Source organism: Lactuca serriola, chromosome 2 (genome assembly GCF_051521515.1).
Source record: "Lactuca serriola cultivar US96UC23 chromosome 2, Lser_US96UC23_V15, whole genome shotgun sequence".
NCBI lineage: Eukaryota > Viridiplantae > Streptophyta > Magnoliopsida > Asterales > Asteraceae > Lactuca > Lactuca serriola.
The window spans coordinates 201,096,982-201,168,466 of NC_136409.1; the positions used below are offsets into that span (position 1 = coordinate 201,096,982).

Here is a 71,485-nt window from a genome sequence, read left to right on the forward strand (position 1 = left end):
TCTAAGGTCTGATTGAAGAGGAGAATATGAATCCAAAGACTTTGCTGAAATTTGTTCTTTAAATGGTATTATACATCAAACAACTGCTCCATATAATGTTGTATGATATACAAATGCTCCTCGTCACAATGTCTGAAGATATAGAAAGATTTGTCAATATAATGGACATCATCGAAGAAGATCAACAATAAAAGAACGAGTGCAAATATCATATATTGTGTGCAACCTAATTAAGAGCTACATGAAACTGTTTGAAAATCATGTAGATATTGTTAGTATACACTGTATGCAAGTTCAGTTATCTTGGAAATGAACTCTAAATATAGAAAATATAATGTCATTTTAAACTTAAATATGTAAAATAGTATGCTTTTCCAAATGACACGATTTTTCATTTGCATTAGGTAAACCAACCTTACAAAAGCTATTACATAGTTAAATCCTTTTACACGAATTTGGAAATTGTAAGAGATACATATTTTGTTTGCGGTCGATAAAACCTCCTCTAATTTTAACAACATATATAAGACTCTTCTACCTAAAACTTTTCAATTTCCGCATTCACACCTCGAATCCACATCTCAACCTCTTTGAGTTTTACCAAGTTTCGACCATTTGCCATAACTCTACTCGGACCAATCTGGTTCTAATAATTCGGCGAGTCTCCGACCAAAAATCTAAAACAATTTAATTTTTTTAGATCAAGAACACACACACATCCATTCTTCAACTTAATCGATTCAAGAACATACACACACTCATGATGCCCCAATCCAGAAAATTGAGCCTCTTTCTTTCTGCTCACAAAAAGAAAATCAAACCTGTGTTTTTTTCCCTTGCTCTCAATATATTGGATGAGAAGAACAAACAAACTCCAAATTGAACATCTTCTTCCTAGAAATTGATGTGGGTGTTGTTGAACATCTTCTTCCCAGATTTCGATTTTGAAAACATGTGTGAGTTCTTGAAAAGAAATCGATGTGTGTTCTTGAACAAAAATCGCTGTGTGCGTTCATATTTTTTTTAGAAATTAAATGATCTTCAAGGTATGTGTGTGTGTTTATCGTGTTTATCTTCTTCACAAAAATCAAAAATCGATGTGTGTGTGTGTTCATCGTGTTCATCTTCTTCACATAAATCAAACGATCTCCAGAAGTGTTTGTGTGTATGTGTTCATGCTCGAACATCATATTTGGGTTTATTGAAGCGATTTTCAGATTTGTGTGTGTTCATGTTTGATTTTGAAACAACAGTCATACACTCATTTGATGATTATGTATGTCTGTGTTCATCACAGATCTTGAGTTCATGAGAAAAGATAAGAAAGAGAGAGGGAAGAATAAAAGCCTTGAATCTGAAAGATATCTTATGTGTATGTTGTGTGTTCATCTTTGTCAGAAAATCATAAACGTCAGAGACTCGCCAGATAAGATGACCAAAGCATTGTCGGAGTCGTTAAATATGCTAAAAACCGACTAAACCTCCGATAGCAGGTCATAAGGATGTTATTTGAATAGTTCAACAACCTCAATAGGAAAATATGATGAAAAAAAAACGTAATGACTAAATGTGTATAATTCAAAAAATATATTATCCTTTTAAGTCATTATTCCTTATGAAAACGGAAACAAAATAAAATTAGTATAAAAATACATATGATAACAACATAAGAAAAAAAGTAAAGAGCCAAAACGATAAAAATAAAAATAAATGTCATTACAAGAACTTACATAGTTACAAATACAAGATCCAAACCAAAATTATCATGTCGACAAGGAAACATTTTTTTTTCAATGCGTGTACGATTGTTATTGTATCCATGTGCGACACAACACGACTCATCGAACAACACAGACAATGAGGATGGGGAGTGTCAAGTGTGTGTCGTTTTGTTAAAAGATTTTATAATGAAAACAGAAACTGTCAGTTTAAAAAATCACAGGACTAATTCTATAAACTATGTAACTGTCAAGGGACTGGTTTTGTAATTTCCGCTCAGAGAGATTGCCGATATCAGAAGCCAGCAAGAAAGAAGACGTACATATCACATTCAACGAAATTACGCAGGGACGCGTCCCACAGTCGGAGGATAAGAAGACGCAAGATCTCTCGTTGACTTTGTTCCTTCTCATAGTAGGTCATCTGCGTCTGTCGAATTGGGGATTGAAACCCGAAAAAACCCCTAAAATCAGCGAAAGTTTTGAAGTAATTGAGCGATGAGGAGAGTGTTCGGCGTTAAGAAAGACAAGGAACCGCCTCCTTCCCTTAATGACGCCTCTGATCGGGTACTCTCTCTGTCTATCTCATTCGATTATGTTTGATTTCATGTTTAATTTGATCGATCATTGTATATGGGGTTATTAGTACGCTTACTAATTGGGAATCCTAAATAGGTAGGGGTGAAACCAATATTTCAAAACAGCATAATACTTTGATAGGCTAAAAAATCCTAAATCCTCTTTAAAGCCCTTATTTACTTATATAAGTTTTATCCATGTAACATAGATACCTGTATAGTATGCATTATGCAATCGGCATACTATTTTGCATAATAGTTGTGATCCTCATCATGGAATTAAAATTTATATCATTATATGATCATATCTTGGCATCTTATGACATGGGAATGAGGCATAGTATGAATTGATTGCGTTTCAAGCTTATATATCTCCATGCTTTATATTGATCAACTGAATTATGTTCCAACAAAGAAACGTAAACAATATTATATGTCATACACCTTCAGTGATGATAATTAATACAAACTCTAAGTTGATCCATCACCATGGATTATCTACATTAAGTGTTTCTCACAAACTCTAAGTATTGTTTCTTAAAATGAATGCCTGATAAATTTGTATAACTTGTTTTAGATCAATAAAAGAGGTGAAACAGTGGATGAGAAGATCAAAAGACTTGATGGGGAACTTGCTCGATACAAGGAACAGATCAAAAAGACCAGACCAGGTCCCGCTCAAGAAGCTGTGAAGGCTCGAGCAATGAGAGTTCTTAAACAAAAAAGAATGTAGGCTTTGAATATACATACATCATATATATGTGTGGATATGTATTTGCTTATGTAAATTAATATACAATCAATCTTTAATGATTCTTGACAGGTATGAAGGACAACGTGACATGTTGTACAATCAAACATTCAATCTGGATCAAGTTGCATTCGCTTCAGAAGGGATTAAAGATGCTCAGCAAACAGTATGTGTCACAGTTATTAAGCATTTTGTTCAAAGACTTATTTATAAATTTTGTATCTTGCAGATGACAGCTTTGAAATCAGCAAACAAAGAGCTGAAAGGAATGATGAAGACTGTGAAGATTCAAGACATTGATGTTAGTATAATTATTTATGAATGTTGCTGTTTTGATAATTTCTAATTACTGACCAATCCATTTAATCTTGTTTATGTTTAGAATTTGCAAGATGAAATGATGGACATGATGGATATAAGCAATGAGATACAAGAATCTCTTGGTAGAAGTTACAGTGTGCCAGATGATATTGATGAAGATGATCTCATGGGTGGTAAGCACAAATTTATTATTATTATTATTATTATTTTAAATGTTAACTTCATTTTATGGAAATGTTTCAGAACTTGATGCTTTGGAGGCAGACATGGGTCAAGAAACTGAAGGTGAAGGGGTGCCTTCATATCTTCAACCTGATAATGAGCCTGATCTGAATGAAGAACTTAATCTGCCTTCAGCTCCAAGTGGACATGCAGTGCCAGCTGGCAGAGTTAACAATCAGGTAACTTTTAAATACAATCAGCTTCAAGTGATAATTGATAATGGTAATTTATGTGTTTTTTTTATTTTTGTTTAATTTTACAGGCTGTGGATGAATTTGGTTTTCCTGCTGTCCCTCATGCATCTCTTCGTAGTTAAGAGGTTTATTTTTTAAGGTGGATTAGGGTCAGTATTGTCTTTTTACGTCTCTTAAGTCTTAACAATAGTGTGCATAATTTGAACATGATACTTGCGTCACTGCTTGGGGATGTATATGATTTGTTGGCACTTTTTAAGTAATTGATGCTTTATTCATGTAGATGCCTTTGGTTGAAGTTTTGCATTTGGTTTTTGGTTTAAAATTTAAGTTTTATAATATTCCTTTAAATTTTTTTATATATTTCTTATGTTGGAAAATGGGAAAGAAATTTGTTATTCTTTTTCTATTGTTTTGTACAATATTTTAAACCGTGAAGTTGTTGGAATATTTAATAAAATGGTGAAGTAGTCTTTGTAAATAGACAAATATACAAACAAAATATAAATAATTAAATTGAAAAAACTCTCCTATTGTGGGGGCACATTAATCCTTTTAATGAAAAAATTATAGAAAAAAATTTCTTCTATTGTGGTTGCTTTTGCATCGGCTTTAAATCGTCTCCTTAACATTTTAGGTTATGCAACAACATTAAACCATTTGTAAAAAATTTAGTTAAAATTCAATCAAATGTAATAATATTAAAACCTTTGTAGACAAGTTAGTTAAAAACAAAATATATCGACAACTATTGTATTGTGTAGGTTTTTGAGTAATATATTTTATAAATGATTTATGATTGTTTTATTAAACTGAACTGTAAATGAATTTACCTAGGAGAGTCATCATATAATTTGACTTAATTTTTTGTTTTAAATTTATAATTGTATATACAAAATAGTAGTTAATGAATCATAAAATACATGGCAAATTTCATAAAACGCAACTTATTATATGCATGTTGTTGAAAAAAAAAAACCTTATATTAAATACATGACAGTTTAAACATTCCCTTTTTTATAATGAATTCTTTTATTAAGAAATTTATAATATATTATGATTTTCCTAACTTTTATAGTTTTATTCTTAAAAGTTAAATATATTGTTATTTTATAATGTCAGTTACAGGATAAGTTAGTTTGGGTTTACACATGACTGATTACTGAATACTGACGACCCCTACAAATTTGGGAATGGAACATGGGCGGATGGGTGTGTTGAATGTTGAGTGTTGTATTTGTATATTTAGCAATCTTTTTTCATGGTAATATATCCAAGCCATTGAAGTATTGCCATTGTTCTTCATTTTTATAACACTTATTGTGTGTGTGTGTGTGGGGGGGGGGGGGGGGGGGGGGGGGTAATCATATATTCGACATAAACATTAAAAATACTTTTATGTTCATAGTTATATTAATTATATTATTTCTTTTAATTATCACAAATAACTATTTTAAACCCAAAAAAATAACAAATATACCAATTATTACATGCTGCTATATTCATTGAAAAATGTAGCTTTAAATCTGCTACGCTAGTCTATACTTGTATATGTTTATCATGAGAATTGTTATTAATAAGTGAGTTTTATTCAACATATAACATTTTTTTGAGTTATTATACTTATATATGTTTATCATGAGAAGTATTATTTTATTTATTCATAATGGCCGTTAGGTAGTTTAAATTTAAGATTAAATGTAGTTAAGTTCATTTACTTTTTTAGAATATCAATATACTTTAATATATTTCTAAATTATTTTTGAATTTCATCTATGTCCGGACTTGAACCCTCAAACTTATGGAAGATATGTTTGTTCACTATTTTGATAAAACTGAATTATCTAATTAGACTATTTGGTTTGGATATTCGAAATTTTTTATTAGTTTTCAACAAAACAAAATTATTATTTTTAATTTCGGATTGGTTTTGTTTATAAAATAAAAATCAAATATAAAAAACAGAATAACAATTTATTTATATTATTTATTTTTAACATATATTTTTAATAATTTATAAATTTATTAACTTATTTTTTTAATAGATAAAATTTTCATCTATTATAATATTTTAATATGTACTTCTTATCAAAAGTTTTTTTGTCTATAAACTACTAAACCATAATATATTTTTCTTGATTGTTTATAAATTCTAATTCAAAATTAAATAAACAATTTTCTCTAGTTTCTTTTATAGAGTGGGTTAAGACACAAAGTTATATATTAATTAAAATGTTTTGCTTCTTGAAAACTAAACTATGAAAACGGACCCAACCAAATTATAATTTATTGGATCAAATCATATTTAAATTTGATTTGGATTATTTAGATTCATGATTAAAAACCAAAATCAATTTGGATCAGATCAAACTGATCCATTCAAACAGACACTATCAGGAGGGATGACATCTCACGATACTGTTACGACAATAATATCAAATGATTTCATTCTTTGTAATCAATATTACAAATGATATCTTTTCTTATATATTTAATAATATTTGTTGTATTTAGTTAATATATACAAAAGTTTTTTTTTTCCTTTTCTGTTTGTTTTGTTTTATAAAAAATAAATGTAAATCAATACATATGAATACGATTTTCTTGTGTATATATGTTTTTATTTACGAACTAAGATTTTTTTTTCTTAGTTGTGTAATGAAAATACAAATTCTTTTTTATATTTGTTGTAGCGGTTTAAAGTTATAATTATTCATTAAAAGAACCAATTAGAAAGGATAAATAGTACAATTGACTATCCATTGTTATAAACTACAGCTACAATAGAATAGGTTTATCAAACGTCTGTAATCTGCAAAAAAAAATATTGTTTTTTAATATCTATAAACTGTTAAAATAAATTAAAATTAAATAAATTGATTTTTTAAACTTAAAAAAGTTCTTCAATGCTGAAATTTAAAATAATTCTAGTTTTATAAACATGAAAGGTTTCAAATTTCAATTCATTTAAGAGATTTCATATTAAAATCATACGGATCCTCTGTTGCTTATTCATAGACCAACAAATGATTAACATATTTTATCTTCTATCAATATTTTATTGTAGTTAAAATGAGGAAATATATATATTTTAGAAAAAAGAGACATTCGAATAAAAAATATTAATCATTTTAATCGTTGTTGATGGTTTACCATGAGTAATTCGATTTTAGGAGCACAACATAATGTAATTGAATTCAAATATAACTATATCATTGATATAAAGTGACCTTTTATCTTTAGTCAATATTTCGTTGAAGGTAAAATGAGAAATATTTAAAAAAAAAGGCATTCATATAAAAAAATATTATAATTTTAAGAGTGAATTACACGAATGATCCCTATGGTTTAGGGTAATTTGCACGTGGCCCCGAACTTATTTTTTTAACTCGGAAGGTCCCTAGTTTGTTTGTGTTGCGCACATGGTCCATGTCTTACCTAAAAAGACTATTTTGTGCTTGATTTTCTAATTTATTTAAATAAACACACTCCCAACCCCACTTCCACCTCACCTCACCTTACTTTACCTACCAATTTGATTTAAATAAATTAAAAAATCAATGGCAAAAAAATACTTTTATGTTCATAGTTATATTAATTATATTATTTCTTTTAATTATCACAAATATTAAAAATATTTTTATGTTCATAGTTATATTAATTATATTATTTCTTTTAATTATCACAAATAACTACTTTAAACCCAAAAAAAATAACAAATATACCAATAATTACATGATGCTATATTCATTGAAAAATGTAGCTTTAAATCTGCTATGCTAGTCTATACTTGTATATGTTTATCATGAGAATTGTTATTAATAAGTGAGTTTTATTCAACATATAACATTTTTTTGAGTTATTATACTTATATATGTTTATCATGAGAAGTATTATTTTATTTATTCATAATGGCCGTTAGGTAGTTTAAATTTAAGATTAAATAGTCTTTTTAGATAAGACATGGACCAAGCACGCAGCAAAAACAAAATGTAAGAACCTTCCGAGTTAAAAAAAATAAGTTAGGGACCAAACATACAAATTACCCAAACCATAGGGACCATTCGTGTAATTTACTCTAATTTTAATCGTTGTTAATGATTTACCATGAATAATTTGATTTTAGGTGCTCAACATAATGTAATTGAATGCAAATATAATTATGTCATTTATATAAAATGACTACAATGATAATGGTGTTTTTTAGTTTCGAAGATGATTAAAAATGTTAGAAGACGGTAGCATTATTTGCGCTAAAAAGAAGACACACACCTTTTTAGGTATATGGTCTTCTAAACTCAAACACTCTACGAATGTTAATATATACATGTTAGCGTAAGGTTTGTTTGACGCTACAAAAAAGATCAAGAAGATTACAGACAAAAATCAAACACTACCTTATAATATTTTACTCCACAAACATTTAAGCTCTTATCATATACATAAAAATATCAAATATATAATTCTATATGCACCATGGGTCAAAAAAAAGCTCTCTAGTGGTCAACACAAAAATCCAAATCAAACCTGAAAAAAATTAAATTCATGATTTTTTAATATATCGTAATAGTTAAGAACACACAGGCCGGATATTTGAAAAGTAAATATTAATTAGATTACATTAATTCAATCGTATTGTATTTTATTTAAGCTCGTGGAAGTGGCGTCACGTCACAAGCCTTGTTTATTAACAATCTAATGACTAAAATGCGTTAAATAGACTTGTGTGGTCTTTATAAAACCTATTAATTTTCTAGTTTATCCAATGGGGAGGGGATTGAACTTTTTCTGTCCGGTATATAGAAATAGGGTTAATGACTTATTTAAATAAGACAAAACTTCAAAAATGGTCCCTCTGGTTTTCAAAAACATCAAGTTTAGTCTCTAAGTTCAAAAAACCTCACAGATGGTCCCTGTGGTTTCAAAACTTTTAACAAATGGTCCTTTTCGCTAACTCCGTTAGCTTTCGGCCGTTAAATGAAGGGCATTTCAGTCATTTCACAACCACAGGGACCATTTATGAAGTTTTGCCTTATTTTTTATTAAATAAATATAATTATTTAATATTAAAGGGCCCACCCCCCTCCCCTCTCTCTCTCTCTCTCTCTCTCTCTCTCTCTCCAACAACCCCACCCTTATTCCCTTCCTGATTTCCGATTGAGAGGTTTGATTCATGGTTTCTAGTTGAGGGATCAAATTTCAGCCACTAATAATCCCCAACATGTATAATACACTGGGGATAGTGTTCATCTGTTTTTGGTTCTTGGGCACAACTTGTTGAAGTTGTCTTGTCGTTTGGTTCCTGAATTGTACATCTTGATCTCTCAACCTGCTTGTTTCTTAGATCTGGAAGATAAGAACCCAGCAATGAAGACCGGTGAAGAATTTACACATATAAACGGCGATTTGAATCTTACCTTTGATTCTTGTGAAGAAATAACGTTTCAAGAAGATTGGTAGAAGATGGTTGCGTCATTGAAGAAGATGAGCAATGTCGCTATGTGTTCCGGCGTTTGTCACCACTAGTGAACATGAAAACCACCATGGAGATTACTTTTCCCATCGATTTTTAGATCTGGGTCTTAAGCCACCGCCACCTGGGTTTGTTAAGGTGGGTGGTGATGAAAAAGCAGGGACAGTAGGATGTGGGATTTTGTGTATGGGTTTTGTTCTAAATCTACCTTTCTCCATCTCTGTTTCAGGTCTGGAATTAAGAACTTAATTCGTTTCTAAAATACTTCTAATCGAGGTTCTGTGACACCTAACATCGACCCCAAGACACACACAATGAAGCTTTTTAATGTGTAATTAGATATCAACAACAGTAGCAAATCGTTTTCTAGAAGTGTGTGTGGAGCTTGAGTTGTAGGTGAAGAACGGGGAAGAAGATGATGGAGTGGTGGTGTTGTTTCGTCTTTATAACTGAAAATCTCCTATTCTCAATCGTTTTCTGGTTATGTATCATTCAACCTTCAAATCAATGATAAATAAAAGGAAGAAGGGGGTTTTAAATTCAGATCTTTCTTGATTTGAAGGAATGTTACAGACGTGTTTTGAAAGAGAAGAATAAACCGATCCAGTTGCACAATCTAGTCTTTTTACGAGAGAGAGAGAGAGAGAGAGAGAGACCCTTTAATATTAAATAATTATATTTATTTTTCTTTTTAAAAAAAAATTAAAGCAAAACTTCATAAATGGTCCCTGTGGTTGTGAAATGGCTGAAATGCCCTTCACTTAATAGCCAAAAGCTAACAGAGTTAGCGAAAAGAACCATTTGTTAAAAGTTTTGAAACCACAGGGACCATCTGTGAGGTTTTTTAAACTTAGGGACTAAAATTGATATTTTTGAAAACCACACGAACCATTTTTGAAGTTTTGTCTTTAAATAATAAATTCATATTGTTTTGTTAGCATTTATAGCAAAGTACATATCCTAATCATTTTTATTACCTCAATTATTTTTATTACCTCAATTTATTACAAAATTCATCAATTTATATATGTGACAAGGGGTCCGTTATATGGATAGAAAAATGTAGATACATATGATCCAACTTCATGTCTAGTGTTGTTTGTTCCATGTATAATTGTAGCTCTTCTAAGGGGGCCTTGTTCTCTTTTTGACTAAGAACATCTTCAATGATAGTTTTTTTTTAAAATTATATAATATTTGAAAAAGATTTTGGAAAACCTTCTACATTTAGAGAATAAGGCTCATTTGAGATGACACTTCAAACACTTATTTCTCTCTAACATTTTTTTATACTATATCACAATTGATCCCTACATTAAGTAACATTTTATTTTATAACCTAATTACATTTAGATAATAGATTTCTTTTAAACTTTATATTAGTTAATTAATTGATTTAATAAACAAAATAAAACTTATAATGTTTTATGAAAAAAGTTATATAATTCAAAAATAATTGTCAAGAACTTTTAAAATTAAAAAAATATTAAATAATATAAAACATTGTAGTTACTAGGCACTTAATGTCAAAAATTAAATTGAAAATTTTTGTCGGGTACTTTATAATTTATATCGACAGTATAAAAGATGATAAAATTTTCATAATCTAGTTACATGATATTTTATCGTTTTTTATATTTTAACTACATTGTGAAAATTTTATCATCTTTTATAGTATCAGAATAAAATACCCGGCAAAGTTACTTTTTAATTTTACTTTTGACATTGTCTAAAAAAGATAAATTAGTTAATGGCATATATTAGTAAAATAATAAATTATATAAATAAACTTAATGATAGATTTGTTAACTTTAGAGTGTCACTATTCATTCTTTATTTATAGAGTATAAAATTAATGATAGATTTGTTAACTTTAGAGTGTCACTATTCATTCTTTATTTATAGAGTATAAAATGGAGTTGGGTCATGCACTTAGTCTATTGATTAAGTGTATGACCCAAGTGCATGACCCAACGGGTGGTGGGACCGAGGGTCTCACATAAGTGTTGGCCGAGGTCATCTTTGATGTCGACTACACAAACTTTTGCACCGTGTTTGTGGAAAAGACGCACGATGCTCTCTCCGATACCGGTTGCACCACCTGTTACCAAAGCCACCTTTCCTAATAACCTTTCCTATAAATAGAGTGTAATGGTAGAAAGAGAATAGGGTTGGAGATGCTATAGCTTACTTGTAATCTTGTATATTACCTTGATAGACCCAGGACCAAAGGGATATTAGTGGCCAAGAACATCAGCTGTGGTTTTGGATCTTTTATTTTGGATGAAAGGGGCATTTTGGTCAAAAATCCAGAGTCACGATATTACCGACTGGAAGTGGGAAATTTGTTGGGTTTCATATATCATGCTCCAAAAGCCGTTAGTGAGGAGAGAGTTCACAGTACACAATAGTAGCTAGTAGCGGTCTATAAGTGGGTCCGAGAGTCTCGAGTCACCACACTCCCATCCAACCGACTATCACTTCTTCTCTGGTACGTTCATATTCTCTCTCTCTCTCTCTCTCTCTCTCTCTCTCTCTCTCTCTCTCTCTCTCTCTCTCCAGCTACGATGTTTTGATCGATTCTAATTCTACTTCAAATCTGGCAGTAAAAGCAGCAACATCTAGACTGTAGCTTCAATAGCTAACTTAACACCAAGTTTTGATGTTCCCAAAAACGAAAACAAATTTAGATCTTATCATGTTATGTTTAACGCCAATATTTCTTTCTCTTTCTTCCAATATTTGATCTACAGCTCATTTTGAATTTGAAGTATTTTTCTGATTTGCACATCAACTTGAATTGAAATCAAATCTGTTTCTCGTGATTCATATATAACACCCACAGCCTAGTGTTGTGAAACAATCTACAGCGAGATTCAAATGACAACAGCTAGTTCTAGCGATTCGCCTCTTGTTGCTCAAAGGTCCGTATCATACTAATCCTTAGTATTTAAACTTTCATGCATACTTTGGTCCTCCTTCAAGTTTGACTGAATATAATTTTTAATTTAACTCTAATACTGTGTTGTATATTAAATTGATATTTATTAATCATATGTACTTTATTTAATCACAAATATTAAGTTTATATCATTTTTCAGGTTATTAGGAAAGGTGGCTTTGGTAACAGGTGGTGCAACCGGTATCGGAGAGAGCATCGTGCGTCTTTTCCACAAACACGGTGCAAAAGTTTGTGTAGTCGACATCAAAGATGACCTCGGCCAACACTTATGTGAGACCCTCGGTCCCACCACCCGTTTCATCCACGCTGACGTGGCAATCGAGGACAACCTCTCCCGTGCAGTCGACTTCTCAGTCTCCAATTTCGGCACACTCGATATCATGGTCAACAACGCCGGTATAAGCGGGCCACCTTGCCCAGACATCCGTGAATTTCCCATATCGACCTTCGAACAAATATTCAATGTCAACACCAAAGGCACATTTATCGGGATGAAACACGCAGCTAGGATCATGATCCCATCAAAAAAAGGCTCGATTGTTAATATTTCTAGTGTGGCAAGTGTTACGGGAGGGTTGGGCCCGCATGCGTATACCGCGTCCAAACACGCGGTTGTGGGGTTGACAAAAGGTGCGGCGGCTGAGCTCGGGAAACATGGGATTCGTGTGAACTGTGTGTCACCGTATGGGGTTTTGACGGACCTCGCGTTGGCACATCTTTATGAGGATGAACGGACGGATGATGCCAAGGCGGGGTTCAGAGCTTTTATCGGGAAGAATGCCAACTTGCAGGGTGTTGAGTTGGAGCGGGATGACGTGGCGAATGCGGTGTTGTTTTTAGCGAGTGATGACGCGAGGTATATAAGCGGGGACAATCTGTTTGTTGATGGTGGTTTCGCAGCTACAAATCACTCACTTCGTGTGTTTCGGTGATTGTTTTAATTTTATATATGAGTTGTAATGTTTTGTTGTTGGATTTGTGTGCATTGAATAAAAGTTTTGGAACTTTTTAACTTGGAACGGATTTGAAGTCTAATGTTCAACATCAAAAGTGACACAAAGTAAAACATGTTTCAGTTAATTTGAAGCTTGCCCATGTCAATCATGTGCCAAGTATGCAAATTCTCAGAATCACCAGCAGAATTTGACCTAAAATGTGTTTTTATCTTGCTGCTATTGGCATAACGTTTCAATCCCTCAATTTCATTTCTCATAGACTGGTATTGGCCTGTGTATCAAAATTCATAAATCTTGTATGTCAGAAAATGTAAAAATTAATAGGATTGGGGATGAAGGATGAAGTATGAAGTATGAAAGATGAACAACTTACGTTCCATGAGAAATTTTTCTTGTTGCACTCTGGACAACTTGTGTTTTAGTTGCTTGTTCTCCACTGACAAATAGACATGTTGTTTTACAAGAGAATCAACTCTAATACCCAATTCTGACACGATATTCTGCATCATAACACATTATAAGATAAATATAAAAACGTTGAAAGAAAAAAGATTCTAAATGATGGTTTTACTTTTACCTGAAATTTTTCAACAGTTCTTTCTAGTTCTGCTATATACAGGAGTTTACGAACTCGTGACCTTTGAGCAGAGTGCCTAAATAATCAGTACCAAAAATTCAGCTTAACAGTATAAATAATTTGCTAAGACAATCAAATAGAAGAATTCACAAACTAATAAATCTAACCTTTTAAATGGTTTAGCCTCCATATTAAGTTCATCAGTTGACTCTTGTAGTTGTACAACTGAATCAAATTGCAGAGGAGCATGAGAGGCATACTCTGATAAAGCAGAAACTATAGCAGTTTCTTGAATGGATGATACTTTGTCCTTGCTCCTAGGTGAGTTAGGGCCATATATGCAACCAGACTCCAATGAAGAAGAAGAAGATGATGAAGTTCCAATTTTATCATCTTTTTCAAACTCAACAAGCCCATCCAAAACAGTTCCAGAATCACTAGATGCCCTACGATGAGACTTAAGTTTTAAACCTGGTTCACAATCACCTAACAGATCGTCTAGCCAGTCGGGATGTTCTTCAAAAACAAAACTTTCTGATACAGTTTTCTGGAGTCGTGGCTGATTGCTCGGATCATAAATTGGGAAATTTGTCTTTGAGATAGGGCACCGAGGTGGAAGTTGAGGTTGCCTTGACATGGTTAACTAGATTTTTTACCCTTGTAGATGAAAACAAACTGAAAAAGGAAACAAGAATAGTTTGAGTAATTTCTGGAACACTATAATAATATAATTAGATGCAACAAGAAGCTCAAACAGTTGCATGCTAGAAGTAGTATAGTGCAATTTTCATAGGGTTAAGGGAGTTGAAAAGATTAATCTGTTTTGGACCTTCAAAACCTAGTTTTTTGCCTACAAAACCAAGATTTCCTACAGAAACTAGAGTCGGCGTTTCTCACTCTTTCAAATTAGAGAAAATAAACAAGGGACACGGTCTGATAATTCAAATTCGTTGACCTAGTTTATCAAGTTGAATAACTTGTTTGGCATCAAAATTCAACCCAAACCTACATACACACACGTCCTCTTTTGGAATAGAAGCGTTCTGCCGCTTCTTTCATGTACCAATCGGTTCTAGTTCTTGGCTCATGTAGTAATCAGGGTAGAAACAAAAGAACGGTAACATAATTTGAGCGATTTAGAAAACCTAGTCGATTAATTTAACTGAATGTACAAAAAAAAACAACAATTCACCATTAACCGAAGCACGAAACCCCCCTCACACATCGAAACCACAGTATACCAAAACGAAATGCAGTTGAAAGCATCAAAATGAGTAGAAAATTTATCAAAAGAGACCTGAGTTTCATCGATTATTCATTCTCCAAAAGGTGAAAAGGAAACTGTCAGTCATATATGGAATAAAGCAAACCATGATACAAAGAAGATTAAGACAATCAAACTTTTTCGCATGCAATTGGAGAAACTTGTAGTAGAAAAGAGTGAAGATTAACAATGTAAGAAGAAACAAGGGAATTTTTGGGAAATTTGACGTACCTTTTTCCCCGATTTTCGAGAGAGTATGGAGAGGAGATACGATGCGTAGAGTGTGATTTCCAGCTGAGCGGTTCACGTCGTCACGCTTTGGGTCTTTACACGTTAGCTGGGTGACTGCTTTGTACAAGTGGGGTTCAACTTCAAACAAAAAAAAATATTTAAACCATTAAAATTTGGTAATTTGGATTTTGGAGTTTGGGACGGATGGATAGGTTTATGACTTTGAGTCCACTTGATAAACAAATTTAGGCTTTTTCTACAGTATTCATTAAAATGATTAATTTTTGGTGGTTAAATATATTCAGGTGATTAATTTTCATCTTATATCGTAAAAGAATCACTAAAATTGTTTCACAGCCCGTGAATTCGTAATGTTATTTTTTCTTAACAAATAAATCTTGTTTTTTCTAGACATAAACAAAAAAGTTGGTAAATTAAGCCGGAAATTTGTATGCTCGTGAATTTTTTTGGAAGGTAATAAATTTGGTGTGTGTGTGTTACAGCTTTTTAGCAAATTTTCGTCCAGGGTTTTTATAAACGGCAAAGGGCCGAAGATGATGACCTTCACGAATGATAAAAATGATTTATTTGGAGTCTATGGGAGAGAATCATTGAAGGAACATTTAGTGTTGACCATGTGACTGATAAATATGTAAAGAGTTGTATGGGCTCAAGCTCACTCGCGAATTAGTTGGCCTGTATAGCATAACTAATGGATTTTTATAGATGGTATCATAGATGCACATTGGTGGTCTTGGACTGGTCTTAAATCAGTCCGGTCTTTTTCCGGATCATTCTTACGGTCTTTGTATACGTCTTTTTTTTGTTCAATTTTGAGGTTTATTTCGCTTTAGAATTTTTTTGCTAATAAGTGTGTAATTAACACCAAAATGAGATCTAATAAAATTATACGCTAAAAATGATATACTAAAATTTGAAAAATGATTGACACAAATTATATTTACATAAAGAGAAAAGTGCACGGTTGGTCCCTATGGTTTGTTGTTACTTGCACGCTTCGTCTCTGAAAAGAATTTTTAACTTGGACCATCCTTATAACTTTATTTCGTTACCCGCCTAGTCCCTTAGTTAACGCTCCGTCTGATTTGGGGTTAGGAACTCCTCACGTGAGTGGCACGCTGGGGGAATTTTTGTCCTTTCAACCCTACAACGGACTTAAAACTACTTCTCCTTCCTTCTTTTCTCAATCGGTGCTTCCACTTCTCCTCTTCTACTCTATTTCTTTTGCTCGTGAAGATTGAAGATCCACAAAATTGATTATGGTGAAATGCAAGTGTGGAGCTGTAGGGATCATACGAACTTCAGGAACAAAGAGAAACCCTGGTAGACCTTTTTATGCATGCCCTTTACAGGTATTGAGTTATCAATTTTTTTTGGTAATTTCTAGGATGAACCCTAGTTTGTGCTAATCGAGGCTATTGAAAACTTCAGGGACCAAGAAGTGGATTTATTTCGTGGGTAGATGAAGAAAATCATACGTATGAGGCTGAAAGCCAAAATCTTGAGCTTGAAATCCATAATGAAGAACTTCAAATCCAAAATCGTGACCTTGAAATCCAGAATGAAGAACTTGAAATCCAAAATCGGAACCTGAAAATGTTGTTAATTGTCAGTTGGATTTTGTTTTTTGGGATAATTGTTTACAAATTGTAGTATTAGGTATATCAGTAGTGGTTTTTGGTTGAAGATGATCTAATGAAAGGGTGATATTAGCATGTTTGTATTTAGGGGTGCAAACGAGCCAAGCTACTCGTGAGCTACTCGAGATCGGATCGTTAAAAGCTCGACTCGAAATCGATTTTAACCGAGCCCGAGCCGAGCTCGAGCTTAATATTAAGCTCGTTTATTAAACGAGCTCGAGCTCGAGCCCATGTCACTAAGCTCGATTAGGCTCGCGAGCCTAAACGAGCCTTAATATAATATAATTTATTATTATTTTTTATATATTAAAATAAAAACATATTTCGGGATTAGGGATTTAGGGTATTAGTAAACGAGCTTCTTAACGAGCTCAAGCCGAGCTTAAGCTTATTTAGACACGTCAGACAAAAAACGAGCCGAGCCCGAGCCCGAGTCGAGCTTGTATAATTATTTACGAGCTCGAGCCGAGCTCAGTACAAGAAGCTCGAATCGAGCCGAGCTCGAGCTCGAGCCTCGTATAACTTAAACGAGCCCGAGCCGAGCCTGACCAGGCTCGGGCTCGGCTCGGCTCGTTTGCACCCCTATTTGTATTGTTGCATTTTAATGAAATGGTATATTTTGGTACAATTAATAGTTGCACTTTGTTGTCTTATAAAAGATTACAATGGATTATTACCATCTTGTATTGCTGGAATTGGGAGAGAAAGGGTATCTTTTGGTACATTAATAGATGCACTGCAAATGTTATCTTTTGGTATTTTTCATTTAACATATGACCAAAAACATGCCAAATGAAATGACCAAAAACATGCCAAATGAAATGACCAAAAACAAATGTCAAAGTACCAATAATTTATCCATTAGATAACATTAAAACAAAAGCATTACATAAGAGTTTAACCAAAAACAAATGTCTAAGTACCAACTGCAATTGTTTTGGTGATACTAAACACAATACAGTTTAACCAAAATACAAACATCACATGACATAATAGTTTAACCAAAACAAAAGCATCACATGATAAAAGAGTTTACAATGGATCCTTCTCTTTTCCTTTCTTCTTCTCTTTTCCTTTCTCCTTCTCTTTTCCTTTCTCCTTCCCATATGCACCACCAATAGTTGGTAACTGCCCTTTGCAAGTCCTGGGATTGTGTCCTTTGTTGTTACATTTGGTACATGTAACAGTTTTTTGTGCTCTAGAAACTGTATTCCCTTTGATCATATCCTCTTTTTCTGTAACTGACTTCCTTCTTTTCTTTTTTGGTCTTCCTATTGGGACACGGTGTTTTTGAGGCAACAAAGTAGTTGGACAAGGTGACTTCATCCACATTCTTCTACCATTTATCGGATCCACTTTGAAAAAGTACATGTTCCTCCAGGTTGATAGCCAATAACATTCATGAACAAAGGTTTCTGGAATACCAATTGCAACATTATTTCTCCTCATGTCCCAAATTGCAGATACAACATGTTTGCATGGCATTCCAGTTATTTCCCACTTCTTGCATGAACAAGTTCATTGATTCACATTCACTACACACTAATCTTGCGAAGGTCCACTCACTTGGTACTTTCCATTTCCACAAAACGATGCTATAGACTCCTCTGCCTGAACTTTGATCTTTTGCAATAGCTTGGTAGCTGTTGGAGTCAAAGGGCCTGTTGCTTTGTCAATTTATTTTTCAACATTCACAATCCTCTTCATGATGTACTCCCGGGTGAACTCTAAGCAATTGATAATTGGTGTATCACGTCCTTCTATTATTTTGCTATTAAAGCACTCACATATGTTGTTTATCACAATATCAGAATGTGCTCTCCCTATTAATTAATATAATACATGTAAAATTGGTTAGCAAACATTAGAGTATACAAAAATAGTTATCATACATTAGAATATATAACATGGTCAAACATGTAAAGTGAGAACGTGCCCAATGGTGAGGTGGTATTTGTTTAAGCCACTCATAACATTCTTGATTTAGTTTTCTAACTTCTTCCATTCCTTTTTCAAACTCTTGCACAGTACATGTTGTTGAACAATTCCAAAGCAGTTATTTAAACTTATCCCCCTCCAACGTGACAACATATTGTCGTGTATGTGGCGAAGACAATACCGGTGCTCTGCACAAGGAAACAAATATGCGATGACAGAACTTAAACCCTACAAGAAAGATACATTATGTAAGTGATATCTTTTCCTTTAGATATTAGTATTCAAAACACAAGAAAATAACCTTTTGTCTGTCTGATATAAATGTAAAATTTGAATTTGAAGCCAACCCTAGGTCATCACCCAAGTGAGTTAAAAACCATGTCCAAGAGTTCAATGTCTCAGCTTCAACCACAACATATGCTAAAGGATATATTCCATTATTCCCATCTAAAGCCTGTGCAATACAAACCAATAAATAAAAGTAAAAAAATAAATCAAAATATATGGTTCAACCACAACATAAGGAGAAAATGTACCACTGTAGATAAAATTTGACCATGGAAAGGTCCTTTCATGAAAGCCCCATTTACCCCAAGAAAATCCCTCTTTCCTACTGCAAATCCTTGCTTCAAAGCACCAAGGCACACGTACACGTGTCTGAAGGTTCTTGTCTCAACATCAGGATTTGGTTCACTTTCAACATCAAGCTTGATAGTGGTGTCTGGGTTTTGAGTCTGCACCTCTAACAAATAATCTTGTAAGATCTTGTACTGAGTGGCATAATCACCCCTGATATTTTTTAAGGCTGCTTCTCTTGCCCTAAAGGCTTTCATCTTAGAAATATCTACTTTGTAGATACGTTGAAGTTGTTCCCTTAAAGCATTGACTGGAATTTTTGGGTTTGCTTCCACCAGTTGTAGAATTTGCTTTGAAAGAAACTTGTAATCACAAGCCCTAACCTTTCTTGTTTGAAGACATTTATGTTCACTAAAATACGTTTTAACTGTCCAATACTTGTCACTTTTCCACTTACTAGCTAAAAGAACCCAAGGACATTTACCTTCTTCGTTGACTACTTCTTGACCGGTCCCACCACCTAGGCTTGTTATGGTTCCCTTGCATACAACCCTTACTCTGTTTTTATCATTCTTCTCAAAATCCAACTCCCTTCTTGTGTCTATTGCATGTTGGTTAACCCTATCTTTAAACTCCTTTGACGAACTAAATTTCTGATATAAATAGAAAGGCTCACTGACTTGGGCGTTTTCGTTCTCATGTGCCCTTCTAATAGCTTTAATCTTTTTGTTTCTTTCACCTTCTATCCAATCATCCGATGAAGAGTCAGACAAGAAAAGTTCATTATCCATAGCTTCAAGGTCTGCTTCATTCCCATCTTCTGTAACTACACAATTCTTTCTTTTAGAAGCACCTCCAATCCACTCAACATCTGGGTCAACATTCAAGTGGAATTCTCTCATGTCAACTTTAACATCATCAATGATATTGTCTTCGTCCACAAGAAAGTCACCATCTTGACTCTCACTAACATCACCACTGTTGATCTCATCACTACTGCTACTATCATCACTACTATGTTCAATTTCAGTTTCCATGTTAATTGCATTATCTGTTACCGTGTCCACCTTATCAATTGAAGGCTAATTTCTAGTAGGTGAAACAGGAGGGTTGTTTCTATTAGGCTCAAATGTCAACACATCATTAGGCTCAACTTGTGTATCATGCCATTCCAAAAACAATCTTTTTAGGGTACAATCAATCTCAATTATACGTACCTTAGATGGGTTTGGTGACATCGAGTATGTGTGTAATTTCGTTTGCCCGTGCTCTTTATACACCTCTATTAGCTTATGTTGGCCAACATATTTTGCTAAATGCCTTACATCATTTGAAGCTAAAGCAAGCAAGCCAAAATCCAAATCGCAAAGTGGCCTTCAAAAATGATAGTACATCTCCACATGTAGGTTTTCATCGATATACCCAAGTTTCACCATCATGTCATGAATATCGTGAACACAGAAAGTCTCAATGTCTACTAACTCAACGTAATGTCTCTTTCCGTTTACATACTTCCTTCCAAGGAAAATCAATAAACTTTCCACCATGGTTTAATAGCATGCAAAACATGGTCGGATGATCACCTATTAAGGAAATGCCCAAAAAAATTTGAATAACACTTGATTAGGGTTGTAGGATTTCACGAAGCAAATGCAAATAAAAACGAGATTAGGGACTAGGCGGACTTACCATATTGAATACGAACTTCTACTTCACTGATCATCCGACCTCGTGCTTCACTTAAATTCCAAACCGGCATTGTTGATTATTTGGAAAAGCATACAAAGTTTTAGCTAGCGACTAGGGTTTTTCGTTTGAGAGAAGAAAGAGAATTTGTCTGACAAGTGTGTGTTTGTGTGTGTTTTGGTTTGACGGTGATTGGAATCATAAAACCATCCGTCTTCTAAATGGCGCTAATATATTGTAGGGTTGAAAGGACAAAAATGCCCCCCAGCGTGCCACTCACGTGAGTAGTTCCTAACCCCAAATAAGACGGAAGGTTAACTAAGGGACTAGGCGGGTAACGAAATAAAGTTATAGGGATGGTCCGAGTTAAAAATTCTTTCCAGGGACGAAGCGTGCAATTAACAGCAAACCATAGGGACCAACCGTGTAATTTTCTCTTACATAAACTTTCACTTTTGGTGTTTTTTTAGACGGTCTGACATCAATCTAGAAAATGATAAGTCTTTTTCGTGACACGCTATGTTCTTTTTTCCAATAAATGTTTTGTTAAATTGTGTCCGATGAATGATCTCTGGATCTATTGTTGAAAAGTGTTTGATAAATGTGTTTAAAATGTTGTTGAAATATGTTTGAAATGTTGCTGAAATTTGAAATGTGATAAATGTTTTTATTTGAAGTAGTGTTTGAAATTCGTTCATCTGAAATCTTTTACTGAAAAGTGTTGCACAAATATTCATCTGAAATCTTTTGATTTTGAAATGATATTGAAATGTTTTGTTGGGCTCTAATAAATGTTTTTGTCTTTGTTAGAAGGTTAAAAAAACATTTTTTTTCCGTTTAAAAACCTTACCAAATAGTAGTGAATCATTCATGTCTCTAAATCATTCAACAATCTTAATGGTACAACCTAATACTACAACACTTCAACCCCCTTAATGGTTTGGTTCAACTTTTAAAAAAACCCAACCAATTGAAGATGGTTTCCTAAAGATAAAAGATCAGCTTAGTATTGACCGGAAGATCAAACAAAAATCATAACTAAAGTAAGGAGCGCTATGAGCTAAAGGCGGGTTTAGTTGACACGTGTCAAAAACTCGGGACTGCTCCTTTAGATGAACCGAAACAGCCCACGCTTAGAACAACCACACTTGTTCGGTGATGATGTGCATCCAAGGTACGTAGACTTGCTTCTCACTTATTGTCCTCACTAGTGTTAGATCTTGACAAGTGTAAAACGTATCCTTCAATTTTAGTTTTGCAACAAGATTTTAATCGTTAAACCATAATTGTTATTAATATTAAAATTACTATTAATCTTTATTTTTATTGTGTTTCAAATTTAACAGATCAAATCAAATATATAAATTTTAAAAAGAAAAAAAAAAACACCAAAAGAAAACGGTTTAAACAGGTCCTACGGATAGAAAATGAACATCGCAGGAATGGAGATTATGATATGATATATATTTCAAGTAGGAAAACCATTTACCAAGTAACTCATCCTATTTTCAAAAGTAAATATTACATAAAAGTTAGTAACGATAACACTTGAAAACCACAAACTCGTTCTATTAGTATTATACACAATTGAGGTCGAGTTTGGGCTTTTCTTTGCTTTCGGTTATAATTGGACCCGTTTAGGCCCTTATTGAAATATCCATTCCTTTTATCCAGAAAATGACGCCTTCCTACTTTCCAATTTCCAATATCACATTCACAAACCTGCAAATCATTAAAAAAAAACTAATTGAATAAAAGATATTGAATGATATTTAAATTTCAATAGGTGTAAGGGATATATATCAGGCGTATGGTCCCACGTGACACATAAAGGCCACGCGTTGTGGGTCCACTTTAATTTCCCACCGAAAAAATAGTGTTTATCCGAAATGGCATACCTCTTTGGCCGGTATCAGTCCCGGAAAATGACGCCGTCTGCCATCTCCATCAACGCCGGCAAGCAATCCGGGGAGAACTTACGTGCAAAGAAGTATGAGAATGTCGAATTTGAAACCCTCAGTGTCTGGATGAGCTCCGGAGATACATCCGGTGGGTGATACGTATGTGGGTGCCCATCCACGCTGCCGGTCCAATTTACCCGAGTGAGTGTGTGCTTACTAACTCGTTTTGGATCCTTCATTGACAGAAGTGTCGGAAAGTAATGCTCCTCCGGGTAACAAGTATCGACGTTTAAACATGGCAACCGGAATTTCTTCCATAATTTCCGGTCCTTGACCACCATCAACGAGTGAGCCCGAGTCAAAATGAAGAACTGCGATCCAACCCTGAATTTGTCAAAAGGGATCTCCGGCAGCATGACGTTTTCGCCTCTAGCGATGTATCGGTCCCACAGTTGGGGTTCCTCCGATAACACTTCAATGAAGCTAAGTCGAGTCGAAACCCGGGTCGACTCGGTGGGTCGTTGGAAGAGCGTTTGGTACATGTAACGAAAGGAATGTAAAGGGATGCACGTTTGGGAGACGAGGGCAAAGTAGGAATTTAAAGGGTCGTCGAGTATGGCGGTGGCGAGGAGGCGGCGAGCGGCGGAAATGAGTGTTGGAGAGGATCTCTCCGTTTTTTTAGCAGCGATGAAGCGGTTTTCGAATACACCGCCGGGAGATTTGACGTTCGATTTTGGGTAAGCATGGACGTAAATATTATACAGATCTCGTTGCCTATATTTACGAGCATCAAAAAACTTTTCCCAGAGAGGGGCAAAGTGAAGATCGGTATTGGTGAGAAATAGGAAGGCGATTTTGGGTTTTGCGTAGGTGGTTCCAAGGCGGGAGACATGTTGACGAGGTTGGACTGAAGAGAGGATTACTCGCCGGAAAAGTGAAGCATCATCTATCTTGTTGGGGAGAGAAATCAGGAGGCGTTTGGGAGGGAGGCTTCGAGGGGAGAAGAGAAACAAAAGCGGTGCTGTAAGTAGCAGAGTGAAGGAGAGTACGAAGGGGGCGTTTAACATATCTCGAATCTGTCAGTGTTTATGTATATTTCAACTGAAAATTGCTGGTAAAGCGGAGAAGAAGATGGAAAACAGCAAGAATTGCAGAAAGGGAGTAGACTTTGGGTGGAGGGGGGACTCGGGGTGAGCATGAACCGGTGGAAGTGAAGTAGGTATCGTTCAGTGGGATTCTTTTTATTGTGGGTTTGTTGACTAAAAAGAGTAAAAGACACCATTTTATTATTTAACAAAAGGCCCCTTAACAAAATAAGATAAAGATAGACTATCTATGTGTTTAAAACGGGGTATTATGGAATTGTTGCTGGTGCTTCAAAATTAAATCATGTAACTATAATACTATAATAGTATAATTTAGACATAATTGCAAAAATGGTTCTTGTGGTAAGTATAATTTTTTTTTTAATATTTAGTTTAAATTTCAATTTTTTTGGTTTTATGGTCTTTTTAAGTTAGGTTCATTGTGGATTTGGTCATTCAGTAAACTGAAATGACTTTAATATCCTTATATTATTTTTTTTTTATTTTGTTTCATTTTTTTAAATCTAATACTTATTTATTTATTTAAAAAAAAAAAAGAGGTGTAACATTACAAAAATCAAACTAAAATTTTTGTTTTTCAAAAACAACCAAAAGACTATAATTTTTTTTACAAAACACTCTTTCAAAAGTATAAGTCATAAACATAAAAATACGAAAGAATAAGCATGATCATGCATTTGTTTTCCCTTGAACCTTTGAAGTACCTGAAATAACAAACTAAAAACTGTAAACCAACGTTTAGTGAGTTTCCCCAAAGTACCACACACAACCATATAAACAACAACATGCATACATGAGCCTTCAACATGACTGGACCGCCTTGTAGGCTTACAGACTATATGGATCGCTCTTAGGGTCTTCTGTTGGATTATGTATCTAAGCTCATAACTATTTTGGTATGTATTTTTTGGGTTGCCTTCACCATAACAACCGATATGATGAATTAAGGAGAAAGATGATTAATTATGATTTATTAATATATTATGTATAATATATTAAAAGAGAAATCATATTGTTTAATTAATATTGATCAATAATTAATTTATAATTAATTTTGTGGTCAAAATATATTAATTAAATTAAGGGGGTTGATACTGTAACTATAAGATAGTTACAGAGTTGAGCTTAGGATCCATAAGGAAGCAATCGTCCAAGGGACCTTCTGGAATGATCATTTGGAGTGCTTAAGGACTAAGCAACTGGATTAGGGTTTTGACTCAAACTCTAATTGCTTAGCTATATAATGAACCCTTGGGCTGGCCAGAATTGACCACTAGAAACCCTAGAAGGATTCCATAGCCGATTTTGAGCCTCTCATCTCTCTCTCTCTCTCTCTCTCTCTTATTCTTCCTTGTTGCTAGTGGTGTTTGTGACTCCATTAGAGGTGCAACATTTGAGGCACTAGGCTTTCAGAAGTCAGGACCAAGAAGGATTGAGATTGTTATTGCTACATAACAATCAAAGTAATGTTTCTAACCCTAATCATATGTCAATTTCGAATTATATGCTAGTTCATAAGGTTTATTGCTTTGATATTCAATGTTATATGTTCAAATTAGAAAACCTAGATCAAAGCAATTAGGGTTGCATGAACACCATAGGAATGATGTTATGCTCATAACGCATCAGTCGTATTAGAGCTTATGTCGTTTTTTCTAGTTGAATAGATGCAAATGTGAACTGCCAAAGGATCAAAAAGTCAAATTTTTGCTGTTTGCGAAGCCGACTCGGCAAGTTCATTAGTGAACTTGGCGAGTCCATCAGTGGACTCGACGAGCCCAGGGTGCTGTTGACGGGATTTTCGATTTTTTGAGCAGATTTTGTTAAGGATAATTACCAAAACTCATTTTTATTGCCTAAAATCGACGTTTTAAGTTTGGAATGATTATCCTTATCAAAATTAATGGTTTTTGTTAAATTTGAATAATATTGGATTATTATGAATCAAATATTTGACCTAGTAAGTTTGAAAAGTTTCAATTTACATCCTTTAAGTTTTATAGTTTAAATTTGAAATTAAAAGTTTCAGTTTTTGAAATTTAAATAATTAAACCCTAATATTTTGAAAGATTTTAAAATTTGTCCTCAAATTTTGGAATTTAAAATTTAATTAAAAGGTATTAATTTTGAAATTTGATTTATGTTTCTTGAATACTCATATATTATACATTTTGAAAACAAGTTTTGTAATGATTAATGGTTTTGAAATGTTTTTAAAAGTTTAAATTTAACATGATTTTTACGGGTGTTACAAGTACTATAAGTCCATGGTAAAAATGGTCAGACTAGAGTAGGTTATAGTTAATTGATAAAGACTCAAATGAGCAAACTTGAAAAAATAACTAAAAATAAACACGATAGGCTGGTTTAAATTGCAATTTTTACAGGTGACAAAAACTAATATATGTTTTTTATTCTATCATTTGGGTTTAGATTTGTTAATTTTGTTGATGAGAAAACTATAGAATATTCAGTTGAAGTAACGAATGAAATAGATAGATTTAATAGAATCAATCAAGCATAATATCATAAACAGTTATTACAATATTTGCTCTTCAATTACTCTCTCTTTCATTATTTTTATCCTAGAATTAATTTATGGGAGACCTATGAGTTTTCTTTCCTAACTTGAATAGCATAAATCTACATAACAATTCAAAATTCACAATTATCTAAAATTTTCTTACATAGTTTGAATAACATAAATCTAATTCAAAATTCAAAATGTTATTTTTACCTAAAATTATATAAAATTAGCTTATTGATCAATTCATTAGAGCCGTAATTATCACGACCCGATTAAGTTTACTAGTCAACATTGTTAAATATCCTTTGGTTTATTAGTCTTATTTTAATCTCTTTTGTATAAAAACTTAATAAAATATATTATTATAAGTTTATAAACAATTTAATTATTTAAGTACATGTATATATGTCAATTTTTTGTTTTTATCTTGTTCATTACATTACTTAGATGTAAGAATAAAATGAAAAAAATAATAATTATTCTGATAAATTAATTTTCTATTATAAAATAGTTAGTTGTCGTAGGATGCTTTTGACCATGGTTTTTAGGGTTTCGTTTTGATTCATACTTATAGTCGTATGCTCCTGGTGTTCTTTATTTCCTCTCCCCCTTTCCCGTTTATTTATTAGGGTTTCTCATGATTTCAGCCTCCATTATCTTTTCTCAAGACATCCTATGGTGATTCTCTCCCTAAAGTTATGATATTTGTTTATATTCTGTTTTAGTCTTTGTCACATTGGCCTCTTGATGCGAAACCTTTGTTGTTTCTTCACCCTGGTGACCTCACCGTTACTCTGAATAAGATCATTTTCATTTTGTTATTTTCGTAGTCAATGTAAACATCTGTGCTATATATTATACACATACACATGGAGTCTTGAACTCACAATCTACTGTTGCAGAAGGCTTGATTAGCATAAATAGGGTGACCACTACCTGGATCTTTTTTATTTGATTAAAAAATTTCTGAGTAGTTTATACATGGAATAATCTAATATAATCTGCAATTGTAAGGAAAAAAGGCACCAGACAACGTTTTTGGTCATTTGATTAGATGTCCTGCCAGTTTTTAAAAATCTATCAAATTAGCCTCATATTGAAATTGAATCACCTTCTTGGAAAAAGCTACACCATGCTTTATGATGTGAAAGTTTGCACTTGTGCAATCTGTAGTTAATATGGACTTTGATCTCTTTTACAACATCAATTCTTATAATGCTCATCTTGCAGCTAATGTCACAAGGTTTGTTTTGGTTATGAAATTGGAAACTACTTATTCATACCATTTTTGAGATTAAATAAGTAAACCTTAAGTTGAAAGTGATTCTTTTAAATTTGTATAAGCCATTATATTAAACTTGGAAATGGTAGGTTTAATGTCAAAAATTCAGTAAATTATGTTGGCAGGAATGCAGCATGTTATATGATAAGTATGATGCAAGTTTCAGTTTTGTATTTTTATGTGGAATTTATGCTGTTTAATTTCATTTTTATGTAAGTTTATCTATATCTATATCTATCTAGCTGTATTTTTGTCTGGAATGAGGAAGCTTAGCCAAATCAGACATTGATGTGCTCCATAGGGATGGATGGTTACACTTGACATCCTTTTGTTGAAGCGCATCTCTCTGATGATAAAACAGAGATGGGTTACTAGCTGACCAGATTAATTTACTTCATGCACCATATACATAATTTACAAGTCTTTAAACCAACAAACTCTTAAATTTTAAAAGCATCTACTCTATATATGTAATTCCGAAAAAGCAGCTGTAACACACATGCTTATGTTTATGTTAAAATAATTTATTCAGCTATACTTTTAATTTCATGCAGTTAGACTAATTATTTGTTAATAATGGTCCTGTGTGGAATTCTGTTGTCACTGTCATCATAACCTTCACCATAAATTGTAGGGGTCTCTATTGAATCTTCACCACATGCTATTGAATACACCAGCCATATGTAAGCAAACTTACATTCCCAAAATACCCTTTCGACTAACATTACCTTGGTCATCATTTCAACAGGTAACTTAGATGAAAGAGAAAATTACACGAATGGTCCCTGTGGTTTGTGGTCACTTGCACGCTTGGTCCCTAGAAAGATTTTTTAACTCGGACCGTCCCCAAAACTTTAATTTGTTACCCGCCCAGTCCTTCTTTTAACTTTTCCGTCTGTTTAGGTGTTAGTAACTCCCATACCAGGGGCATTTTTGTCCTTTCGCCATTGCAAGGCCTCTAAAACCCACCTCGTTCATTCTTTTTCTCAATTTCTTCTTCTCACTTCTTCCTTTCGTGTTCTTCTCTTGGGCTTGCAATCCAAACGAAGGGAAAAAGGTGCACGTTCCCACTTTCCGGCAGCACATGCTGCTCAGGTATGTCTGTGAGTTGTAATTTTAAGAGACATAAAAGCAGCCGGCAACAGATGTCTGCAGCCGGAGCTTCTCGAAGAAGACAACCCTGAACTATGAAACGGAGCGGCAGTCTCTCATTCTGTGCGGCGTGTGTGCTGGCTTCTAGTGACAGTTTCTGGTAGGCCATCAATCGACAGAGTAGCTCCCAATCGGAATCTATCAGCCATGGATGTGCCTGTAAAATTACGATTACAAGGTTTCGCCATTTGAGTTCGAACTTCTGCTTCAACATTTTAGAAATTTCTATGAATAAATTGAAAAATATTTTGTCCCTCTTTATATGATTGCAAATATTACGTATAAGAAAATCTTTATCCTGAATTTCTAACAATTTCGGTCTCAATTTTGACTTTAAAAGTCAACTGTACCTTGAGAGATATATATATCTATTGCTCGATACATTCCTTCATCGATTGACCTTGCAAAATCAGTGACAGTAGCAACCAAAGATTGAAACTTTTTGAGCTTTAAGTTAACATCGAATGCCACCTCAGCAAGATAGTTGTCGATGAGATTAGCCACCATCGTCACGGGTGTAAGCGAGTAAGAATTCCTGATTAAATCATCATCATTGTCTTCTAAACAATCCGAATCAGTAATTTCACTTCCATCTTAATCGTGATCTCGATCTGCAACCATGAAATGATCAAGCAACCCGACCCATCTTTCCAAATTCTGAAGGCACAAAGGGCTACATGACCACAAATAATGAAGGGGGTGGGTTTTAGAGGTCTTGCAATGGCGAAAGGACAAAAATGCCCCCGGTATGGGAGTTACTAACAGCTAAACAGACGGGAAAGTTAAGAGAGGGACTGGGCGGGTAACAAATTAAAGTTTCAGGGACGGTCCGAGTTAAAAAAACTTTCTAGGGATCAAGCGTGCAAGTAACCACAAACCATAGGGACCATTCGTGTAATTTTCTCTTAAAAATACAAATCCATAATCTCATATCACAGTAAAAATACTAAATTTAACCCCCTTTGTGGGTTCTAAATGAAAAAAATAGGAGATAAGTGTTTTGGTGTAAATGGGTACGTCTCTACCCAATATTCCCCAATGATTTCTACCCCGCGATCACTCAAAAGTTTCTCGTTTTCATCAAGGAACATGAGATGAGGGATTACATTAACTTTAAAAGATTCATCTAAAGTTTCTCGTGTTTTGGAATCAAAGAATGGAGCAGCGAGCCATGACATTTTGGAGAAATAACCACTCAAGGATTCAATATTTTCATCACTTGAGATGAATATGATCTCTAAATCCCCTTTTGGGACGAGTTCTTTATATACTTCCACAAGGTTTGGGGTAAACGGTTGGCATGGGGCACACCAAGATGCAAAATAATATAAGCCCAACTTCTTACCAGTTAAGGTGACGATTGCAATCTCAAAATTCCAAGATTTAGCAATAAAACACCCATTTTTGTGTTAAACAATTTTAAGTTTTGTGTAATTGCTTCAAACGAACATCTCAATCCAAGTATAACGAAGATGTAAGGGATCTATCACATAAAGTCCCAATTTGGTGTTAAGAATTGTACGAAACAATACAAACCCATGACCACATTCCATTTATAGTCCTGAACAAATCATAAACCCTAATACTAGATAAGTAACTTCTTCTCTGGCCAAACTCATGACTCTACGAACATGTCATCAACCCATTTCCAGAAATCACATTTTTTTTTTGTTTGGATCCTTCATATGCAGCAAAAATCAATCACATACCAAGCATATATATGGAAAAGGGTATGATAAAGCTTAGTTAAACATACCAAGCCATCAGAGGAGACAGGAAGAAGAATGATGGAGACGAAAAGAAGAAGAATGAAGCACTAGTTCGATTTACGAAGGAGCCAAAGAGGATTACGTGGCTTACAACCATGTCACCACTCTCTTATGCCACGTCACCCACACTTATGCCATGTCACCAAGTATTAGGCCACATCAACATTTAACCTGTAGGAACAGGTTACCGATGAGTATGATTTGAACAAAATGAATACTTTGTTGTTTTTTCTACAAAACCTTTAGTTGGATCATATGTTTTAAACATACAATATCTTGATGGTGTTTTTTGAACGTTTTTAAAACATACTTACCCTTTATAAGCCATTTTCCCTTTATTGCCTTAAACATTTGGTGCCACCTAGACGTCACAAATGATTTTGTCGTTTTTATCATCTTGTTTATGGATAGGGTGTGGCTTGTAATCAATGCCAACCAATTTTTTTTTTAATTAGAAAATGTAACAATTACTAATTAAAATAAAAACGTAAATACTAATTAAAATAACATAATATTTCATTAAAATTAAAAGCATTACATTTATTTTAAAAAAACATAACATGAAATTTAAAAGAACTAAAACAATAACATAAAAATGATAATCCAAATATCATAAAAGCTTTCAATATGATTAATCTTCGTTATCATTGTTGGGAGGTTAATTCAGATCAATTTGATTAATTTGATATATATGTTCGTACAAATTGTTGCTAAAACTCGTGATGTTTTGATTGTCATGTATCATGATACCAGTTGGTATTGGCACAATTAATGATACATATTCGTTTTCTTGATACTGACATACCGGTTTGTTTTTGTCTTATAAAATCATATTATGTAAAATGATACACACACAGGCACACACACACACACACACACACATATATATATATATATATATATATATATATATAGTAGCTGCAAGCTTTTCCACCGTTTAAGGACATTCATGCCAAATTTTGTAGTACGCGAATGTTTCTTGAGGAATTCAAATGCTCGTTCAACACCCTTTTTAGTTTTTTCATGAAATGTTTAAAATTTTATGCGTTTTGGATCAATTGGACATGTTAATGTTTTCACAAACACATCAAATTCAGGATATACACCACCGAAAATATAATACGCGTAGTCGTATGTCGTTCCATTTACTTTAAATGGACAGCAAAATGCGGATTCGTCACAAAAGCTGTTAAATATAGGTGACATGTCACAAACATTTATACCTAGTTAGTTATATTGTTTCTATATTATAAAGCGATTAAATCAAAATTTTTTTCTTTTTATATCTTATTTTATAGTTGGGTCGATCCAATTTATTAAAAAAAAGAAAAAACCTTTATATATACAACCATGTCATTTTTCAATTAAAATTGTTAACATAAACATTACTTAGTTTAATTTTTTTGTCATGTCAATTTATTTAATCGAAAGAGTTGAAAACTCTATCCTGATTTTTTTTTTTATATCAGGTTGGTGTCTTGTAATTTTTTGCTACTCTAATTTTTGAAGCTGACAAATGCACAACAAAAATAAGAAAATAATTGATTAAAGTATTATGTATAAAGTTAAAGAATAAAATAGTAATTTTGTATGTATTTAACAGGACAAAACAAACGGGGTCAATGACGGGATCTGATTCAAAAGAAATTGAAACCCTAAAGATGAAACCGTCAATAAATACTTTTCAGGGATCCAATACATACGTTTTATATAAGTAGACGGACCATTTCTGTAATTTGCTATTGCTTCGATGTTTGACCGAGAACAGGAGACGCCCAACGGTGGAGATTTGTCGATAAAGAAAGTACAAGCAGACGGAAGCACAAGGAGCATTCTAGAGGCTTCTTTAGTATCGTTTATATAAGGATCAATCAATCTGGGCCGTCCACATCTACCTCGTTAAATACTATATACCTCCCACCCTCAAATTCCAATCCCCTCTCTCAACACGAACATAGCCGAGTCAAGTCTTCCCGTATCGATCTACTTCTTCGTTGGTACGCTTCTGTCTATCTAACAGATTCTTTTTTTTTTTTTTACACCTATCTGTTTGTATCTTTCGGCGATCGGTTGATGAATTCGATCTGGTTTTGATATTATTGTGTTTTATCTTTGCGTGTTTGTGTTAGATTTGTAATTGAATATTGAAGATCGCAGAAGAAGAACAAGATGTTTGGAAGAGCACCGAAGAAGAGCGATAATACGAAGTATTACGAGATCCTCGGGGTCCCGAAGAATGCTTCCCAGGATGATCTCAAGAAGGCTTATCGTAAAGCCGCCATTAAGAATCATCCTGATAAGGGAGGAGATCCCGAAAAGGTTCTACTACCTAACCCTGACGTTTTGTCTTTTATATTTTTTTTGCTTTGTTTGTCTTTTTATACGTTGCTTAATCAATTCTTGGATGATGTGCTATTCTCAAACGTAATCTGGTATTTGTTGTGATGGTAGTTTGTCGAAGATGATTGTGTAATTTAATTCCGTATCTGGTTTAAGGTTAGCTTCAATGATTTGTTTGAGGATGGGTAATTTAGACCCAAAAGTTCTGAAGTGTTAATAAGTTCCAATAGTTCCAGTCGTTGAATTTCCAAAAATTGCTAGTTTTTATGTGAACTGAAAATACTTAGCTACGTGAATCTTGTCAAATAATGAATATTATAAATTGAATCATCAAATTGTTGGTTAACTGATGCCATGTCTTGGTAATAGCAAGTCTCAATTTTTCGTTCATGTTCAATTTTCTACATTATATAGGCTAGATATCCTGTACATATTCTATATACACTCTCAAGCTCTTGTTTTTAACAACTCAGTAAAATGGTGTCTATCTTTGTACTCCTACTCACATACTCGAAATTGTGTCTACTTTTTAGTTTAAAGAGCTTGCCCAAGCATATGAGGTATTGAGTGACCCAGAGAAGCGTGAGATTTACGATCAGTATGGTGAGGATGCCTTGAAGGAAGGAATGGGTGGTGGAGGTGGTGGTCATGATCCCTTTGACATCTTCCAATCTTTCTTTGGTGGTGGTAATCCCTTTGGAGGTTAGAAAAGATCATCTAGAACTATTTTAATTTCAGATTTTGTTTTTTGGTATGTAAGTTTTTTATTCTTTAACTAATTTGAAATCTTCTGTATCCAGGTAGTGGTGGTGGCAGCAGCAGGGGTCGGAGGCAAAGAAGGGGTGAAGATGTCATTCACCCTCTTAAAGTTTCCCTTGAAGACCTCTACAATGGAACTTCCAAGAAACTATCTCTTTCACGTAATGTAATCTGCTCCAAGTGTAAGGGGTGAGTAGTGATGGAGTTCTCATCTTCCTACTTGTATTGGTTCCCTTTCTTCTTTCACTAACTCAAGTTCAAATCTTGCAGAAAGGGTTCAAAGTCAGGTGCTTCAATGAAGTGTGCAGGCTGTCAAGGTTCAGGAATGAAAGTCTCAATCAGACATCTTGGCCCATCTATGATCCAACAAATGCAGCATCCTTGTAACGAGTGCAAGGGCACTGGTGAAACCATTAACGATAAAGATCGCTGCACACAGTGCAAGGGTGACAAAGTTGTTCAAGAGAAGAAGGTTCTAGAAGTCCACGTGGAGAAGGGCATGCAGAATTCCCAGAAGATCACCTTCCCTGGTGAAGCAGATGAAGCTGTAAGCTTTTATCATTTAATTATGATCTGAATGTATAAAGTCATTTATATTAGATATATATAGATTATAGACTGACTTTGTTTATATTTTTTGCAGCCTGACACGGTTACAGGTGATATTGTGTTTGTGTTGCAACAAAAGGAGCACCCTAAATTTAAGCGAAAGGGTGATGACTTGTTTGTTGAGCACACATTGAGTTTAACCGAGGCTCTGTGTGGGTTCCAGTTCATATTAACTCATTTGGATAGCAGACAGCTTCTCATCAAATCGGAACCTGGGGAGGTCGTTAAGCCTGGTAAGTGTTTTGTTTTCTTTGTGAGTTGCTTAATGTCATTAGTTTTAGTCTGATTCTGATTGTTATTTTATGATCATTGTTTGTGTAGATCAATTCAAGGCGATAAATGATGAGGGAATGCCAATGTATCAGAGGCCATTCATGAAGGGGAAGCTGTACATCCACTTTACTGTTGAGTTCCCGGAATCATTGTCACCTGAACAGTGTAAGGCGTTGGAGGGGGTGCTGCCACCTAAGCCTTCCATGCAGATGACAGATATGGAGTTGGATGAATGTGAAGAGACAACTCTGCATGATGTCAACATTGAAGAGGAGATGAGAAGGAAACAGCAGCAACAAGCTCAAGAAGCTTATGATGAAGATGAAGATATGCATGGTGGTGCACAGAGGGTACAATGTGCACAGCAATGAAGATGTGCATTGAAACATGATGCTCGTTTATAGGGGGTTCTGAGAAGATAATAATATATCTGGTGTAATTTTTATTTTTTTGTTATGTTATAGTGATAAATCCGGTCTATCTATTTTGTTAAGTGTTTAAGATGTATGGATGATTTACTCGTTTTGAACAATGATTTTGCGAAGCTTTTTCAGTCTTTCTGGATATCCTTGCCTGCTATTTTTATTACCCTTGTTTGTTTCCAAGGGTTTTATTTTATTTTAGGATAATGACTTACGAGGGTAATAAGGTTTCCAGTTTGTCCGTATTAGGTCACTAAGGTTTTTTTTTGTGCATATTAGACCAATATGGTTGTTATTACTGTTTTAGAATAGTCCTTTTACCTGTTAAAATCGGTAAAATGACTATTCTAAAACAGTAATAACAACCATATTGGTCTAATACGCACAAAAAAAACCTTAGTGACCTAATACGGACAAACTGGAAACCTTATTACCCTCCTAAGTCATTAACCCTAATTATTTAGAAAACATGTTTACTAATCAATGTGACTGATTTGTTTGACTGAAAATAGTTGTTTCCATTTAAATTTATCTTACAACCCTTTCAAAACTTCTAAGTCCATGAACACATCCATGTGTACAAAAACAATCTCACTTTGATACCTCCCATCAATGTCTATATTTGATAACGAATGGAAATGTAAAACCAATATGGACTTGCAGAGGATGTCTATTATCAATTATTTTATAAAAAGCAAAACCACAACATGAACTAAAAAACTGAAGTTGCAAAATGAATAAAAAAATCAGCACATAAACAAATACATACATACTATATACAACACATAAACGGAAGTTTATAAAGCATGAAACTTAATGACAGGAAAAGTAAAAAACTTAAAGGAGACTTTATAGAAAGAAAGATCACCCTTACTTGCCACAAATGGTTGAAGACATCAACAAGAAGATCAATCTGACCATAGAATCCACATGTTGTTTGATCATGACTTCAGTAGATGAACTACTGAAACGTAAGAATTGCAATTGAACTCTATTAGCATTTGAAAAGGGAATTAGGGTTCCAGAGAAGACGACGAAGGGTTAAAATTTTTTTTGGACCATTTCTCGATTTGTGTGTGTCATCCTTGCGCAGGGGCCATGCTAATCTTCTCTGTATCGTTCCAATTTTATCGGATGTCCCCAAAGGGACGACTATAGATGAAGAGCTTCGCCATATAGAGGAGTAGCAGGTTATATGGGACGACGCGAGTTCTAAACAAAGTAGTTTACTGTTGATGGTCATATATTCTCAATGTCTTTAAAATTAGGGTTAATGACTTAGGAGGGTAATAAGGTTTCCAGTTTGTCCGTATTAGGTCACTAAAGTTTTTTTGTGCGTATTAGACCAATATGGTTGTTATTACCGTTTAGAAATAATCCTTTTTACCCGTTAAAAGGACTATTTCTAAACGGTAATAACAACCATATTGGTCTAATACGCACAAAAAAAACCTTAGTGACCTAAGACGGACAAACTGAAAACCTTATTACCCTCCTAAGTCATTATCCCTTTATTCTATTTATTGTTTGTTTTTTCAAGTAGGTTTTGGTTTTGGTTTTTTTGGTAGTAAAGAAATATTTTTTCTGTTATATATAAGAGTAGTGGTAAGAAATGTTTTCATACTGTCTCGATATCATGTTGAAGACTTTATAAATCATGACGGTGACATTTAAAAAACAGGTTAAAGAATCCCACAAGAAAGTGGTAATGACAGTATAAAATTATGCGGGCTGTAAAAAGGATATTGATTAACTAAGTCAAACTAGAGAGGAAGGCTGGTGGTTGAGGTGTCCCGTTACCGGTCTGTGTCAGGTGGGGTGGGTTTTTAAATCAGATTTGGGCTAGATAGGGAAGTAAAGGTAAAACATGTCTTTGGAGGTAGGCGGCTTGAACAGGTTCTTCGGGAACACCATTCTCTCCAACTTGGGACTGACGACACCAGAAGGTTTGGAGGGTTCGATGACGTCGATTCCCTATACTCTAATAATAAGATTCTAAACTTCTATCACAAAAACTGTTTCAAGAAGATTAGGGTCTATTTGATATGTAGCTGACTAGGCTTGGTCAGTATTTTTGGCCAACTTGGTCCGATCAACCCGTTTGATAAAGGCGTAAATGTGTCTGTCCAATGCTTTGACTCGGTCATCTTGAACGACGTAGATACTCGCTTCCTAGCTTGCAACCTCGTTCCTTCGTTCCTTTCTCCATCGACGCCGACCCTTTCTACACAACAATGTTGTCGTCCAACACCCTCCTCTTTGATGCCTTCCTCCATCGACCTGCAACTTCGAGGGTAAGTTCTTTCGCCTTTTTTTTAATTAGATGCATATATGTATGTATTTTATGAAATTGGATGTTATTTGTGTCTGTATTTCCTGAAATTAGATGCTATTTGTGTATGTATCTGTAGAAATTTTATCCTATTTGTGTATGGATTTTAGAAATTTGATGAATCACATTTATTGTTTATCACGTGTCTTCAAAACAGGATTGCTTGGATTGGATTGGATGTTGAGTTCACGCTTGTTGTTGCTATGATAGTAAGGTCTTTGGTGACAAATCTACTGAAGCAATTAAAAAGAAGTGCAAGTGGGTGAAGAAAAGGTAAAAAGAGGGCTTGCGTTGAGTTCACGGTTGTTGCCGTTCTTGTTCTTAGTTCTTACAATAAGTAGCCTCATATGGTCATTCCATGCTTATTATATCAGCGGGAGACGACACAAAGCTTTTTGCATATTCAACCAATGAGTTCACCAACATTGGTCCACATGATATTTGTCATGCACCACAAACACTAGCCATTTAGTTGGTGTGCAAATGCTAGTTCTATGCTTCTGATTCAGTCTTCAAAGTGGTTGGATATGTTTATGGTTAATGTGAAAGGAGGATATGGTGTTTCGACTACTGATATAGTGGCTCGAGTGAAGAGAAAGAGCAAGAGGAAGATCATTTACAACTCCATGTCCTCTTCACAAAGATTTTTTTCATATTCACATTTGGTAATTTTATTTCTTTTGAATGTTTATGGAGCTTGTAATATCCAAATCTTGAGATGCATTTTATTTTATTAAAGTTTGTCCTTTTGAAGTTGCCACGACGTGGTGAAGGATCGCCACGACCTGGCGAGACATTTTTGGTCGCAAATTTCTTTTGACCCACCATGTCGCGACATATATAGGCCACGACGTGTCCGACGCTGCAGACTTAAACCCTAGCCTTTCAGGCTTTGCACCCTATTTAAAGGAATGATGAAGCTATGGTTTGGTCTTCTCACTATACTTGTGGGCCGACGACACCAATGCTAACTTACTGAATTGTGCTATGTAGAATGTTAGCTGTTTTTGTGACTCTTGCATGTATGATTAGGTTGAAATATACCCAAGGATGGGCCCATTATTATATGTTTGGATTGAAGTATACCCTAGGACTGGGCCCATTATTGTATGTTTTGGTTGAAATATACCCCAGGGCTGGGCCCATGATTGTATGTTAGTTTGGAATATACCCCAGGGCTGGGCCTATTGATTAGTATGGTATGTCACATTTTGGAGAACTCACTAAGCTTTTTTGTTTACAGTTTTGTGGTTTAACATTTCTAGGTACTTCCAGTTCGAAAGGAAGGGCCCGACATGCTCGCATAACATCCAAATCATGATTATGCATTTATGACTATTTTACTCTGATGATTTTGATACACTGTATTGTGATTGATTTTGAGACACCTGATGTATGGATTGATGAATTTTAAAATGAAAAATTTTATCACTTTTTTGTGGGATGTTACAAGTGGGTATCAGAGCCTTGGTTTGAGGGATTCAAGCATACTCTCGGGTGTGTCAGAACTCAAACTAAGGCATTGATAATCTTATGAAAAGAAAAATGAGTTTTCTAAAAAGATTTTACAAAGAAAAGGGGGTATGATGCGTGCAATCAACCAAACTTAAGTAAGTGATTCCCAAAATACCCATACCAATTTATTATGACTAATATGCATGTTATGTGAAATTCGTGCTAGAGTAGGGCTAAGGATACCTTCAAGAATGGTATGCTAGAATTTCCTGATTTGTGTGATGCCTTATAACCTTGGGGGGATTGGATGCTATGTATTACTTGGGATTTATATTGGCTTAGTTAATTGCTAAGTGTATGCTTTAAAAATTGTATACGATTAGGATCATATAACCCAAGAATGATTGGTTTGACCTTATTTTCCGTTCCTTGTTTGGTTGTGGGCTTAGGGTAGAATCATTTATTCGACAATCTATGTGGTCCCATTCCTTGTATAATTTGCATGCATAATGCAACCAACGGTGTTGATAGAGGTTCCTAGTATTGTAGAGGCCGGTGAGTTGAGATTTCCTAGGAGAGTCTAGGAAATGCCCTAGTAGGATATGTAAGCTGGTTAGCATAGGGACTATATGTTTATGGATTAGTAGGGTGACTTAGAGGATTCAGGATGGTTCTTGAGGGAAGTACGGATAGGTGTGGAAGTTAGTATTTGGGCCGTACTACTGAAAGCACATGATCTATACTCGATTCAAGGATGGTCTTGGAGGCTCTAAGGAGCATGCATATTGGGAGTTCCCTCGAGCTTATTCTGATTGTTTGTATGTTGTATTTTAGTATGGCAACCACTCGAGGAGGAGCTTCTGGTTCTGGTTTTAGCTCTGGTGCATAACTGAATGATGAGCGGTTGCATGATTTTATCACGCCGGAGATTACCCACGGTATTATGGAGGCTACCCTTGTGATTTTTCGTACCATCAAGAGGGGATTATGGAGCTTTTGGATGAGAGTATTGGGGCCTTTCGGGCTGAGATCACGGTAGGATAGTTAGGAGCGCAGACTCCCTCTTTTCAGGAGTTCAAGGCCTGTGGAGCTCCGAAGTTCTTTGGGGCTAAGGACCTTATTGATAGCCACCGATGGATCGCTAATGCTCAACGAAAGAACTTCTGCCATAAGGAGGCGAAGGTGGGGTTTGCATCTTGCCTTTTGAGGGACCGACACCGTGATTAGTGAGAGGAGGTTGGTTGTGCGTTGGGATCTACAAATGTGGTGGCCATGACTTGGGAGGATTTTGTGACTAGATTCCAGGAGGAGTTTGCACTGGCTATTGATGTGCAACAGATGGCGAGGGAGTTCCAAGACCTTTTCCAGACTACTGAGAGTGTGGCAAAGATCACCGCCAAATTCCAAGAGAGGGCTTTGTTGGTTCCGCAGTATGCTGCAGATGAGGAGATGAAGAAAACGAGATATCATGACATGTTGAGAGATGATATCAGTGAGTTTGTGAGATTTTTAGTGTGCCAGACCCCAAATGACATGATTGCTAGAGCACGAGAATAGGAGATGAGTTGGAGCTTTAGGTGAAGTGCAAGGCAAAGCAGGTGCAAACAACGGTGGCCAGGAGAAAAGGCAAGGGGTTTCTGATTCGTATCCTAGAGGCCAACAGGGTAGGAGTCGTTGTGGCAAGTGCGACAAGCCGCACAGTAGGACATGTTGAGCAGCGGGATCAGGTTGTTTTAGATTTGGGCATACTGGACATAAGAGTAGGGATTTCCCTCAAGGCGCACTGATTTGATTTCATTGCAATCAGACTGGCCATAAAAAAGCCGATTGTCTGAGCCTGACGGGAGGAGCAGTGGCTGCGTATTAAACCGTTGTCGTGCACAATATAAGCAAATAATATTTTCACTGCTTGGTTGCACTAAATGACAGCACAGGGAAGCAGGGTTGAACCGCCAGAGACATAACCAAACAATCAATGACTTATTGCATAAGGAAAATAGTAGTGATTTAAACATCATATATGAAAAAGGGGGATTTTTAATTAATAACTAAACTAAATAGCAGTGAAAATAAACTAAACAAATTCAATAATAAAAAAAAAATTCAGCTCTGCTGCGACTTACGTAATCATGCAAACAACCCAAATTTGGTTATTCAGAATGTGTTCTATCTAAGTTGATACTGAGAAAAAAAAAAGAAACTATAGTATAAGGCCGGACGGTATGGTGAGCGGGGAAGGCCCCGGGAAACGTCCCGCATGTAGAAATACTGCACCGGGGGTGCGGGAAAGGAAACGCGGGAAAGAGATGGGGGAGGGAGTCCCACACTCTCTCTCTCTCTCTCTTCATTTGATTAAGTGTTTAATTTTTTTTCTTTTTTTTCTTTTTTTATTCAAAACGGCTATATAGCTGTTTTATATATATATATATATATATATATATATATATATATATATATATATATATATATATATATATATATATATATATATATTCTTTCCCTTTTCTTAAACTATAAATACCACAATATCCAATCATTTTTTTAACCCATACCTTATACTTCTCTCCAAAAAATATTATTCAAAATGTCATCATCTTCATCATTCGATTCGACGACTATAGAGGAGACTAAGTTTATTGGTTCTGTCATGGCGAAAACGGTTGCATACTATCAAAACCGACTAGGCAAAACATCACATGCACGATCTAAGCTAAGAAAGTCGTGGTTGCGTAGAAATCACGAAGCCGTACACGATCGCCTTATAGAAGATTATTTTGCAGATGACGCCATCTACGCTGTAAAGTTTCGACGTCGGTTCCGGATGAGGAAGGAACTATTCTTACGTATTGTTGGCGATTTGGAAGGCCGCTTTCCATATTTCCAATGGAAAATGGATGCAAGGCGGGTAAAAGGTTTCTCTCCCGTTCAAAAATGCACGACTGCAATTCGTCAGCTAGCATACGACATGGGCACAGATAAATGGGACGAGTATTTTAGGATGTCAGAGCATACCGTGCGGGAGTGTGTGTACAAGTTCTGCAAAGCGATATGTTTGGTTTATGGGGTAACGATATTTGCGCAAACCAACTATCAACGATGTCCACCAATTGTACATGGTGCATGAAGGCAAGCATGGATTCTCTGGAATGCTAGGTAGTATCGCTTGCATGCATTGGAGTTGGTCATTATGCCCCAACGCATGGCGTGGTTAGTACATGAGAGGCGACCACAAAGAGTCGACGACATTCTAGAGGCTATCGCATCACATGATCTTTGGATATGGCATGCATTCTTTGGTCCAACTGGTGCAAACAATGACATCAATGTGCTAGACCAGTCGCCGGTATTCAACGATATCTACCTTGGAAAGTCGCACACTGTACCTTTTCAAGCAAATGGGGTAGCATATAAGCGTGGATACTATCTTACTGACGGTATATATCCTCCCTTATCTGTTTTTGTGAAATCGTTTACATGTCCTAACGACCAGAAAAGGAAAAAGTTTAAAGAGGCGCAAGAGTCAGCTAGGAAGTATGTGGAGCGAACATTTGTTGTACTTAAGAGACGTTGGAAAGTAATAACGGTCGAGGCAAGGTCATATGAGGTGAAAAGGTTACAACACGTAATGTATACATGTATCATATTGCATAATATGATTCTTGAAGACGAAGGAAGAGCGATATGCCGATACAACGAAAATGAAGTTTTGCCAAATGTCGAAGGAGTAGCCGTTGGTACACAAGAATATAGGGTGAATAGAAGAGAAGTACACAATCGCGACATTCATCACGCCCTTCGTGCTGATTCGGTGGAGCACATTTATAGGTCTCATATTCAGCCCCCGTTAGAGTTTCCTCACGAGGATTTGTTTGATGAATCAGACACGGATTCTGATATGTTCGTCGAGAGTGAAGATTCCGACGACGAGAGTGACGATGTGGAGAATGATGAAGACGATCAAGGCGATGACGAGGACGATGAGGGCGATGACGAACACTATGATTCCGAGTGACGTATTTTGGTTTATATAAAATTAGGATATTAATTATTTTTCTACTTATTTAAATATTAGATTTAATGTAATTTTTATTTTAATTAATGAAATGATTTTTATTTTTAATTAAATTTTATGTTTAGTATTAATTTGAAAATTATAAATCATAAAAAAATTAATTTTATTTGATAAAAAATAAAGTGAGGGAAGGGTTCCCACCCATTCCTTGGGTTTTAGGTCAGGGAAAGAAAAATGAGGGAAATGAGGGTATGACCAACAAAAAAGTGAAAGAAGCTTCCCTCCTATACCCTCCAGTCTAATCTCTTTTATCTAGTTAAATTAACCAAAACAAGCTTTTCAGTAACCCTAACTTTTTATTGTCTGATTAAACAAGCGCTTAATTAAGATCATAAAAGTTGCATTAAGAACTTTGTAAAATTCCCAGCCATACTCAATACTTCTCACAACCTCAGAAGCGTAAAGGTATGAAATTTCAGTTTATATCAGAGTTAAATCCCTAACATGGAACAAATCTGATACTTGTTACTTATTACCAGCTGACAAGAACAATTACAAATTCTATTAACCGATTAAATGTAATGGTTAAACCCTAGCTAGGTGATCAAACTAACAAGAGTCAAAATCAAACATTCATTAAGCTTAAAATTAAAACAACTAGATAGAATCACATAATGAAAACCAAATCTGATAATTGATCACATGAAGAGTACTAGTCTATTGCAGAACTAAAAATTAGGGTTTTAGCTAGACATAGCTAAAATCTGATACAAACTAGTAAAATGAAATATTAAACTATTAAATCTTACTAAACTAATTGAGAGACACAATCCACAATCTTCAGATCTTAAGAAATCGCTGAAATCAGAGAGAATTTTCTTCAGAAATTGTCTTTTCGTCGTCTGGAGCTTCAGGAAGCGGCCAACCTTCAATCTGATCAGAGAGTCATCCAATATATATATATATATATATATATATATATATATATATATATATATATATATATATATATATATAAGCTAGAGTCTTCAGGAGCAAGAAATCATAAAATTAGATCGAATTTTTGGCATTTGATCGAATTTTGCATTTTGTTTTTGATTTTCAGGACTTTTTTTCCACGATGTATTTATTCGATCGAATTTCAAGGCAAAATTCGATCGAATTTTTGCATTTTCTGATTTTTCACAAAGAAGAAAGTCGTTCGAAAGTTTGTCTAGTTTCTGGAACATTTTAAATCTTGTCAATCAGAGTTACGAGTCATGAAATATGGTCAAAAATACTGACATGGGGTCAAAGTTGCCAGCAACATCCTTTAGGCTTTAGAATGTAGCAATTTATATTCGTTGGATCAATTCGATCGAATTTTTCTTGACCAAAATAGCTTCCAAGCATTCCTCAGAATCCTTCATAAGTTCCAAGCTTCATTTAACTTCAATGCTCCATCTAACACATACAAAGTTGCTCCCAAAGTATTGCTCCATCCAATTATTCGAAAATGACATAAAAACGCTAGTAGTACGAGAATTCTAACGAATGACATGAGCTAAACATTATTTAAACTAATGACATGCAAAAGTGTAAAATATGATTCTAAATGCTAATAAAAGCTACCCTAAATGATGCATAAATTGACATCTATCATTTCTCCCCAAGCTTGAACCTTACTTGTCCTCAAGTAATAAAAAGATTAAACATTATAACTGAAATGGAAAGATGTAGATGACATAAAAAGAACTTAGAATAAAATGAATGAAATTAAAAACTTGAACTAAAAACACTTTACTTTTTTTTCTTCATATGATCAGACTTAACACCAAGGAAATCTCCAATGCAATCACTACCTAAACAATCATCACAATACCTTCTATCTTTCACAAATTCCCAAAGTCAAGAAGAAGCTCGACGATGTGAACCAATAAATCAATTGTAAATTTTATTTCAACTTTATACCTTAATTAGCCTTGCAAGAAAAAATAACACATTTCAAAATTTCATGTCCTCAAGACTAGATAATTAAGAACAAGGATCGACACATCCATAAGAACACGTCATGTCAAATAAGCTTTCGCTGAAGTAGTGGACCACACCCATAGGGGTCCAACTCTTATAAACAAATGTCATATCACACAGGTCTTCATTCGCTCCAAATTTGTCTTTGAGATGACTTTTGAATTGATTGAACTTAATTCTTTGTATTTTTGCTTTCAGCTTTGAGTTCTTCAATTATTTTTTGTGAGTTTCTTGAGATTTCTTCAATTAAGTGCTTGAACTTTGACTTGGGTACACGATATGACTGTTAGTACCCTTCTTTTCTTTAACCGTATGGATCTAATATAAGGGCTCTCTGTTACCGCGAAGGTAACACGTGTCAACAAATAGGTCCGTGTTCTGTGGGTCCATACTTGTCGATCAAGGTTCTTTTTAAACATTCCAAAGCAAATAGTTCTAAAACTATTATTACTGTCCACACAATGTTTCAGTACACCATTTTTATTTTTATTTTTTAAGCTAGCGTCTCAGATCACGGTATTTTGTGACTCCTAGATATGAGAACTATTACTGAACTTACCACTATCGATCCGATCGCTTCAGACTTTCGATTTCCATTTATACATAGCTATCGAATGCAAGAATATCATCATATCATGAAACTTTTTTTTTTGAATTTTTTTTTCTAGAATTTTTATATGTATGCAGAAAATAAAAATGAAAACCTTTTTGGTTTTTTTATGAATGCAGAAAAATAAAAACATAAACTTAAAATATTTTTGGATTTTTTTTCCAGATTTTTTTTAATACACATGCAATGCAGAATGCAAAAAGGAAAACTGAAAAACTAAAAAATTTGAAATTTGAAATTTTTAACAAAAAATGCAAATTTTCACACTAACCCCCTCCCAAGCTTACAATGATGCATTGTCCTCAATGATTAGAGACGAATGAACAACTCAATAAAATATGTAAAAGTAAAGGTTGCGGCCAGGAAATAATGTATATGATAAGGTTTCATAAAATCTGATTTAACGAAGATGGTGGCGAAAATTTGAATTTCAGCAACTTTGAAGATCATCTGATTTCCCCAAGCTTGCTTGGAACTGCGACTATCTCTTTATTGAAAGCAGAAAAATAAACTAAATCTACGTGGATTGCCTCCCGTAAAGTCGTCCATTTTTAGAGTCGTTGACTCGACTTTGCCCGACCAGATGTTTAACTGGTGTGGTTTTGGAATTTTATGAAGTTCAACTCTCTTCTTCCTTACTATAGATCCCTTCAAATGTGGCATAATGAATGAATCTGGTGGTTCTACAACAAACTGTAAATACTTCAGATTTTTATCATATAAGTTTTTCTTCAGATTTTTGATTCTCTTTCCGGAAATCTTCTTCCTTTTTTTTTCTTTTTCAGCTTCTTATCAGAAATCAACATTTTCTCAGCAGTAATCATCTTCTCATCCTCATCAAGCTTTCTTATTTTCATATTCTTCTCAGTATTCATCATCTCCTTTTCTCTTTTCAAAAGTTTTTTTTCCAGTTTTTTGTCTGTTTTTTCTTTTGTAGAAATCAACTTCTCCTCCTCCCCAAGCTTATCTGCTTCTGTCAACTTCGTATCATTACCTTTAGCAAAAATCATATCTAATTCCACATCCCCAAGCTTATTTCGTTTCAGCTCCTTTGATGCATCATCAGATAATCATCTGTCTACAAATATTTCTTGCACAAAAACATTAGAAAACTCATAGCAGTCCTTAGATAAAGGACTGCTGGTACCCAAACAATTAACATAAACTTTATTAAAAATAAAATCAACATCATTCATTTTAAAACTGATCACATCCCCATCAAATTCCATTGAAAGTGTACCAGTAAAAACATCAATCCTTGTTTTGGTGGTTTTCAGAAAGGGTCTTCCCAAAATGATTGAGTTTTTATTTGATACATCTAAAATCGCCCATGTACAGAATATAAAAATCAGTGGGAAAAATAAGCTCACCCACTTGGTCATGAACATCCTCCAATACACATTTTGGGTGTACTGTTGTATGATCTGCAAACTGAATAAGTGTTCCGGTCTTTTGTAAAGATCCCAATTTTAATTTTTCAAAAACTGATAGTGGGAGGACACTGACTGAAGCACCTAAGTCTAGCATGAATTTTGGAAAAGTAAGGTTTCCTAACTTACAAGGAATCAAGAAAATTCTCGGATCCTTGCACTTTGGGGGCATACCTTTTTGCAAAATCGAAGAAATATTTTCGCCAACTTTGACTATTTCGTTTATTTTCAGCCTTTTCTTTGAAATACATAAATCTTTCAGAAGCTAGGTATAACAACAAATTCTTTTAATTATATCTAAAGGTGGGATATTTACGTCCACATTATGAAAGGTTTCCATGATATCCCCGTCTTCATGCTCACGCTTCGTGATTCTCAATCGTGGCACCAACTTGTAGTCTTTCAGATTTAACTTGTTTTGCTTGGGAGGCTTTTTTTCTTCCAGCTTTTCAGCTTCTCTTTCACCCAAAACTTATTCAGATTCTTTTTTAGATTCTTTTTTCTGTTTTAGATACGCTTGAGGCTCCATTACTTTTTCCAATTCTCAAGGAAATACCACTCACGTTATGCTTCAGATTATTTTTAATGCCCCAATAACTTCCCTTGAGATTCCATACGACCCAAAAAAATGGCAAGTTGAGACACTTGCTATTCCAGATTCTTGATACTTGCTCTGGTTTCATTTTGAAATACATGAGTGTTGGTGGCAAGGCTCTTCATTATATCTTCCAAGGCCATGCTGGAACTGCCATATTGTTGATTGGATTTCTGATTATGAAAACTCTACTGATGTTGATTATGATAATTGGGCTGATTCTAAAAGTTCTGCTGAGAATTTGTAACGCCCGTAGATCCAGTAGTCAATTTAGAGACAATAAGGGTCGAAAATGACTTTTCGGCAAAAGATTATTTAGAATAAATAATCTTAACCAAGTTGTAGAATATGTCTAAAGGTTTCTGTACATATAAAGAACGCCGAAATCCGAGTTATAACGAAGAAGTTATGGCCCGTCGAAGTTTTATGGCAAAACCGGCACGCCACCGGGAAACGTAAAATAATGAATTTACGATAGAAGAATTTTTGGCCTTATTAATCTAAACCAAAGTTTTAGCATACGTTAAACCTAGAGTGTCCATAAAAAGAACGCCCAAATCTGACTTCGTATGAGGAAGTTATGATTTTTTGAAGTTTCGGCTTAGCATTGTACGACCCGAAACTTGAATTTTAGTTCGAGCGATTTTTGGCCTACGCGACCTAAATGAGAGTTGAAGATCTCATTAATAGGAACTCAACGGTAAAAAGAAAGACGAAAACGGAGTCTGTATGAAGGAGTTACGAATTCTTTGTGGTCATTTAACAGTCTAATCTCCTCGTACTGTTAAATTAAAGATCGGTCGAGAATTAGTGGACATAGTCTAAATAAAAGTTGTAGATCTTGTTTTTACCTACGCATGGAAAAAAAGAACGTTGAAAACAAATCTTGTACGCGAATGTTATGAATTTTTGAAAACCGGCTGATTTCCACCCTATGTGCGATGCCACGTGTCAGCACCAGGCTATGGTTGGCCGTAGCCAGTGTAACGCCCGCAGATTCGGGCTAGTCAATTTAGAGGCAATAGGGGTCGAAAATGACTTTTCGACAAAATATTATTTAGAATAAATAATCTTAACCAAGTTGTAGAATATGTCATAAGGTTTTGCGTACATATAAAGAACGCCGAAATCCGAGTTATAACGAAGAAGTTATGGTCCGTCGAAGTTTTACGACAAAACCGGCACGACACCGGGAGACGTAAATAGTGAATTTAAGATAGAGGAATTTTTAACCTTAGTGATCTAAACCAGAGTTGTGGTATACGTTAAACCGAGAACATCAATAAAAAGAACGCCCAAATCTGACTTCGTATGAGGAAGTTATGATTTTTCTAAGATTCGGCTTAGCAGTGCACGGCCCGAAACTCAAATTTTAGTTCGAGCAGTTTTTGGCTAACGCGACCTAAATGAGAGTTGAAGATCTCATTAATAGGAACTCAATGGTAAAAAGATAGACGAAAACGAAGTCCGTATGAAGGAGTTACGAATTCTTCGCGGTCCTTTAACATTCTAAACGCCTCCTACTGTGAAATTTAAGATCGGTCAAGAATTAGCCGACAGAGTCTAAATGAAAGTTGTAGATCTTGATTTTACCTACGCGTTGAAAAAAAGAACGTCGAAAACGGAGCTCGTATTCGAGAGTTATGATTTTTCTAAGTTTGAAGGCTGATACGCGATAGGGGTGACGTGGCACCATCAGAATTGGACACGTGGCACCACCACAAGGCTGCCACATGCCCCAAATCGGCGAGTAGGTCCTCCTACTCGGTGATTCCATCAGGAATTCAGCCTATAAATAGAGGTGCCGGGTTCCCTCATTCTTTACACCTTCCCAAACTATTCTTTCTCTCTATAGACTCTCTCTTCAGCCCCTTAACCCCCCTAAAAGCCTAGGTAAACCCCCTAGCTCCCGAAGGAAGCCTCGAGGCTCCTGGAGTCCCGAGAAAAGAGCCTTTCGGCTTGGGAACGTTGCTCCAGCGAAGCCCGGTTTTCGAGAAAAACCCGCTGTAAGTGAGCTGTACCTATCCTATCTTTAGTATACCTTATGTTTCAATATAATATTGTTATTAGGACCTTATAGGGAGTATTTGAGCTATTATTATGAGTTATATAAGTATTGTTTAATGCTTATATAATAGTAATAATAGCTAGACTATTAAATTAGTCTCGTCAAGCGTTAGACTAAACTCTATTAGTAATGATACTAGGTTTCGTCAATGGATAATTGTTTTAAGAGTAACGAAGTGCCGTCTGAGTGCCGACTCACCACCTTATCAAGTGAGTGCATGGTCCCTTTCATCTTACACATAGATATGAAGTATTTTACATAAATTACGTGCTATGTGTGCATATTATCTGAATACTTGTTGTCTATGCTGGATGAATGATTTTATACATGTTTTAAATGATTTAAACTGTATATTTATTTTATATCTACAAATATGTTGGGATAAAACATGGGTAGATGAAATAGTTGGTGTGTGATGAAATAAAATAATGAGAGATAGGTGATGATAATTAGGTAAGGATATATAGGTGATGATGAATCGGTGATGTAGGATACTACAACCTTGTCCGACAATTTAGAGATGTAGTCATCTACCAGAGTATAGATGGCGACCACAGTCTATTATAGACAACCCCGTGGAAACACCAGCAGACTCGTAACATGTAGGTGCTGAATTACGAGTTCAGGCGATGTTGTAACTACGTATTCATGCGATGATACTCTAACCCCCTTATTATGAATTACGAGTTCAGGGGATGTTGTAACTACGTATTCATGCGATGATACCCTAACCCTTGGTGGTCACGTATTGAGGGAGTAATCCCTGAATCAATACTGTCTAGGCGATGTAGGCGATGATCCTTAGGAAAAGTCCTTAGGAACAAACATAAAAGGAGATGCGATGTAAGGAGATGAGAGGTAAAATATGATGTAGGAGACGACCCTTAGGATAAATCCTTAGGGAGGGTACTTAGGAATAAAGAAGATAATGAGGATGGGTAATTGAGTTAATTGTTTGATGATTGAACATAATAATTATATTATTGTGGGTTGAAAACCCTATGTACTCACCAGGTTTCCCAACCTTTATATCACATGTGTCGATATGAAGTGACATTACACTGAGAGATTAAAGAGATGTAGATCACTAGTGTAAATAAATGTAAGTTCTGTTTATGCTTATGTTCCTGTATTGATGATGACATCCCAAACGTCTTAAAATGAATAAAATACGTTTCTTCGAAAATGTTTTGATAATGTATTTATCGTATTTTTCTGGGAACAAATTGCGCAACATTTTTATGAAAAGAAGTACTCTGATTTTTATAAAGCATAAACAAAATCGATCTTTTCTGGCCGTGAAAATGGAGATGTCACAACCAGCCTGGCTCACAACGTGAATATAAAAAATTCACGACGTGAACCTTCCTCCAACCTCCTATAAATAGAAACGCCCCTCTCCTTTATTCCTCACATCTTAACCATTCACTCCTCTCTGTATACTCTCTCTCTCTAAGCCCTAAAACCCCCCGAAAAGCCTAGGGAACCCCCTAGCACGAGGCGGAAGCCCCGAAGCGCCCGACGACTTCGAGAAAAAGAGCCTTTCGGCTCGGGAACGCTGCTCCAGCGGAGCCCAGTTTTGAGAAAAACCCGCTGTAAGTGAGCTACGCCTAACCTATCTTTAGTATAGCTTATGTTTCAATATAGTAATGTTATTAGGACCTTATAATAAATATTTGGGCTATTATTATGAGTTATATAAGTGTCATTATAATATCTTTTTAACCACTCGCGATACGGGGGATCCGATTTGGAGGGCCGATTGGGTTGCTGGATTCAGAAGTGCTTATATGCCAAAATGATCATGCCCTCCGGTGTTCCATGTCTGGCCTCGTCTGTATATAGTGGGTGAAAAATATTGTGTTAACGCATATATAATAGTAATAATTGCTAGACTATTAATTAGTCGCGGTTAACTTTAGACTAAACCCTAGTGATATTGATACTAGGTTTTGCCGAGGAATATTATTTTAAGAGTAACGAAGTGCTGTCTGAGTGCTGAGTCACCACCTAATCAAGTGAGTGCATAGTTACTTTTATCTTACACATAGATATGAAGTATTTTATATAAATTACGTGCTATGTGTGTATACTATCTGAATACTTGCTGTGTATGCTGGATGAAACGATTTCATATATGTTTTAAATGATTTAAACTGTATATGTATTTTATATCTATGGAAATTTTGGGTAAAACATGGGTAGATGAAATAGTTGATATGAAATAAAATGATGAGAGATAGGTGATGATAATTAGGTCCGGATAGATAGGTGATGATAAATCGGTGATGTAGGATGAAAGATACTATAACCTTGTCCGACAATTTGGAGATATAGTCATCTACCAGAGTATAGATGGCGACCACAGACTATTATAGACAACCCTGTGGAAACACCAGTAGGCTCATAACCTGTAGGTGATGAATAACGAGTTTAAGCGATGTTGTAACTATGTATTCATGTGATGATACTCTAACCCTTACTATGAATTACGAGTTCAGGCGATGTTGTAACTATTGGATTAGTGTCTAAGTCCATAACTATTTTGGTATGTACTTGACCCGATGGTGCATGGTCCTCTTGGGTTGCCTTCACCAAAGCAACTTGATAGGATGAATTATGGAGAGAGAGGATTAAATATGATTTATTAATATATTATGAGAATAATATATTAAAGGAGAAATCATATTGTTTAATTAATATTAGTCAAGAATTAATAAGAATTAAGTTTGTGACTAAAAGATATTAATTGAACTTAAGGGACTAGAACTGTCAATTGTATGATAGTTGAATATTGAGCTAATGGACTCCATATTAAAGGGGTGGACGAATTCTATGAGGAAACCCATTAGAAATCGTCCAAAGGCCTTTAAGGAAGGAGCCCATGGGTTGCTTAGGGCTTAAGCATCCAAATTAGGGTTTCCTTGTTAGATAACCCTAATAGCCTCACTATTTAAAGAACCCTTATGCCCAAAAACGTGGACAAGACTTCTTCTAGGGTTTCCACAAGTTTTGGGCAGCCTCCTTCTCTTCTTTTCTTCATCCTCTTGCTCTTGGTGTTTGTGAACCATTAGAGGAGTGACATTTGTGACTCTAAGCTTTCTAAAGTCAATACAAGAAGGATTTGAGATTGTTATTGCTACATAACAATCAAGGTATGTTCTAAACCCTAATTTATATGTTATATTGATTATCATATACTAGATCTATGGTTTATAGTCTTGGATGAATTGCATGTACAATAGAGAAACCTTGATCCAAGCATTATGGTTTATATGGGCACATAGGATGTTCTTATTGCCAAAATCCATCGGTAACTACGTATTCATGCGATGATACCCCAATCCTTACTAGGTACGTATTGAGGGGAGTAATCCCTGAACCATTATTGTTTGTGTGATGTAGGTGATGATCCTTAGGAAAAGTCCTTAGGAACTAACATATAAGGAAATGCGAGGTAAAGAGACAAGAGGTAATCACGATATAGGAGATGAATCTTAAGGGAATACTTTAGGGAATATCAAAAGAAGATAATGGGGATGGGTAGTTGGGTTAATGTTTTTGATGATTAAACATAATAATTATATTATTGTAGGTTGAAAACCCTATGTACTCACCAAGTTTCCCAACCTGACCCACTCAAGCTTATGTGAATCACAGGTGTCTATACGAAGTTACATTACACTGAGAGATTAAAGAGGTGTAGATCAATAGTGTAACTGAATGTAAGTTCTGTTTATGCTTATGTTTCTGTATTGACGATGACATCCCAAATGTTTTAAAATGAATAAAAATACTTTTCTTCGGAGATGTTTTGATAACATACTTATCATGTTTTACCGGGAACAAATTCCGCAACATTTTTATTAAAAGTGGTACTCTAATTTTTATAAAGCATAAACAAAAATCGGTCTTTTCTGGCCGTGAAAATGGGATGCCACAAAATTCGGCTGCTGAAAACCAAGAGGGTGCTGAAGTTGCTGTCTTTGTTGATAATTTCCGTTTTGATAAAAGTTTGGAGGCTGGTTAAAATTTTTGTGCTGCTGATATCCTCCGACAGCTTTCACTGAAGTTTTATCCTCTTCTATTAATGGATACATATATGTTATATGTTCAGTCTTCAGACAGATTCTACAGTGTTTCTTTTTCCTTTGTTAATAATAAAACAACTTTCATCAGCTCAAAAATTTGGGACTCCAGATGAGCATTACTGACTTCTTTGACTCCCCTAGGTAGATCTACGTACCATTCGTCTTCGTTACCAAAATGTTTTGACTCGATCACCAACTTTTCTATCCGTTCTCGAATTTCTGTTGGTGTGATATCACCTAAGGTTCCGCCAATTGAAGCATTTATCAGGCGCCTCTCCATGGGTGTCAAACCTTCACATAAATAGTTGTAGAGATGGTAATCAATGATTCCATGTTGAGGGCAACAAACCAGCATCTTTTTGAATCTCTGCTAGTAAGTATGTAAAGCTTCTCGTCTTCCTTGTTTGATACCAAGGATTTCTATGCGAAGATTCAAAACTCGCGTTTCTGGAAAGTATGTTTCTAAAATTGATTTCACGAGTTCTGTCTAAGTGGAGATCGATCCGGATGGGAGTTCATACAACCACTCTCTTTCTGAATCTTGAAGGAAAAAAGGGAATGACCTAAACTTTATCTGATCTTCAGTTATTGCATGTGGCTTCATACCTGAACAAACCACATGAAAATTCCTTAAGGAAATTATTTGGGTCTTCATTTTCTAAGCCTTCGAACATAAGAAGGTGGATTTGACCAGATTTAAGCTCGAAATTCTGAGCTTCTAGAAAAGTGATGCAGAGAGGCCGCTGATTGACCTCTTGGGTGGCCTATTCTCTGAGAGTATTTCCTGCTTCATCTCCACTCATGGCTGATTTTGGGGAGTTGGGTTCTGAATTACAGTGTTTCTAAAGTTTAAGAGGGTGTTGGCGAGTATTTTTTTATAGGGCTTGTTAGAAGGAGAAGATTGGTTTACTTTTGGGAAGGACGAGACGGTAATTCCTGGTTCGTTCCATAAGGGACTACCTGGTGGTTTGGTGATTTCAGTTGGTAGGGAGGATGATGATGAACAAAAGAAACCAGCTGATTGTTTTTGTTTTGCTACTTCTTTCTTCAGTTTTCTTGCAGTCTTTTCAATTTCTGGATAAAAAGCTAGAGGTGTATCTGTATGAAAAGTTCTTGGCATAAAACTATTAAAAGCAATGTGTCCCCACCAACGACACCAATTTGTTAAATTGTTGTCACGCACGATTTAAGCAAATAATATTTTCACTACTTGGTGCACTAAAGGATAACACAGGGAAACATGGTCGAATCTTTAGGGACACAACCTAACAACCAATACCTTTTTGCATAAGGCATATAAATAGAAAATATGAAAAAGGGGATTTTTTAATATGAGAATGGGAATTTTGTTTATTAATAACTAAACTAAATAGCAGTGAAAATAAACTAAACAAATTCAATAAAAAAACGAATTTAGCTCTGTTGTGGCTTTCCTAATCATGCAATCAACCTAAATTTGGTTATTCAAAATGCGTTCTATCTAAGATGGTACAGAGAAAAACCAACAAGCTCTAGTATAATCTTTTTTTACCTAGTTAAGTTAACCAAAAAAAGCTCTTCAATAACCCTAACTTTTTACTGCCTAATTAAACAAGTTCTTAATAAAGATAAAAAAAGTTGCATTAAGATCTGTGTAAAATTCCCAACAATACCTAATACTTCTTATAAGCTCGGAAGCGTAAATTTATGAAATTTCATTTTATATCAGAGTTAAATCGCTAACACGGAACCAATATGATACTTGTTACTTATTACCAGTTGACCAAGAACAATTACAGATTCTATTAACTGATTAACTGAAATGATTAAATCCTAGCTAGGTGATCTAACTAACAAGAATTAAAAATCAAACATTCATTAAGCTCAAAACTAAACAACTAGATAGAAGCACACAATGAAAACCAAATCTGATAATTGATCACATGAAGATTACTAGTCTATTGCAGAACTAAAAACTAGGATTTTAGTCAAACATGGCTAAAATCTGATAAAAACTAGTAAACATAAACATTAAAATAATGAATCTTACTAAACTAACTGAGAGACTCGATCCACAGTCTTCAAATCTTCAAAACCGCTGAAATCAGAGAGAAATCGCCTCAGAAATCGTCTTTTTTGTCGTCTGGAGCTTTAGGAATCGGCTAACCTTCAATCTAATAAGAGAGGCATCTTATATATACAAGACAGAGTCTTCGGGAACAAGAAATCATAAAATCCGATTGAATTTTTGGAGAGCACGATCAAATTTTTGGTCACTTGATCGAATTTTACCTTTTTTTGATTTTCAGGACTTTTTTCTACGAAGTGTTTATTCGATCGAATTTAACAAACACAAAATTCATCCAAAAGTTTGTCTAGTTTCCGAAACATTTTGAATCTCGTCAATCGAAGTTACGAGCCATGAGATATGGTCAAAATACTGATAGGGGGTCAAAGTTGCTAGCAACATCCTTTTGGCTTTAGAATGTAGCAATCTATCTTCGTCGGATCTATTCGATCGATTTTTTCTTGACCAAAAATCTTTGAATCATTCCTTAGAATCCTTCATAAGTTCCAAGCTTCATTTAACTCCAATTCTCCATCAAATGCATCCAAAGTTACTCCTAAAGTACTTCCATCGAATTATCTGAAAATGACATAAAAACGCTAGCAGTACGAAAATTCTAACGAACGACATGATATGAACATTATTTAAACTAATGACATGAGAATGTACAAAATATGATGGTAAATGCTAATAAAAACTACCCTAAAAGATGCATAAAATGGCATCTATCACTGCACCTCCAACAGCCACCTTAAGGATTACCGATGGCTGCCAGGGCAAGGCGGAGGTACCTGTGGTGAAGAGCAGGGCATTCCAGTTGACTACCAATGAGGATTGAGTAGCACCATAAGTGGTTACTAGTATGTATCCTTATAATATCTTTTATTGCTTTTCTTATTTGACGGTGAATAATCAAATGTTCTAGATATTTTGACCATGGAATTGATGCATAAAACCTTTTGGTTTGTACCATTTAAAGTATGAAATCTCATTTTTTTAGTGATCTTAACGAAATGTTCTAGACCTAAGACATTTCTTCCCAAGAGATCCAGATTTTTAATTTTCTTGAGATTTTAATCATATCCAACCACTTAAATAATATCCAAAGCATACTTGTTATTGTAGCTACACTGGTCAGACAAGTACTTCTCTCATATCTTTAGATTTATGTTGAGTTTCGGAATTTGATTGAAGATGAAACCACCTTATTGCCTACTTAAAAGACTCCTTTCACTATTTCTCAACAAATAGGTGATCGTAATTCAACGGGATATCACACAAGAACTTCTGAGTCTCTCTTGACTCAGTAGGAAGAGATCATTGTCCGGGATCCATCTGATTTTCATGTCAGTTTTATTTGACATCAGAAAATCCCTAAAAATTTTATTTGCTTTATTTCTTTATCTTTGGCACACTCTTGCACAAAAATATTTGTGATTTTTCCAAGTTTTGTTTTTTATTCCGAATGGTTGCTTTCAGATTGAGAACAGGTTTTTGTTATAACGCCGGTGGATTGGCTGATTGTTCCGAATGTGTCAATACCGAAACAACGGTTTATTGGAGATAAGATTTCAAAACAGGCACATCTTTTAAATTTCTTGACATCACACATGTCTGTTATAACATCTACACATACAACTATCACGATTTTCAAGGTTGATTTATCGGGATATGGGAATGTGAAACGACGGATTTCTCTCACCACTTATCACTGATGTATAAAAGTGTTTTCAACGGTTTGATTTCTCTTGCCACTCACAAAGTATTCAAAACTCTCAAGGAAAACCCCCCCTTTTCTCTCTCTCTACTGTTCATTGTCTTCCTCAAGGCAACATGCTAGGATCATCTGAAACTGCTTCATTCGCTGACCAATTTGCATTAGTTATCATGCTCAACGTGAAGCCAAACCAGAATCTCATTCTCGATCTTGACTCGTCTCGCTATAATGAAGCCCTAAGGCCCGCACATGGTTGAATGCTTACGGTTCTCACCACTGGGTCAAGCTTTAACCATGGCGGAATCAGTTCCTTTGGTCCATCTCTCTAAGGCTTATTCGTCTGCCAACTATAGTCAATTTGAGGGGGTTATTCACTTTGAGGTAGCTTATCACAAGACCTCGATCTCCAAATCTCGTTTCTACAAAATTTTAGGGTTTGCTTCTACTGAAGGACTCGTGGATCCAAAATCAATTTCTACTTCTACACTCATCAATATGTTGTAGCAGATGGGATACATTGGAGACATCTCATTATTGTCAAAGTTTAAGAAGCCCTTTCTTCCTCCAATATGGAATGGGTTGTTCACTCTTCTCTTCAAGAGCTTCTCAAAAAGAGTTGCAGGCTCTGACAACACAACCAGGCTATTCTGTACTATTCTCTATGGCCTCTACCATGGAACAAATCTCGATTTTGGTTCTATCTTGTGGACTCAGTTAATCCAAAGAACCGTCTCCACCACTCGTCACACTGAGATCTCATGTGCTCGCTTTTGGTATATTGTCAAATGAGCTCTAAGTCACTTACAGGTTCCACAGACAAATGATTCAATAATTTCTGCTATTTCAATTCTGCAAACATCAACTTTCATGATCTCCGATCCGAGCAAGTTCAACTTTGTTGGTTCTATTCCAGAAGCCATGTTAGTGAAAGTTCCCACAGACAATACGAACCCATCGTTGCCCATCTGAAAAATATCCTCATCTTCTATGTCTTAGAGATTTTGGAGATGGATGTGGAAATAACGTTGGTGTTGCAAAAAAGGCCTATTTGGAACCCGTAGAGCAGACTCAAGATGTTAAGAAGATGAAGTTGGGACTTATTCAGAATGAGCACTGGAGTGTTGCGTATTCTCTAAAATCTGGTGAAAAGGTTAAAAAAAGTGTGTTCTTTTTGAAAGACAAACATCTCTACTCTACCGCTGCTCTGAATACTATTCTCGTAATGGTTGAAACTTGCAAGGCAAACTCTGCTACGGATCTGAAATGCTTTCGGATATTATTTCTTGGTGTTTTTGTGTTTAAAATGTGCTTCGGAATTTGATTCCCAAACTTTTCAACATGCAGAAAAGGCAATAGTGAAGACTCTCCTTCAAAATTTGACACAAAGGGGGAGATTGTTAGGTTTAATAATGTTGTGTCAAATATGTACTAGTATAGTCTTATTTATTCCGAGATGGGCCTGTCCATTCTCGTTTTGGTCTTTCTAGTCTTAGCATATATATAGTGCATGCATGTAACATTAAGGTTAATGCTTTTTATGATTTAGCAACCCTAATATCCATTTGTATGCTCTTACATAGAAGTTCTTGTGAACTCTTCTAGAGTTGTTAAATCTAAGCATTCAACAATCGTTTGATCTTCATTGTTCTTGTCTTTAATTCACGCTCTTTAATATAGAATCTTTTGGCATTTTTATTGCTTCTACAATAATGTTCTAAAAATAGTAAGTAAATTTTTTTATTTTAAGTTAACCAAAATAGTCATTCATTCATTCCAAATACCAAAATCATGTGTAAGGAAATTTTATCAAAGTTATCAGAGTACAAAAGAAAATCATAGAATGCAGAACACTGGTGGATGTTGTGCGATCATACCGGGCCCTTCCCTTTCAAACTAGAGGTACCTGAAACTATAAACATAAACTGTAAGCACAAAGCTTAGTGAGTTTCCCCAAAATACCCCATACTAAACATACATAACAACACGAAGCTAAACCGGGTCTATTTCACTCCTGAGTCTATTTCAACTCCTTCGGTATCTTTCAAACCATACATGTCTATTTCAACCCAAAGTCTATTTTAACTCCTTTGACATCTTTCAACCGGTACGGATCAACGTCACCCCCGAGTCTATTTCAACTCATTCGGTATCTTTCAACCGATATGTGTCTATTTCACCTTACATCTGCGAACACAATCATATCATCACGAGTCAGAAAGACAACAAGAACATACTGGCATATCAAAAAGTGTCACAAATACAACTATCATCCTACAAACATAATCCAATGGGCTGATATTGGTGCATTCAACCCCCGAGTATAGTGAAGAGACTCATCTTAATCCATAGAGAACTGAATCTTACACTCACTGCTGCTACAAAAGCTCCTCATATTGAACATATCTAAAACAACACTAATTATTGATTAAGGTGATAATCCATGATCAAAAGTCCACATCATACTCTCTATCACTAGGGTAAAAGACCATTTTACCCTTCTAAGGCTAGAACCCACCTCAAAATGACCTATTCTAAAAAACAACCAAAATCACCTTCCGAACGTATGCCATACGTACTCTAGCTTTACGCCATGTGTAGAGCCTTCCCACAGAAAACGGAGCAGGGCCATACTACACGGTAAGTACTTAGAGGTTACACCCTGTATAACCAAACAGTTTGCCAACTTCCTCATTAAGACCTTAATAGCTTAAGACCAAACATACAACACCCAAACCTGACTTTGCATTGCTTAATGGAGTTCAAAACCAAACCTGAGTTGCTTAACATACTCTAATGACTCTAAACCCTTTCATGGGTGAAAAGAAACCATCAAGATCCCATTTTTGTGACTTACAATCCCTAGAAATGACAATATAAGACAATCATAAGCTCTAGAGTAGCTTTACTCATAAGAACCAAAACCATGGGACCAAAAGCATACAAAACTCTAAGCTAAACTAGATCTAAACCAAGGAATCATAAAGGTTCAAGCTTTATACATTCCGAGGCTTACAAATGGGATGAAATTTTTGGAACATCAAGCTTCAAACTCCTCCATGCTTCTCGAATGGATTCCTTCTTTACAAAACACACGAAAACTCACTCAAAATGCACAAGATTCTCACAAAGTGGCTAGCGTTTCAAAGTGAGTGCTTTGGGAGTGGTGGCTGAAGATAAGGGAGGCCTTAAGGAATTGAGGTCCTTAAAATATGGTCTTAACCCTAAAAAATAGGATTTTGGAATCGGCGTAAGTATGTCCTACGTAGGGCATGAAGATCCCATGTTCCACTTTAATGACTTACACCCTTCGTATACCTTGTGTACGTCCAACGTAAGGGCCAATTTTGCAAGAATTGAATATTTTGAGCCACAAATGAAAAATAACTAGGAACCAGGTGTTACATGGTTGTTGAGGCTGCATGGCTTGGTAACCTTCTACTTGAGTTATCATGTCCATTGCCTAAAGCAACAGTTGTGTTTTGCGATAATGTGAGTGATATATATTTATCTTCTAACCTTGTACAACTTTAACATAGAAAGCATGTGGAAATAGATTTACATTTTGTTAGGTAACGTGTTCCAATTATACATGTGCATGTTTCGCATGTGCCATCAACTTTACCAGTTTGCAGACATATTTACTAAGAGCCTTCCTACACAATTATTTCAAGACTTTCAGGGTAGTTTAAACATTCGCAAACCCCATGCTCAAAGTGAGGGGGTGTGTTAGTTATACATTTTGTATGGTGTAAGGTCCCTTATGTAACATTATTGTATATATTGTCATGTAATACTAAACCCTAGTTAAGGGGGTCTTTTTCACAATTAACAAGTAGGTTGCAAAGCGCGTCTTTTCTTAGACTGATTGTTTGTATCTTGAAAGCCCTAGTTTCCTGTTTTTACATCGGTAGGTCCTTACATCTAATGAGTATCACCACAAGAAATAAAGGTATTACCGATTATGCCTTAAGTGGTGACAAGGACCTTTAGCGACGACTTATCAATTTATCGTTGCTAAATGCGTCCCCGATAATGCTTAGTGGACCAAATCCACGTTCTCACCTTCCGGTAAACCCCAACCGTTTGATCGTGTATCTAATCTAATGACTGAGGTACTCATTTTCGCATAAAACCAATACCGGCTACATAAAGTCGCTGCTAAAGACCTAAAATTTTCGCTGCTAAAGGCCGAATAAAGATGTGCCCTTCTTTTCACTCGTTGTATGTCACCGCTATTGGTTCGTGTCGCCGATATTAGTTTACTTGTCGCCACTATTGGTCATTACACCCTAATCACTTCCTCTTTCTGCCTTATGCTCTCATTTTTTTTTCCATTTTCTCATTTTCTCTGACGATTCTCCCTCTCTCCTATGATTCTCCCTCAATTAACAGCCCCATAGTAGAACAAACAACCAGTGGCCACCGAAAACTTGCCCTCTCCGGCCACCGACGATGTTGCTGTTAGGGGCAAGATCCCAGAATCGTATTGAGGATCCTTAATATTCCTAAAACCTCTGGATCCTTAAACATATCTCAGGATCCTAACTATTATCACTAATATTTCCTAATACTTATAACGACTATATTCTTCTTTCTTTTTCTCATATGTGCTGACTTAGTCAACACAAGACTCATTCTCAACGGAGAATCATTTTAACGAATCTTAAGACCTAGGAATACCAAGTCAAACAACATGCAAATGCTTGTTCAAGGAGGATCCCGTAAATATCAGACTTCTTATTATTCAACTTAGAATATAAATAACACCTATAAATTACACACTACACACACGATTAGGTCTATTATCACACTTGTACTCGTGTTATCTTCATCATCTCTGTAATCTCATATTAAAATCAATAAAAAGCAACAAGGCAGGTGATCATTATCACCTCGCAATGTGTTATGTTGGAGATCCTACAAAGGATCAAGGGATTTCCATGTAACTCATTTGTTTCACTTTGATTATTATTCTATACTTGCGTTATCCAAACACCACAACCTCTCATATAATTTGGCTGGATTATATTTGATCAATTTTCGACCAAAACAGTTGCTGCTGTCGATTTCCTCCTCCAAGGTTCGTGTTTCCTTCCTTATTTCTTCCTTTCTTTCTATTTTAATGTCGATTTCCAGAAGCATTTGTGATTAGTTGCAATTTTTTTTTCAAAAAGCATTTTCCTCCATTTCACCGCTACTACCGCCGGCTGTTGCTGTCACTAGCGACAACTACCACCACCACTACACCAACTACTGATTTCTGGCCACCATAGGTTTTATTTACTGATTTTGAACTTTAATTGCAAAAATATGTGTATTTGGTGTATATGTGGTATATGTGTGTATTTGTTATATGTATATGTGAATTTGGTGTATGTGTGTGAAAATTTGAGTCTTTGGTATAAGTAAGATGTTTAAGATGTTATTATGTATGTATGTGAAAATATGTGTTTTTGGTATAAGTAGGATGCTATTGTGTATTTGATAAATGTATTTAGAATGTATGTGTATTTGGTGTATATGTGGTATGTGTATGTGAAAGTATGTGTATTTGATGTTATTGTGTAGGTATGTGAAAGCATGTATTTTTGGTATATGTAGGATGTTATTGTTTATTTGATATATGTATTGAGAATGTATGTGTATTTGGTGTATATGTGGTATGTGTACATGAAAGTGATACGGACACCTCCTGATGGAATAAGCAACATGTTTTTTGGATTGAAGCATCACATGTTTGTTACATGCATGTTTAAGCAGAAAGACTTAGTCTTTTATGCTTGAGTCAATAAAGGAGCTAGTGCCCATGTTAGTAGTCCCACGATTTAATATTACTGCATGTAGGGTCCTTATTTTTAGCATAGAGTAACTTCTAGTCATCCTATAAATTGTAATTTTTTTAGTAAGATATGCAAAAAATTGTTTCACTTCGTTTTTAACAATTTACTTCTTTTTCTGGAGATTTTCCATCTCTAATAAAGTTGTATCATTTGGTGCTTTCATCTCCCTTACCATGCCTCCCAAACAAGAGAACAAACCTGATGAACCCCTCTCCATTCAAGACCAACTTCAAGCTCTCATCCACCTTAACACCACCACCAACACCTGACTCGACAAACTCACCACAAACGTGTCTACTCTTGTCAATCTCCTCACCAACCAACAAATCACCCCCCTGCCACCACCACCACATAACAACCAGAACCTATGGCCACCCAAAATTCTACTTCCCAACTTTGGCGGTACCAACCTTCTTGATTGGTTGTTCCAAGCAAACTACTTTGAATATTATTTTGTTGCCATCACTCAACGGGTAGCCTTGGCTGTTTTCTATTGCATCGGTGGCGCGCTCAGTTAGTATAAACATCTTGCTAATAATCGATTGTTGGGAACATGGGTGGAGTTTTCCCAGGCCTTAGAGCTCCGATTCGGTCCTTCCTCTTATGAAAATCATTAAGCTACCCTTTTTAAACTTAAACAGCTTACCACTGTCTCCGCCTATCAAATGAAATTTGAAAGGATAAGCAATTGTGTCAATGGGTTGACACCAGAAGCATTATTAGATTGTTTTCTTTCCGTTCTAAAGGATGAAATACAGAATGAGTTATCCCTCTATCACCCAACTTTGCTTCACCAGGCTTATAGTCTAGCTAAACTCATCGAAGACAAGCTCTATGCTCAATTTATGTCCTCTGATGACTTCCTCGAGCCTCCACCAATGAAATCACCCTTGTTGCCCAACCCTTCACAACTTCCTCCAACACTTCCTATCAAACGGTTAAGCCCCATTGAGATGCAAAAAAGACGAGCTGAAGGTCTTTATTACAATTTCCCTGCCAAATATCAATTGGGTCACCAATGCAACCCACCAAAGTTTCTCCTTCTTCAATCGGAGTCCGACCCACCGTGGACTTCCATCCCCCAACATGCTCGCGATCTTGAGGACAATGCAAATTTTCAGGAGTGGAGTATTGATACGAACATCTCCTGATGGAATAAGCAACACGTTTTTAGGGTTGAAGCATCACATGTTTGTTACATGCATGTTTAAGTAGAAAGACTTGGTCTTTTATGCTTGAGTCAATAAAGGACTTAGTGCCCCTGTTATTAGTCCTACGATTTAATATTACTGCATGTAGGGTCCTTATTTTTAGCATAGAGTAACTTCTAGTCATCCTATAAATTGCAATCTTTTTTTTAATAAGATATGCAAAAAATTGTTTCACTTCGTCTTTAACAATTTACTTCTTTTTCTGGAGATTTGTTGTCTCTAATAAGGCTGTATAAGAAAGATTTGTCGTCTCTAATAAGGTTGTATAAGAAAGTATATGTATTTGATGTTATTATATATGTATGTATGTGAAAACATGTGTTTTTGGTATAAGTGGGATGCTATTGTGTATTTAATATATGTATTGAGAATGCTATTATTGTAGGATGCTCTTAATGAAAGAAAAAAACATATAAAGTAAGATGCTATTATTGAGAATTCTATTTTTTTTTGTAAAAAAAACAAAACAAAAAAACAATGTCGATTGTAAAGAAAAAAACAAATAAAGTAGAATGCTATTATTATGTAACGACCCAAAATCAAGGGTAACAATTTCATTTTTAATATAGCTAAAACATTGATACCATTTATTTCAAACATTTCAGATTATCGATAACTAAATCATTTATCAGAGTTCATGCCAAAATCATTCATTGCGGAAATCATAGGTGTATGCAATACGATCAATCCGAGCTCTTCTTTTCCAAATTGATGATACCTGAAACCATAATTGTAAATAGTAAGCACAACACTTAGTGAGTCCCCCTTAGCATACTCCACACACAATCCACATAACACATATCATATTAGCTATAAAGATATCTCTACCATATAACATTAGCTATAAAAGCTATCTCTACCATATATCACATAACATATTAGCCATAAAGCTATCTCTACCACATAACATTAGCTATAAAAGCTATCTCTACCACATATCATATAAAATATTAGCCATAAAGCTATCTTTACCACATATCCCTGCATAAGGATGCCATGGGCTCTCCCACATGGTCTTACACCTAAGTGTCATGGGCTCCCCCATGGTCTTTCCTTGCCGGACAGCCATGGGCTCCCCCACATGGTCTTACATCCAAGTGTCATGGGCTCCCCCATGGTTTTTCCCTGCCAATATCATATATAATCAAATAACATATCCTGTATCACAGAAGTGTAGCACCTGGTTCCTGGTACGTAAATCTTATTTGAGTATTTCTCTTCTTTTAGCCTTAAACTTGGCGAGTCACAGGTCCGACTCGCCGAGTAGATGCGGGACCCGGGACACGTTTAAGTTGTCGACTCGGCGAGTCCATATCCGGGACTCGGCGAGTCACAGCTGTTGGATGAAACCCTAAGTTTCAGGGGTTTGCACCCTATTTAAGCAACATATCCGCCCCAACCTCGCCCCCATTCACCCTCAGAGCCCTGTATATCTCTCTAGTCGTGCTTCCTTGTGAGCTTGAAGTGTTTTTGTGGTATTCTTGAAGTTTTTGAGGGAAAAAGAAGAGGGAATCAAGAAGAGGAGAAGGAGGCCAAGCATCTTTGTGTCATTCCAACGTTTCCCCTAAGGTATAGCTCGTTTCCCCTCTGTTTTTAAGCTTATTGTCCCTTATAGCTCCATTAAAGTCATTTTTGAGCCATTTCCAAGATTGTGTATGCTTGAGGGTTCATAATAAGTTGATTGGCTTCTAGATATAAGTAAGATTGAGCTTTAGGAGCTCAGATCTGTTAGCTTTATGGACCCATGTTGCTTGTTCACCCTATATCTACCCTTTTGAGGCATTTTGAACCGTAAAATCCATATTGGTGAATATCTACACGTAAAGTTGGAAACTTTACGTGTGATTCGTGTCCTAGAAGTCCAGATCTGTGAATGCCATGGACTGGAATCGAGCAAATCTGTGTATTTAGTGGGTGCATGGCAACGACTCGGCGAGTCTGTTCGTGAGTCTCCGAGTTTGTTTCCCTTTTCGTAGTGTCGAGTGAGCAGTGAGTCACGGGGTGTGACTCAGTGAGTCGGAAGCTGAACTCATCTATGGAGGTACTCGGCGAGTCAATGCCCTGACTCGGTGAGTTCAAGGCAATCTCCTTAGATCAAGAACAGACTCGGCGAGTTGTTCATAAAACTCGGCGAGTCTTAGCATAAGTGTTCATCGGATGAAGATGAACTCGACGAGTTGTTCATACAACTCGGCGAGTAGGATGAAGGACTTGAGTATCTGTTAAGAAGGAGAACTCGTCGAGTCGTCGCCTAACTCGACGAGTAGGAACGGGATTCAGGGCAAACGTTTGGGTAGGGACTCGGTGAGTTGGAAAGCCAACTCGGTGAGTCGGGTCAACTGAAAGTTGACTCTGATTTTGACTTAGGTCATGATCAGGGGTAAAATGGTCATTTTACCCAAAGGACAGTTAGCAGTGTTTGATTGAGTATGTTGTGGGAATTGCAGCCGGAGGATTTTCGGAGCAGCAGCAGCAGCAGTAGACAGTCAGTTCCCGCTCAGATCAGCAGCTACTTCGAGGTGAGTTACCTTCCAGTAGCGGTGGGTCTGCGGCCACAATGCCGGCCCACCAGTAGGAGTCGTATGTTAGATGATTGTCTTTGTGATATCATCTAGGTTGCTATTATCTGATATGTTATATGCTAGCATGATATGTTATATGTGATAATAGTAGAGTCCGGTTGTTAGGACCGGAGGGTAGTCAGACACCCCAGAAATGTCTGACAGTACGTGATGATATGTTTGCATGCTGGCCTGTTATGTTATATGCGATAGTGGTAGTGGGAGGGGACTAGTCCCCGAGGATCGGTTGTTAGGACCGATGGGTAGTCAACACCCCAGAATGGCTTGACATGGGTAGTCAGCACCCCAGAATGGCTTGACATGGGTAGTCAGCACCCCAGAATGGCTTGACACAGGTAGTCGGCACCCCAGAATGGTCGTACCGGGTAGTCAGGCACCCCAGAATAGCCTGACAGTATGCGTGTTATTTGTTTGTATGGTATGTGGTACGATGGGGGAACTCATTAAGCTTTGTGCTTACAGTTTACAGTTTTGGTTTCAGGTACCTCTTCGTCTAAGGGGAAGGAGCCGGCGCGGTAGCGGCACATCATACACACACATTGGTTTCTGCACTTACGAGATTCTCTGGGATTTATACTCTGATATTTTGATGATTGTATGATTTGGCTTTTAGACATGGTTTACGTTTTGTTATGGTTTGATCAAACAATGTTTTTAACTATTAATGTTTTCTAAAGTAATGTTTTTAAAACAAAATTTTTGGTCGTAAATTTTGGGACGTTACAAGAAGTATCTACAAATAACACGTACATAAACCTGTAAGGATGTTGTGGGCTCCCATAGGGTCTTATACCATTATGCCATGGGCTACCCCACATGGTCTTCCATGCAAGTATCACAAAGACAACTAGCATACCACATATCATATAATCACTAGCATACCACTTAGGATAAAGCTAACTATCATACCACATATCTCTATTACAGCTAGTGTACCACATAACATAAAATGGGCCGGCCTTGGTGCCTTAGACCTATTGGTATGGTGAGAAGACTCACCTCGCACTGCAGAAGCTTCCCACATGAACAACTTAGCTGCTACCCCGCCAGCTTCCTGATCTGTCACTACCAATTAATATACCCAATTAGCAACTAGGTCCCATACCATAATCCTTAATCCACGCATGGGGTAAAATAACCATTCTACCCCTGGCCCAGTATGACCCAAAACTAAGGCCCAAACCCAAAACAAAAGCCCAACACTATAATGTCCATAAAACCATCAATGGCCCAATTTTCTAAATTGGGTACGGACCTTTCTAATGGACCTTATACTAAAGCCCAATAATTTCCCTGGTCCATAATCCTGTTTCCAATTGGCCCACAAAGGCCAACAGCCACCTAGTCCAAGAATTGGCCCAAACCAAGGCCCATAATGTGAAGTCCATTTCTATATTGGGCCACAAGGCCTAATAGGCCCAACTATACCATTCTTGGCCCAAAGATACATTCAGGACCAACTATCAGCAAACCCAGGCCCAAAGGTCCAAAGTCCACAAAGGCCCAAGTCTTCCTGAGAGCGTACGCCCAACGTACCTCTTCTGTATGCTTAGCGTACTGGGAAAAAGGGTTGTACGCGCAACGTACTACATTGTACACCCAACGTACACACGGCTGATGCACAAAATCCATTAAGTGCTTAATGCTTCAAACAAAGGGACCAAACTATAGATCTGAGCTCTACCTAACGTCTTAATCCATAAATTCATTGATTTGGTGACTTTGCATGCCCCAAACAAACCCAAACTCCAAAAATGACATTCTTCTTTCATAAAAGGGACCCTAACTCATGCATGAACCCATTAAGACCTTCAAGATGGCAACTTTCTGCCTTAGGGACTCATTTAACACCAAGAGTGGCAACTCTAAGCCTAAGAATCAGATTTGAACCATAAAGCTCCATCCTTGGGACCAAAAAGGTCCAAAAAACCCATCATAATAGATCTAAGCATTCAAGGGGCAATTTTAAGACTTTATACCTCAAGATAATCTGAAATGAAGCAACAATCTGGGATCTACGACTTCTCCTTTGAACCACCACCTTGCTTTGCTCTTCACTTGCTTGGAAAATGGATTCACAACACCATAATGCTCTCTAATGGTCTCTAAAGCTCCAAGAACACTCATGGGAGGATTAAGGTTTCGTGGTGGTTGTCTAAAGATGAAATGTAGGCTGACCAATGAGGTATATTATTCATTTTATAGTGGCATAGCCCTAAAATTAGGGTTTAGAAACTCTGAGCGTACGCTGGGCGTACGCCTCCAACACCCGCGCCCACTTTACACCCCTACGCTGGCGTACTTCTTGTACGCTGGGCGTACTTCCGCGCTTACCACCTAGCAAGCATGGTACCTTCTTGCCACTTTTCTCCATTAAGGACCAATATTGACAATAACTTCAAAGTGCTATAACGTCTTCGTCCCAAGTCTGTTTCCGACGAACTTTATATCCACGAAAAGGTGGCGAGAAGCCGTACGCTCCTAGATACACCCTCAAGCCTAAGAACCTTTTGAATAGAACCCGATACCTATAAAAGACCGAATCATCATATTACGCTTATGCTATTGTCCTCCAAAGACACTATCAAACACTTTCAAAACCAGGTGTTACATATTAGCAATGAAAACATAAAGTAAACCACTATAATAGAAAACAACATAATATAATTGTTTAAAATACAATGTTATATTTGAAAAAAAAACAAAAATAAAATGTTATAAATAACAAAAATATATAAAAAAATACAATGCTCAAATAGAAAAAAACAATGTAATACATATGAAGTAAGATGCTATTATTGAGAATGATTTTTTTAAAAAAAAAAAACCAATGTGGATTATAAAAAAAAAACAAATAAAGTAGGATGCTATTATTAGCAATGAAAACATAAAGTAAACCACTACAATAGAAAATAATATAATATAATTTTTTTAAATACAATGTTACAATTGAAAAAAAAAACAAAAAATGTTATAAATAACAAAAATATATAAAAAGTATCACGCTCAGATAGAAAACAACAATGTAATACATATAAAGTAAGATGCTATTACTGAGAATGCTTTTTTTTATGGAAAAAACAACGTGGATTGTAAACAAATAAAAATCAAGTAGGATGCTATTATTAGCAATGAAAATATAAAGTAAACCACTACAATAGAAAACAACATAATATAATAGTTTAAAGTACAATGCTATAACTAAAAAAAACAAAAATAAATTGTTATAAATAACAAATATATAAAAAAGTACAATGCTCAAATAGAAAAAACAATGTAATACATATAAAGTAAGATACTATTATTGTGAATACATTTTTTTTATAAAAAAACAATGTGGATTGTAATAATAATAATAATAATAATAATAATAATAATAATAATAATAAAGTACGATGCTATTATTATCAATGAAAATATAAAGTAAACTACTACAATAGAAAACAACATAATATAATTATTTTAAATACAGTGTGTGACATCCCCGAAAAGACCGATTTATTTTATGCTTTTAAAATAAAATCAGGGTAATTTTCCAAAAGATGTTGCGGGATTTGTTCCCAAAACAAAATAAAATAAAAATTTATCAAAACATTTCTTAAAGAAGTATATTTTTATTATATAACAAAACCTCGGGATGTCATGTTCCGATACAGACCAAAAGCATAGACAATATATTATAAGCCTTACAACAGTTATTTACAACTACTGGCCTATAATCCAAAAATCCCTCGTCAGCATCCAACTATGCTCAGGGTCCACTACCTGTAATACAGAGAGCTGAGTGGGTCGGGCTTGGGAGCCTAGTGAGCATATAGGGTTTTCAACCCACAAATAATAAATTTATTAATTTTCAACAACCAAAAATAAATTTATTAATTTCACCAAACAACAATAATCCTGAATACCCGTTCCCGTTATCCTTACTTTACGTGCCTAAACACCTTTCATAAGGGACCTAGCCTAAGGATTTTCATCGGGGTGACAACACTGCTTTAGGGGATTCCTCAACAATATATGTCAAATAAGGCAACCATGTGGGGGATGGAGTATACCATGGAACACTAAGTTTACAAACACCTACAGGTTGCGAGCCTGCTAGCGTTCCACTGGACTGTCTAGAAAGGTCTGTGGTCGTCATCTTTACTCCACTAGATGACTGAAACAATAACAAATTCGAGGCCTCTCATCATTTTAACACACGTAAACTATTTCATCTACACATGTTTTATCCAAC

General features: G+C 35.5%; 6 protein-coding genes, 1 long non-coding RNA gene and 2 other non-coding genes across 13 annotated transcripts; 6 read left to right on the forward strand and 3 right to left on the reverse strand.

Annotated features, from left to right (window-relative positions):
* Nucleotides 1–2,044: 2,044 nt before the first annotated feature.
* VPS60.2 (SNF7 family protein) lies at nt 2,045–4,066 on the forward strand. 2 transcript variants are annotated; one of them, XM_079026340.1, is made up of 7 exons: nt 2,045–2,285; nt 2,874–3,025; nt 3,120–3,213; nt 3,277–3,348; nt 3,430–3,541; nt 3,612–3,769; nt 3,853–4,066. In XM_079026340.1, exons 1-7 carry the CDS (start codon nt 2,217–2,219, stop codon nt 3,904–3,906), a joined length of 711 nt encoding a protein of 236 aa, XP_078882466.1. In that variant the 5' UTR covers nt 2,045–2,216; the 3' UTR covers nt 3,907–4,066. The 2 variants fall into 2 exon arrangements, with proteins under 2 accessions (XP_078882466.1, XP_078882465.1); XM_079026339.1 differs by having other exon boundaries at nt 2,072–2,285; nt 3,120–3,348.
* A 7,412-nt stretch (nt 4,067–11,478) lies between these two features.
* On the forward strand, nt 11,479–13,242 carry LOC145088124 (xanthoxin dehydrogenase-like). 2 transcript variants are annotated; one of them, XM_079026342.1, is made up of 3 exons: nt 11,479–11,748; nt 12,011–12,181; nt 12,359–13,242. In XM_079026342.1, exons 2-3 carry the CDS (start codon nt 12,138–12,140, stop codon nt 13,149–13,151), a joined length of 837 nt encoding a protein of 278 aa, XP_078882468.1. In that variant the 5' UTR covers nt 11,479–11,748; nt 12,011–12,137; the 3' UTR covers nt 13,152–13,242. The 2 variants fall into 2 exon arrangements, with proteins under 2 accessions (XP_078882468.1, XP_078882467.1); XM_079026341.1 differs by having other exon boundaries at nt 12,103–12,181.
* On the reverse strand, nt 13,205–15,381 carry LOC145088125 (bZIP protein). 3 transcript variants are annotated; one of them, XM_079026343.1, is made up of 5 exons: nt 15,248–15,381; nt 13,920–14,427; nt 13,753–13,828; nt 13,549–13,675; nt 13,205–13,446 (listed from the first exon to the last, which is right to left on the reverse strand). In XM_079026343.1, the coding sequence occupies exons 2-5, from the start codon at nt 14,387–14,389 to the stop codon at nt 13,292–13,294; spliced, it is 828 nt and encodes a 275-aa protein (XP_078882469.1). In that variant the 5' UTR covers nt 14,390–14,427; nt 15,248–15,381; the 3' UTR covers nt 13,205–13,291. The 3 variants fall into 3 exon arrangements, with proteins under 3 accessions (XP_078882469.1, XP_078882470.1, XP_078882471.1); XM_079026344.1 differs by lacking the exon at nt 15,248–15,381 and adding an exon at nt 15,050–15,209; XM_079026345.1 differs by lacking the exon at nt 15,248–15,381 and adding an exon at nt 14,945–15,045.
* A 7,161-nt stretch (nt 15,382–22,542) lies between these two features.
* On the reverse strand, nt 22,543–24,256 carry LOC145088127 (glycosyltransferase BC10-like). The gene is made up of 2 exons (XM_079026346.1): nt 23,007–24,256; nt 22,543–22,830 (listed from the first exon to the last, which is right to left on the reverse strand). Exon 1 carries the CDS (start codon nt 24,074–24,076, stop codon nt 23,021–23,023), a length of 1,056 nt encoding a protein of 351 aa, XP_078882472.1. The 5' UTR covers nt 24,077–24,256; the 3' UTR covers nt 22,543–22,830; nt 23,007–23,020.
* Nucleotides 24,257–27,192: 2,936 nt separating this feature from the next.
* Nucleotides 27,193–30,611, forward strand: LOC145088128 (uncharacterized). Its single transcript, XR_013700985.1, has 2 exons — nt 27,193–27,320; nt 28,167–30,611. It is a non-coding gene; the product is annotated as an uncharacterized LOC145088128 (long non-coding RNA).
* Nucleotides 28,179–28,308, forward strand: LOC145090994 (small nucleolar RNA snoR127). The gene has a single exon (XR_013701911.1). It is a non-coding gene; the product is annotated as a small nucleolar RNA snoR127 (small nucleolar RNA).
* A 2,098-nt stretch (nt 30,612–32,709) lies between the features above and the next one.
* On the forward strand, nt 32,710–35,382 carry LOC145088129 (dnaJ protein homolog). Its single transcript, XM_079026348.1, has 7 exons — nt 32,710–32,842; nt 32,975–33,164; nt 33,719–33,887; nt 33,986–34,133; nt 34,215–34,491; nt 34,588–34,786; nt 34,875–35,382. Exons 2-7 carry the CDS (start codon nt 33,015–33,017, stop codon nt 35,195–35,197), a joined length of 1,266 nt encoding a protein of 421 aa, XP_078882474.1. The 5' UTR covers nt 32,710–32,842; nt 32,975–33,014; the 3' UTR covers nt 35,198–35,382.
* Nucleotides 35,383–36,290: 908 nt separating this feature from the next.
* Nucleotides 36,291–36,398, reverse strand: LOC145091057 (U6 spliceosomal RNA). Its single transcript, XR_013701946.1, has one exon. It is a non-coding gene; the product is annotated as a U6 spliceosomal RNA (small nuclear RNA).
* Nucleotides 36,399–42,234: 5,836 nt separating this feature from the next.
* LOC145089956 (uncharacterized) lies at nt 42,235–43,047 on the forward strand. Its single transcript, XM_079028331.1, has one exon. It carries the CDS (start codon nt 42,235–42,237, stop codon nt 43,045–43,047), a length of 813 nt encoding a protein of 270 aa, XP_078884457.1.
* The last annotated feature ends 28,438 nt before the right edge of the window (nt 43,048–71,485 follow it).

What these genes read in the sequence shown, in the direction of transcription:
- VPS60.2 (XM_079026339.1), top strand. Translation starts at nt 2,217, where the DNA reads ATGAGGAGAGTGTTCGGCGTTAAGAAAGACAAGGAACCGCCTCCTTCC. An exon ending in TGAAGATTCAAGACATTGAT is followed by an intron (nt 3,349 to 3,429) that starts GTTAGTATAATT and finishes GTTTATGTTTAG; the next exon opens with AATTTGCAAGATGAAATGAT. An exon ending in CTGGCAGAGTTAACAATCAG is followed by an intron (nt 3,770 to 3,852) that starts GTAACTTTTAAA and finishes TTAATTTTACAG; the next exon opens with GCTGTGGATGAATTTGGTTT.
- LOC145088124 (XM_079026342.1), top strand. Translation starts at nt 12,138, where the DNA reads ATGACAACAGCTAGTTCTAGCGATTCGCCTCTTGTTGCTCAAAG. An exon ending in TCGCCTCTTGTTGCTCAAAG is followed by an intron (nt 12,182 to 12,358) that starts GTCCGTATCATA and finishes ATCATTTTTCAG; the next exon opens with GTTATTAGGAAAGGTGGCTT.
- LOC145088125 (XM_079026343.1), bottom strand. Translation starts at nt 14,389, where the DNA reads ATGTCAAGGCAACCTCAACTTCCACCTCGGTGCCCTATCTCAAAGACA. An exon ending in GAGGCTAAACCATTTAAAAG is followed by an intron (nt 13,829 to 13,919) that starts GTTAGATTTATT and finishes CTGATTATTTAG; the next exon opens with GCACTCTGCTCAAAGGTCAC. An exon ending in AGAAAAATTTCTCATGGAAC is followed by an intron (nt 13,447 to 13,548) that starts GTAAGTTGTTCA and finishes TTTGATACACAG; the next exon opens with GCCAATACCAGTCTATGAGA.
- LOC145088127 (XM_079026346.1), bottom strand. Translation starts at nt 24,076, where the DNA reads ATGTTAAACGCCCCCTTCGTACTCTCCTTCACTCTGCTACTTACAGCA.
- LOC145088129 (XM_079026348.1), top strand. Translation starts at nt 33,015, where the DNA reads ATGTTTGGAAGAGCACCGAAGAAGAGCGATAATACGAAGTATTACGAG. An exon ending in AGGGAGGAGATCCCGAAAAG is followed by an intron (nt 33,165 to 33,718) that starts GTTCTACTACCT and finishes TCTACTTTTTAG; the next exon opens with TTTAAAGAGCTTGCCCAAGC. An exon ending in TGGTGGTAATCCCTTTGGAG is followed by an intron (nt 33,888 to 33,985) that starts GTTAGAAAAGAT and finishes TTCTGTATCCAG; the next exon opens with GTAGTGGTGGTGGCAGCAGC.
- LOC145089956 (XM_079028331.1), top strand. Translation starts at nt 42,235, where the DNA reads ATGGCGTGGTTAGTACATGAGAGGCGACCACAAAGAGTCGACGACATT.